We start from the raw sequence: 55,389 nt of genomic DNA on the forward strand, positions 1-55,389 counted from the left end.
TTTGTGTGTGACTTTTGACGACTGTATTTGTGACCTTTGTGTTACGTGTTTTGGTGATTTGGATTTATCAATATCATCGTTCAACAAGTATTCCTTTATATTCGTGTGTTTACGTGTGATTTACGTGTTCATCGTATTAGCACTCGTATCATATACGTAGGGGATTCCGTACCCTCGTGTTACGAGATACTCCTGTGTAGATCCGGCTGGGAACCTACAAAATTAATCATCTTGAGATTATAGTATTGAACCACAACACATACCTCCCTTATATATATATATATGTGTGTGTGTGTGTGTGTGTGTGTGCCAAGGTTAAAAAAAATCTACTTCAGTTGTAAAAACCATTGAAACCCTATTATAGTCATATATGTAAATGATCCAGATGTTAAGATTTGTAGATAGAAAATGAACGTTTCTTCAAATGTTTTAATCATTTAAAGTATTAAAAGGGGAAGATAGTAATTTAATCTGTCCATACTTTATGTCAGCTATCAGTCATGTTTATTTTTCTCGCATACATCATTTCTCTCTCCTGTTTTTGGTATTGTACGTTTTTGAACGTACAATCTGGTTTAATCAGCCATCAGTCATGTTTATATCTCTCTCTTATGTCATTTCTCTCTCCTATTTTTGGTATTGTACGATTTTAAACGTACAATCTAGTTTTAAAAAATCATAATTTTAGTGAAAAAACAAAATAGTATTAACCTTTTAATGAGCATTAGGTGGGCACAAAAAAATAACCACTTAACACATTAAAATCTGGTTTAATGAGACATACACCACAAAGATGTGTCTAACCTTTCAAATAAAATATATTTCATAAATATGGATGTCTGTGTTTTTATTTACAAAATTTTTATTTCTAATATGGATCATTGATTAAACACAGTTAATGGTTCAGATTCATTTACCGCATAAAAACATTGAAACAATCCTTAAAAGGAATAAAAATAAAAATAAAAGATAAGGTAAATTAATTTCGATTATTATTATTATTATTATTATTATTTGTATTTGCTTGGTTATTACGTCTCACCCCTTGTTCCATTCCATCAAGAAGATAGTTTTGGAGGATCTTTGGAATTGTGAAGTGATGACGCTTGGCTCAGGTGGATCCACTGTTGTCGGTCAGTCAGTTTTCTTTACTCAAACCAAAACCCAACCTTATTATTATTTAGGGTTCTTAACATTTTCGATCAAATTCAGTCTTGATTTTTAATTATTTCATCACCTCTACCTCTAGGGTTTAGTTAGGTTAATTGTTATGGAACCCTCAACTCAACTGACTCAAGTCTTCATGCCCCTTATGCCATCGGCCCAGGACATAGGTTTTTAGCATCTCCTACCCTAAATTTAGCTATAATTAAGCCTTATTTATGATTTGATATTTTTAATTGCATACATGTACAACCTAAACAGCCAGTTTTACAACATTCTGAATCATAAAAACATCCAGTGTACTAAAGGCGTGCGACTCAAGTTTGCTTTTTGGACGATGTGGTTTGTGCCTTAGGCGATGCTTACAAAACCCTAGTAATTCTTTATTTATATCGGCTTGATTTCTTTTATATTATGTTGTGAGCCGAGTGAGTTGTTTGGTGAGTGCATGTACTAATCATGTATAGAGCACTTGTACTTGTGTAGCCTAACTGTCTAAGTACTTAGAGTTATGCTTCTTTTGGTTGTACCTAGAGGTTATTTGTATTCATTAGTAATATTTTTACACCAAGCGCCTCTGCCTTTGGCTTTCGAGACCAAAACTTCTCGGAGCGCCTTTTAATACCAAAGAGGCTATAGATATAAAGAAAGGTGAAACAATATCATATATGGTTGTACATAGAGATAAAAGGTAGGTCATGCTTTTTTATGGTTATACATAAAGATAAGAAAGGTTACTCCAGCTTTAAATTATCAACGTGTGTGCATCTGTTTTGTTATATGTTCGTGTTAGTTCTGGTGTACATGTAGAAGTGGCAAGATTATAAGTTGAATTGTAAACATTACTAAAACCTGCTTCAATGATAATACTCAAATTTATTTATTGTTTATTTTTGTTTATGTTGTAGTGCCTAGAAATTTCAGATTGCTGGAGGAACTTGAGCGTGGCGAAAAGGGTATCGGAGATGGCACCGTGAGTTACGGGATGGACGATGGAGATGACATTTATATGCGTTCGTGGACCGGCACGATCATCGGTCCTCATAACGTAAACTCTCTTTTTCTTAAATATATTATAGACAGAGTTTTTATTATATATATTATAAACTGAGTTTTTATTTTTAAAAATCGATCAAAACATAATTCTTTTTCTTCATAATAATAACCTGATTGCAGACTTAGGACATACGTGATTTTAGTTGCGGGCCTTATGGCTTATATTAGGACTGTAAACGGACCGAACGTTTGGTGAAATGTTTAGCGAGAAATTCATTTATGTTTGTTTATTTCATAGTTATCAAAGGTGCAAGGCGCACTTAAGGCGCATAGGCCTCGCCTGGGCCTAGGCCCGAGGCACAAAATAAGTGGGTGCCTAAGACAAAAAAAAGCGCACTTAAATAAAAAAAATATAAATATATTATGTATTAGAAAACTAATACTATTCTTCATATATAATAAACAAAGGCTATTAGTACCAAAAGCTCTAAAAATGTCGAGATTCAAATGTAATTCCAAAACTTGAATAATAAATTGTTCAAAGTAAAGTACCAAAATGTTCAAAACATAAAAACCAAAAGGTCAAAAAGTAATAAATAGTAAACGTTCAAATGACTATTGTTCTTGATCCGTCATCAATGCCAATAGAGGTGTTGTCACCTTCAAGAAGCGAGGGCCTAGGAACTGGAAGCGCAGATATTGTGCCTGGCCTGGAAAATGGGCCTAGGCGCAAGAGACGAGGGCTTTTAATAACTATGGTTTATTTAATAAACGAACGAACACGAATAAAATTTTTTGTTCATTTAGTAAAACAATGGACATGAAAACGTGTCTGGTTCGTTAGTTTACGTTTGTTAAAGCTCGTTCGTTTACATTTCTTAATCTATTCATTAAAATTTTTTAGGCCCGTTACAAAATAGTCTAGTTTGAATAACCTTAAGCCCAACACGTTGTCCACATCTATGTTTAGTAATGTCCGTTTGTTGATGTTAGTGAACAGTTCGTCTATACTGTTAACGAACGAACATAAACGAAACGAACACAATCATTTTCTTAACGAACGAACAAGAAAACCTCATTCACTTAACTGGTTGTGTTTGACCGTTGTTCGGCTAAAGTTAAATGTGTTGGGTTTCTATGGATATTTTAAACTTAGTTAACCATTTAACTAGTCATAAATTAAGGCGGAAGCGTGAAAATCACAAACTTAAACATATGTATCCATATGTATATATATATATATATGTATTACAAGTTTATATGATATGTGTTCATGAACAACCTAGTTTATTCATGTCATAAGATTACCAATAATCTATATATTAGAAACCCGAGGCAAGGATCAAATAATACGGAAAAACTAAACTATCAAAGCTATAAACACTTACATTCTTAACCCTTTAAGAGTGTAGTTGAAGTTGAAGAAGATGATGATGTTGATGCTAGACTTTCAAAGGGAAAATCCTCAAACAGAAGATACCCCGAGCCTCCAACACACACCGAGCTATGTTAGGAAGCTTGAACACGAGAAACCGAGACTCGAACCTCTTTTGTTTCTTGATTTCGGCCGAACCAAAAGCTAGAGGGAAAGAGAGAGTTGTGGTTACTTATTATATCTTGAAAGTATGTTAATCTTTATATAAATGAGATCATATCTCATTCATATCTTAAGTTAGGTTTTTGGTCAAGTAAAAGTTACTCAACCTCCATCAAGTCCTTACCAACTTTGACCAAGTGTATGGGGTGTAAGGCATACATGTCTAAATAATATATATTTTATACCTTATAAAATATATAAACATCCCATCTTTTATAAACCATTTTATAAAAGAACGCATGTTTAAATAATCATTCCAATAATAATTATTTGAATAAATAAATTAACCAATTAATTTATTTAACACTTTCAAGTAATTATTCAGAAACCCGATTTCTGAATGTGTTGTGTTCTGTATTTGTTTTATAGATCATATCTCAACAAATACATAATTGGTGTGTGTCTAACTCGTTATTGGGTATGACCCGACTTGGATCAAACACGGCTAGCCACATTAACCTAATTATGTGTCTCGGGCATACGGTATTCCAACAATCTCCCACTTGCACGTGACTCATAGGAAGTTAATGCTAATGGTGAATACCGCCTAACAACAGGTCACCATCCCTAGTGTGTTTGACTAAGTGCCATTCAATAACATCATCCCCTTCAAGTCCATACTTGATATGATATAGGTAAGTCTTATCACTACATCCCTTTGTTACTAGATGTCCTGTCAAATCAAAGAGACACAGAGTGATCATTCTCTCAATGATTTAACTTAACAGGCCTTAGACATCTAAACTCTCAACACATAAGAGGAACAAATCCCATCTTGACTGCATACACCCTTGTTGACATCTCGTATGATATCTGAGCTCTTTCTTACACGTTATCGTGTTACCGAAATAACAAAGAAGAGAGTCAAGTTATCAGACTTGATGAAAAACCAGATCCAATATGCATCTCAGGTCAAAGGACACAATGATACTCGCCTTTACTCAAGGATTACTTATGATCAGTTACACTAACTCCATGCAGTGATCCTTGAGAGCGGGTCAGTCCAATATTTGTATCCCACAAATATCTATGAACTTTGGTGGCAAACCTATGCCCTATATTCATCACATGAATATCAACCAATCCGGGTTCATAATAGTCTTACCTTCATACTTGTTCCCACAAGTATGATCGACTACGGACGTTTAGAACAACATAAGTCATTCATGGATTAAACATGCAAATATAGAACATAACTCATTGAATAATTAAAACATAATTAATTTTCATGAGATACCCATTACATTCGTTCTTATACAAACACTAAACACAGATTAAATCCACTCACTAGAATACCGAAGTCCTAATGCACAAACATGACCCTCATGCTTTGGCCTATCGAGGAGCTTCGTGAGTGGGTCCGCAATATTTTGATCGGTATGAACTTTATGAATACATATCTTTCCCTTTTCAACTTCATTCCTTATGTAGTTGAATCTGCGCTCAATGTGCCTCGTTTTCTGATGAGCACGAGGCTCCTTGATCTGTGCAATAGCACCCTCATTGTCACAGAATATCTCTAGGGGCTCCTGAATGGTAGAGATAATCCCTAGATCCATGATGAACTTTTTCATCCATGCAGCCTCTTGGGCTGCCATTGAAGCGGCGATGTACTCAGATTCTGTAGTGGATAACGCGACAACATCCTGCTTCGAACTCTTCCAAGAGACAGCGCCTCCATTCAAAATGAAGACATATCCCGACTGTGACCGAGAATCATCTCGGTCAGTTTGGAAACTCGCATCCACGTAACCCTTTACGACGAGTTCCTCCTCACCAGACCCATATATTAAAAACATATCCTTAGTCCTTCTAAGGTATTTTAATATATTATTGACAGCCATCCAATGACTGTCACCTGGGTTGTGCTGGTATCTACTCGTTATGCTTAAAGCATACGAGACGTCCGGTCTAGTGCACATCATTGCATACATAATAGATCCTATTGCCGAAGCATAAGGAACATGCTTCATCCTATCCTGCTCTTCCTTAGAGCTAGGACTTTGGGATGAGCTTAACATGGTTCCTCTAGGAATAGGTACCAAACCTTTCTTAGAGTTTTCCATCCTGAACCTTTTCAGGATTTTATCAATGTATGCACTTTGATTGAGTCCGATCAATTTCCTTTGTCTATCCTTATAGACCTTTATTCCCAAGATATATGTCGCTTCTCCAAGATCCTTAATTGAGAAACGACTACTTAACCACGCTTTAACGCTTTCCATACTTGGTATATCATTTCCAAATAAAAGTATATCATCGACATACAAAATAAGGAACATGACTATACTCCCACTAGCCCATTTATACACACACGCCTCATCACCGTTTTGGACGAAACCAAACGCTTTGATTTCTTCATTAAAACGATGATTCCACATCCGTGATGCTTGTTTCAACCCGTAGATTGATTTCCTTAACTTACATACTTTGTCAGGATTAGATGGATCGACAAAACCTTCAGGCTGAACCATATGGACATCTTCCTCAAGATATCCATTAAGAAAAGCGGTTTTGACATCCATCTGCCATATTTCATAATCAAAATGAGCTGCAATGGCAAATAATATCCTGATCGACTTAAGCATCGCGACCGGCGAGAAGGTTTCATCATAATCAATCCCTTGAGTTTGTGTGAAACCTTTTGCTACAAGTCGTGCTTTGTAAGTATCTAGATTTCCATGCATATCGGTCTTCTTCTTGAAGACCCACTTACATCCAACCAGTTTGGAGTTAAGTGGACGATCAACCAATTCCCAAACTTGGTTCGTGCATGGATTGCATCTCGGCGCTCATGGCTTCAAGCCATTTTTCACAATCAGGTTGTGACATAGCATCTTTGTAGGAGATCGGTTCATCCGAATCGACCAAGTAGCAATCATCCACGAGAAATCCATATCTCTCGGGAGGTTGACTAACCCTACTAGATCTGCGAGCAACGTGTGTATGATCAACCATTTGATCACCTTCAACATCCTCGTGTTGAAAGCTAGTATCGACCAACTGTGTATCATCCAGTGATTCTTGAACCTCTTCAAGTTCCACTCTCTTTTCACTAGGTCCTTCCATAAGGAACTTAGTTTCTAAGAAGTATCCTTTGCGTGAAACAAACACTCTTTGTTCACTAGGATCATAGAATATATATCCTATATCATCCTTTGGGTATCCTATGAAGATACACTTGATGGATCGAGCCTCAAGCTTATTTGGGGTGTCACGTTTAACATAAACTTTGCATTCCCATACCCTTAAATATGAAAGGGATGGAACCTTTCCATGCCACACTTCATAGGGTGTTCGATCCACCCTTTTGGTCGGGGCCATATTCAAAATACGAGCTGCTGTAAGTAGCGCATATCCCCAAAATGATGGTGGTAGTGAGCTTCGTGCCATCATTGATCGAACCATGTCCAACAGTGTTCGATTCCTCCTCTCGGATACTCCGTTATGTTGAGGAGTACCAGGAGGAGTGAGCTGTGAAACAATTCCACAATCTCTAAGATGACTTTGAAAAGCATCACTTAGGTATTCGCCTCCTCTATCGGAGCGGAGTACCTTGATTGTTCGGTCGAGCTGATTTTGTACTTCATTTTGAAATTCCTTGAACATTTCAAAGGCTTCATGTTTGTGTTTCATTAGATACACATACCCATATCGACTAAAATCGTCGGTAAAGGTAATGAAGGACCTTTCACTATTCCTACTAGTGGGCTTGAGAGGTCCGCATACATCCGTATGTATGATACCTAACAAGTCCTTAGCCCTTTCATTTGTACCTTTGAAAGGCTCTTTGGTCATCTTGCCTTGAATACAAGATTCACACTCATCAAACGAACCTAACTCGTTTGTTTTCAAAAGACCATTCTTTTGGAGAGTATTTACACGATTCTTGTTTATGTGTCCAAGGCGACAATGCCAAATGTAGGAATCACTCAAATCCTTTTTGAGTCTTTTGGTGGAAGTTTGATATAATGAGCTATTTGAGGTATTATCATGAACCAATTCATAAATACCGTTGTTTGGTACAGCTTTAAAATAAAAGATACCATTAGATGATACATGCATTTCTGATTTTACAAATTTTGAAGTCAAAATTACATTGTCTAAGAAGGTGCACGGAAATAATGTTCCTAGTCAAACTAGGAGCATACAAAACATTCCTCAAAACAACTTCCAAACCACTTGGAAGAGATAAAGTGAAGTCTCCTCTAGCGACCACGTGCACCCTTGCACCGTTGCCCATGAAAAGACTCACTTCGCCCTTCTTTAAGTCTTCATTCCTTTTGAACCCCTGCAACCAATTGCAAATGTGAGTTCCACATCCGGTATCCAATACCCATGTGTTAGAAGAAATAAGATTTAGCTCAATATTAATCATAAAGACATTACCCGAGGCATGCCCCGCATTCCTCTTGTCTCTTAGCTCCTTTAGGTAGACCGGGCAATTGCGTTTCCAATGTCCGGTCTCCCCACAACCAAAACAAGGATCATCCTTATGACCCCTCGGTTCCACAACCTTTTGTTTCTTTGCCATAACCGGTGCCTTGCCCTTACCCTTAAGATGCACAGGAGGACCCTTTCTTTTTGCTACCTTAGCCTTAGGATTGGGCTGAGATCGATTCTTGGATCCACCTTCATTGATCGCAAACACGGGTAAAACCCTTTTACCCATGCTCGCCTCGGCTGTTTTAAGCATTGAGTGAAGTTCTCCAATGTTTTTGTCCCACCCGTTCATGTTATAATTTAACACGAAAGTGTCGAACCTTTTCGACAAAGAGTTAAGGATCAAATTCGTTGCTAACTCTTTTGGGATGGGACAATTGAGCTTGGCGAGGCGATCAATGTAACTTTTCATCTTAAGTACATAAGTTGAAACTGGTTGATTATCATCCATTCTACATGCATGCAAGGCTCGAACCGTTTCGAACCTTTCAACCCTCGATTGCTTAAGGAACATTTCCTTAAGTTGAGTAATCATGTCGTACGCATTATGGTTTTCGAAATCCTTTTGGATTTCGGGAACCATAGTCGCCAACATGAGGCATGACACTTGAATGGAATCTTCCGTGTGTTGGACCCAATTCATGTATTCGACCTCACTTCCCTCTTCCGGTTCGTTGGGGATAGGTGTTTCCAAAACATGATATAATTTTTCTTGTTTTAGAACAATCCTTAAATTTCGGAACCAATCCGAAAAGTTATTGTGATTAAGACGGTCTTTAGCGAGAATAGATCGGAGAGATACATTTTGGACGTTAGGGATTATGTTGTCGTCGACGTGTGCGGCCATCTGCAGAATTTTAATTAAGTTCATTAGTGTTTTACTTATTTTAATTATTAATACCCTTTTATATATACCAAATATAATTAATAATTAAAATCTAGAATCCAACGATAAACCCGACTCCGGTTAGGTGACCTTTTTCCCATTGTCGGTTTATCAAGGTAGTTATTCATAACAATTGCAAACCCTTTTGCAACTTCTAGAGTTTATGGGACCGGTTCGAAATCATATTTCGTGTCGGCATGTTTATCCCATCAACACCTATTAGACCCCATGCTTGGGTGACCCTCTTCACAAGGTTCTAATTTAAGTCGTCCTACTTGTATCAACTTGTAATATCAACATACAAATGGTTAGGTGACCTTTTTCCCATTTATATGCCAATATTACCTCAACATATTAATTTACTCTACGCGGTTAGGTGACCTTTTTCCCACTAAGAGCTTACTAATATGTTAAGCGTTATACAAAAGGATGGTGTTTAACTTGTTATCCTTAATTTTAAAAGGGATTTTTAGTTTTAATAATTCTAGTTGTAAAACTTTAAATCATGTTCTAACATGCATTTAGTAACATGATTATTTTGAAACCATTTTCAAAATTCTAATTTATAATAAAACCATTTTATTATGGGCGTGAGACGGCTAGTTAATAAATCCATTTTATTAAACTACGTGTCACGTGATTACCGATAATTGTTAGAACCCGTTTTATGCTTTGTTAATTAATTCTATGTGACGAAGTTGATATCCTAATATCTAACAACCACATGATCAAACAATCAATTAACAAGCATACACAATTATACTAGACATGAGCCACTAAGTTAGACCACACTTGTTAGCCGAAACAAGTGTGTGTCTTAGGTCCGATCCTAAGGGACACACGACACATGGATGTTGTAGCTCCCACTTGATCCCGCATCCAAATGCGTCAAGCATCTTCTTCAACCCCGTTGTAATCCATTGGGCTTGAACTTGGGCCTTAGCTTCCATAAGCTTCCATTTGGGCTCAATTGGTGGGCTTAGGTCCTTTTGGGCTTGAATCCCCTTAATGGGCTTGTGAGGCCCATTATCACCATACCCGGCCCAATAAGGCCCAAACTTCCAATTTTGCAATCTTCTTTAATTTTACAAAACCAAATGTCCTAATACATTTTTTATTCTATAAAATAAAGATATTACAAATAATCTATTTATTACATACCCATATGAATAAATAATTACAAAATTACAAAACTGCCCCTAATTAATACAAACCGAAACTTGAATAATTAATTACAATTACAATCATCAACCACAAACAAACATCCATTTTGGTCTACGGCTCGGTCTAGTTTTAATAAATAACAAACATAACCCGTTATGTTTTAGGATCCCGTTCCAAAACCCTTTGACCTTATCGGGCCTAGCCCAACCCATTTGGGCTTGACCCAATAACTTGTTCTTGGGCTTCGGCCCAAAAGAAAGTCTCATGGGCTTCGGCCCACTTAACTTTCTTCCCCTTTACCGGTTAACCCATTAACCAAATGAGGTGGGCTTCGGCCCAATAACTCCCGAATTGGGCTTCGGCCCATTTGCTCGGTTTTATTTATTTATTTTTTTTTTTTGAACAAAGCAAAAAATATAACAAGATTAAATACAAAAAATCATGCATGTTAATTTTTTGTATAAAATCTTTCAAAGGGAAAATATAAAACCGAAAACCCGAAGCTTAGTTTCCCGTATCCCGGCTCTTGATGCCATTTGTTGGGTTTCTATGGATATTTTAAACTTAGTTAACCATTTAACTAGTCATAAATTAAGGCGGAAGCGTGAAAATCACAAACTTAAACATATGTATCCATATGTATATATATATATATATGTATTACAAGTTTATATGATATTTGTTCATGAACAACCTAGTTTATTCATGTCATAAGATTACCAATAATCTATATATTAGAAACCCGAGGCAAGGATCAAATAATACGGAAAAACTAAACTATCAAAGCTATAAACACTTACATTCTTAACCCTTTAAGAGTGTAGTTGAAGTTGAAGAAGATGATGATGTTGATGCTAGACTTTCAAAGGGAAAATCCTCAAACGGAAGATACCCTGAGCCTCCAACACACACCGAGCTATGTTAGGAAGCTTGAACACGAGAAACCGAGACTCGAACCTCTTTTGTTTCTTGATTTCGGCCGAACCAAAAGCTAGAGGGAAAGAGAGAGTTGTGGTTACTTATTATATCTTGAAAGTATGTTGATCTTTATATAAATGAGATCATATCTCATTCATATCTTAAGTTAGGTTTTTGGTCAAGTAAAAGTTACTCAACCTCCATCAAGTCCTTACCAACTTTGACCAAGTGTATGGGGTGTAAGGCATACATGTCTAAATAATATATATTTTATACCTTATAAAATATATAAACATCCCATCTTTTATAAACCATTTTATAAAAGAACACATGTTTAAATAATCATTCCAATAATAATTATTTGAATAAATAAATTAACCAATTAATTTATTTAACACTTTCAAGTAATTATTCAGAAACCCGATTTCTGAATGTGTTGTGTTCTGTATTTGTTTTATAGATCATATCTCAACAAATACATAATTGGTGTGTGTCTAACTCGTTATTGGGTATGACCCGACTTGGATCAAACACGGCTAGCCACATTAACCAAATTATGTGTCTCGGGCATACGGTATTCCAACAAAATGACCAAACACAAACAAGCTCCATTTAAATATGTTCGGTTAATGATTGCATTATGTTACTAAAAAACATTACAAACTCTTTGTCCCTAATAATACCCTTAATTATTGTTAAATTATTGTTACACAAGTTACCATTTCTATTATTATAAATTATGAAAAAATAAATTTAATGAAACGTGAATTCAAGTTGTAATAATGAATTTTGATATTTGGATAAACATATTAATAACCGTTTCAGATAATCATTTGCCAAACAACTGAAACAGTAAAATATGTAGTCGCTTTGATTGCAGCAGATTAAGTTATTCTGGTTGTATGTTATCAGTCACATTTAGAACTTACATCTAAACACCCTCTAAATACATTTTGTTTGTTGTGTGGTGTTTTCAGTCTGTACATGAAGGAAGGATTTATCAATTGAAGCTATTTTGTGACAAAGACTACCCTGAGAAGCCCCCTACTGTTCGGTTTCATTCCCGGGTCAACATGACATTTGTCAACCATGAAACTGGAGTGGTATGAACTCTTTGACCTTTTTTATAAGTTATAGTGTTGACTCTATTCGTATATGGGTGGCAATTTTCTAAACATGAACATAATCAGGTTTTGGGTTGTCATATTTAAACCGTTTAATAACAACAGGTCGTGTTTGTTTAGACTTGTTTAACCCGTTTGCTTAAACAGGTTGACCTGTCAACCCGTTTATGATCTATTTTAACTCATTTATTATAAGTTATTAAAAGCGGCTACCTGGACCAGGTCGTTTTTTTGGGCGATGCACTACTTCACCGACTTTCCATGGTGAAGGCGTTTATTTAGGAACCCAATTTGGAATTTTAGATTTTTTTTTTAATTTATTTTTCTTTTTTGACTTATTTTGATTTTTTTTGATTTATCACTTAACTAATTGATAAGAATTTCCTAAAAAAGAGTTGGATTTACTTGATTAACTCCAATAATCATCAATAATTCTTTGGTTTCTACAATTCACACATTACTAAAGAACAAGATTAGTGAGTATATTTTTTTAATGATCTTTCTTCTAATCATCAATAATTCTTTGGTTTCTACAATTCACACATTACTAAAGAACAAGATTAGTGAGTATATTTTTTTAATGATCTTTCTTCTATTTCTTGATTAATCCACGTATGATTTTTGCTGCTCATGTTCCTTATAGTTTAATTTGCTTTACAGTGACCCCTTTTATTATCTATAATTTAAAAGTAATTTTAAAGGTGGAGTTTAACAAGAAAAATGATGAAATCGGAAGAAATAACCATCTTAAAACTTTTGTTACTAATTAGATGATATTAGTTGTTGTATAATAGCTTTTGTTTATTTTATCTTAAGAATAGTATTATTTTTCTTATACATAATATAAATTTTTTACTAATCTCGTGAAAATAACGTTAAAAGTGGCGGAAGGTTAATCAGACATCATGTGGTGGCGTTGATAGCCGAAAGACAAGGGTACATGCACCGATCAGCCGGTGTCCCGATGATTGAGTGTTATGTGCCTTATGTCCAAGGCTTGATCCAAACTACTATCGAGTCGGGGGTCTCACCGGAAGCAGCCTCTCTATCCCTATGGGGTAGAGGTAAGGCTGTCTACATCTTACCCTCCTTAGACCCTACCATAGCTTTGCTATTGGCGGGATATACTGAGTACGATGATGATGATGATGATGATAATATAAATTTTTTTATTATTTTTTAAAGCGCTTCTATTTTTCTCAATCCTTCGCTTTTTTTCACGCCTTGTGCCTCGGCCCCAAGCGAGGCCTATTTGCTTTGTGCGTCTAGCGCATTTGATAACTATGATTATAACCTACGAACCCGATTAGAATGTCTACAACTTTATTACTAGCAGCCAATCGGTCAACCCATTTGACTTGTTTAGATAAATGGGTTAAACGATCGTGTTTATGTTAACACAATCCGACCCATGCACACCACTACCAAACAAACTCAACCCACGTTAAAATATCAACCTTAATCCGAACGCGCTTAAAACCGACCCATGCACACTACTACCAAACAAACTCAACCCACGTTAAAATATCAACCTTAATCCGAACACACTTAAATTTTTGGGAACTAAACCAAAAACGAAAAATTCATTTTTTGAGCTTATAAAAATCGTTTGGTTTCAGTTTTCGATTTTCACGAAGGGTTCTCCTTCGGTTTTTCCGATTTGCCATTTCAATTGAAATTTTACGCCAAAAAAAGCCCCAAAAATAATGAATTCAGGTTTAAAAGTTTTTGTTATTTGATGATTAATTAAATGTTTTATATTTATGTCTAATTTTTTTGGGCTACACCATAGTCACATGGATCGCGGTACGGTTTGGCACGCGGTTTGTGCATTTCAAAAATTCGGTACCAGAGGGGGGTTGGTTCATTTGGAACGCCAATTCGGTACGTGGTACGGTGTACCATATAGTCGGGTACATTGTATCATATTCAAAACTATTTAAATAAATATTTTGTGTTGGTGCATAATGTCAGTAGTTCATAGTCTAGTGTCTGTAATCCAGTATGTAATGTTAATTGTGTTTTGTTTATGTTTAAGCGAAGTTACTGACAGGTTCGCTTATCAGGCGAACTTGTTAGTCAAGCGAAGTTAGCAACAACTTCGCCTGAACATATCAGGCGAAGTTGTCGTGTATTTATACGGCTTGTTTAAAGAAGTAGAAAAGAGATCGTATACGTGTGTGTGAGTCGAGAGACGTGAGAACCAGAGAGTATTGAGTCTGTATTCAGTGATTATATCACGTGTTTCGGTTATAATATAACGTGTGTTTATTCGTATCGTGTGTTTGTTTGATTCGTGTTCTACGCTCGTAACGACCTACGCAGGGATTCCGCACCTGTGTAGATTGAGATATCCCGTGCAGATCCATCCAGGGGACCTACAATTGGTATCAGAGCTATTGGGAAGATAGTATGGAAAGAAAGTATTAAAGAGAAAAGGTTTGAGTTGTTAAAACCACAGAAAGGGAAATTAGTTGAAGATACTGAAAGAGGAATGAGAGCAGATGGCAAACCTTGGATGGTGATGAAATATAAGCCGATTCGGTGTTTGAAAGAGGTTCCAATGAAGACTATGCCTCAAGATGTGCTGAAAGATCTGAAATGGTGGTATGTGGATTGTCAGACTGCTGAAGCCGTGATGGAAGACGAAGACGAACAAGAAGTGCTAAGAGTGTATGATCCGATGCATCTTGTTAATTTATCTAAAGCTGATCTGCAGGTGTTAAACGAGAAGAAGATATTCTATATTCCTGCTTGGAAAGACGAAGCGAGGAAATATCAGCGAGTAGTCACGGTCTGTGTAAGAGAGGGAGTGCATGCATGAAGATTACAAGACAAGTGCTTAAAGATAAAGATATGAAGCTACTGCCAAGGGGGAGTCTGTTGGTGCATAATGTCAGTAGTTCATAGTCTAGTGTCTGTAATCCAGTAGGTAATGTTAATTGTGTTTTGTTTATGTTTAAGCGAAGTTACTGACAAGTTCGCTTATCAGGCGAACTTGTTAGTCAAGCGAAGTTAGCAACAACTTCGCCTGAACATATCAGGCGAAGTTGTCGTGTATTTATACGGCTTGTTTAAAGAAGTAGAAAAGAGATCGTATACGTGTGTGTGAGTCGAGAGACGTGAGATCCAGAGAGTATTGTGTCTGTATTCAGTGATTATATCACGTGTTTCGGTTATAATATAACGTGTGTTTATTCGTATCGTGTGTTTGTTTGATTCGTGTTCTACGCTCGTAACGACCTACGCAGGGATTCCGCACCTGTGTAGATTGAGATATCCCGTGCAGATCCATCCAGGGGACCTACATTTTGTAATAATTTATGTAAGTTTATAAAATAAGTTAAGTAAAACTAACTTTAACTAAGCTTTATTTATGTTTTAACATATAAATAACATGTATCTTTAAAGTTAAGGGTAATTGTTAATAAAAACTATCTTTGAGGGTAAAAAGTGTAAACTCTAAATATAATATGTGTAAGATACGTAAACCTAATTGGTAACTCTTTATCCACATTCTTCTCTGATTTGAGTTACAAAAGTGCTCAATTTGCCCATGCTACGGCCGGTTCGCGTTTTTTAACGATCACAAACACCGATTTTATTAACCTAAAACGTGAGTTTGATGAAAATTGTCTGATTCTTGCAACAAACGGGAACGGTTAATTTCACTGATCCAAATCGCGTTTCCGTAGTGATCAGTACGATTTTGTACCCTTTTCCGGTACAAACGATCCGGAACATAGATCACGGGTGATACCACGTTTCCTGTGACTATGGGCTACACCATTTGTAAACTTATTAATTATTTAACATTCAAAAATTAAATTATACTTCATAAATTCAATAACACAAAATTAAAAATCAATGGGTTTTTTTTTTGTTTTTTTTGGTTATCTGGTTTTCAGATAACGCAAAACCAAAACGGAACAGTAAAATTCGTTTTTAGTAAATTCAGGACCAAACCGTCGGTTTTTTGTGTGGTTTGGTCTGTTTTTTTTTTAGTTTTCAAAAATACAAAAGCGTAACTGAACCGTGAAATTCGGTTTTCAGTATATGCAAAGCAAACCATTCTTTTTTTTTTGTATGATTCAGTCGATTGGGTTCGGTTATGTGGATTACTTTGGTTTCTGTTGTAGGTGGAAGCCAAGAAGTTTGGGATTTTGGCAAACTGGCAGAGGGAATACACAATGGAAGACATACTCATACAGTTGAAGAGATGGCGGCTCCTCATAACCGAAAGCTTGTTCAACCACCGGAAGGTACTTTCTTTTAGCGGTTGAAGGAATTATTGACTAAACAAAAACATTATGGTCATATGATATCTGATGCACATTTTTCAAATGATTAATGGTCAATGGAAGTCAACAAAATGTAGTGGATGATGTTTCCTTAAAAGAACAAAGAACCCTTGTCATGTTTCTTCATCTTAATGCTGTTTGATTAATGGGAATGATCTTTGTGTTGAGTGTTTGATATGTGTATCTATTTTGACAAGTTAATTTGTTAGATTTGGCTCTAGGTGCATGTTTGAGTGGTTTTACTAAAAAAATTTGTGGGGTGTTTTTTTATTATTAATTCCCTAATAAAAATCTATTTTTATGTCAAGCAATAAGCCAATGTTCTGATAACCAGACTGGTTTCAATCTTATTGTTCGGCTTTTAAAAATGTAAGGTATATTAATTGGTTTTTTGCCTGGCTTTTAAGAGCATCCAGAATGATGAGTCTAAACAAATGTGGCCACCTAAGCACCGTGAAATCAGGTTTGAAACACCTTAAATACGCGCATTTTCTCTCCGTTCCTCACACAATCTGTTTTATGGCGTTTGTACTTATGAACACAAGTCATTCATCTCAAAATGGGCCTTTCAGAGATGCTTTGACATAACTTAAAAATGTTGCAAGTTCGGTAACCCCCTATAATTCATATACTCTGTGATACTTATCCTTACCCCCTTTTCAATTAAAAATTTTTATAATCTAATTTGGGTATATGAATTTTTATAACTTATTTAAAAAATGTACGCTTGCTAAAATTGTTGGTTATTATCACAATAATATTAGTAGCTATTCAACTGATTCCGACCTTCAATATTTGTAATTATGCCAAAAAAAAGTACAAAAACATTGTTGCCGGTTGTTTTCATTGGAGACAAAGTGATTAATCGAGTTTTTGTAAATGGCGGATCAGTTGTATTGATATCGATTGCAGATCATCAGGTCTCTTATTGTATCTCTACATCTTTCTAATCCCATTTTCAACGAGGTAGAACCACCATTTTTGGTTCTTATTATCTTCTACTTTAAGATGGTAAGAAATGCTTTGTTTTTCATAGCATATTCCTTCCCATGACCATCCTCCAATCCAATACGTACCTTTCTTTGCTTATAAAATACTCCAATCAATGAAAACCAAACGTTCATATGCTAGGTAGATATTGAAGTCATCGACAACTGATTATATCAATGAGATTGGCATTGCATCAACGTTCGCACGGGTGAACAAGAAAACTTAATCCTAACCGAAATGAACCAAACCAGTATATGTGGTAAGTTATACTTAAAAGTCATAAATTTTCAGGACTGGTTATCACTAGCGGACTTGAACTTCTTTATCGGGGGCTCATCCTCTTCTCTACCAGACTAGAGGGTCCTAATCGTAATTTTTGGAAAAAAAATGAAATTTGGTAGATAATAATCTAACAAAATCCCCTTCCGCCCTAAATGATATGGTTTATGCCAAACAAAAGTTGGTAGCTTTCAACACATTCCAATCCTTTTCAAACCTTGTGATGTAATCAGATATTATCGTATACTTACCTTTTAATTGTATTAATTAATTAGGGTAAAGTTAATACAAAGGACAACAAAAATGAGAGAGGTATCTTAGATTTGAATGGCTGAGATTAATTTAATAAATAAAAATTGATGAAAAGGGCATGAAGGTAATAACTCACATTTGTTGACTTTCTCTCTCCACATGCAAGGCACATGTCAATTACTCCATCATTTTAAAATGTCAATAACTTTTTCATACGACATTATTTTTTTTAAAAAACTTCCCCATAATGCTAAGCGTTTTTTTATCTTTAATATGAGTATCATATTGTTATATAAAAATAAAAAAAAATCAATGGGTTTTTTTAATTGTGTTTTATTGTTGTTCATTGTGTCTTTTAGTTAAGTTTTCATATGAATTGTATTACAGATTTTGATCATTATATTTTTCAATTGGTACTCATATTAAAGACAAAAATTAAAACAAAGATTACAGCATTGTGTCGTTTTGTTCGTCATTAACTTTTAGTCATTGTGTAATACGTTCATTGTCTTTTATTCGGATTGACATATGACATTCATTTAATTTGAGAAAATAGTATTGCATTCATTGTATATTACATTCAAGTCATTGTGTAATATGTTGTTTCCATTGTGTTTTACGTTTCAAGTCATTGTGTTATATATATTACCATTGTGTCTTACGTTTTAGGTCATTGTGTTATACATATTCACCATTGTGTCTTGCGTTTTAGGTCATTGTGTTATACGTATTCATCATCGTGTTTTACGTTTCAAGTTATTGTGTAACATGTATTAATCATTGTGTTTTATGTATTAGATAATTTGTTGTTATTTTATCATTATTTTTACATATTATTATTACACAACGATGTTATTAGTATTTAAAAAAACATAATGATGAGTTGAAAGACATAATGACGAAAAAACACAATGATGAAAAAAGACACGATGATAAGTGAAAAAACATAATGGTGTGCGAAAAGACACAATTACGAAAAAAGACACAATGATAAGCGAAAAGACACAATGACGAAAAAAGACACAATGGTGTGCGAAAAGACACAATGGTGTGCGAAAAGACACAATGACGAAAAAAGACACAATGATAAGCGAAAAGACACAATGGTGTGCGAAAAGACACAATGACGTAGTTTTTGTTTTAAATTTTATATAACAAAAATCATACTCATATTAAAGATAAAAAAAAAAGCTTATTATTATGATGAATTTTTTTTAAAAAAAAAATATCATACGAAAAAGAGATAGACGTTCTAAAATGATGAGGGTATTAACATGTGTCATGCATATGGAGAGAGAAAATATGTACAATTACCTCTACACCTTTTTCCTTTTTGTCCTCACTTACACATGTCAATTATTTATGACTTCTCACACTTTTTATTTTTATTACACTTTGTAGAATAACTTGACCAAGTAATTAATATATATGCACAATCAGAGAGTTTGGTGAATGTGTATATTTATCTGTCGATTTGTAAAAACAGGGTCAATTTTATATATTATTTTGACCTAAGTATGACTTAGAAGTCAAAACTAATTATTAACAAACAAAACAACAAAATAATAATTAAGAAACTATGTCAATGATCCATATTTCATGTGATTGAGGTGAGATATCTAAAGACTTAATTTAGAAAATAAAATTGGATTTAAATATTCTCAGGTATGGACTATTGGCATGTCACAGTCCCACTAACGAGTTAGCTACTGATGGTCTCATTTTTTAACACATTTGTTCTTAATGAGCGACGACTAACAGAATAGTAACACCGTTGCTCGCCGATTGCCAAAAAACTTTCTTTTTTTTTCCAAAAATTTCAACATTTTCGTCTCAAACCTCTTTGTAACCTTAGATCGGACGGACCTTTAGGAACTTTTTTCTAGTAAAAGCTCTAACTATTGAGATAACCAGAACCCTAGAACAAATGTCGAAGTTAACGGCGTAAAATAAGAGGGCTGCACCATCTTTGTAATGGTGATGTAGGGCGGTTTAAGGCAAATCTGGCGAGCACCCAACCACTTAGACGATGATCTAGGGATTCGAAGACCGGGACCGACGACTATATGCCGGTTTAATTGGTTGAGAATCAAGAAAATCCCTAATACGCATAAGGTTTCCAGCGACGATGGTGGTGGTGGGAGGTGGTGGTGGATGTTTATATTGGCCGATGACCCATCAGTGATCCAAATGACCGTTCAAAGAAAAATATCACTTATATACTAAGGGTATTGCTAAACGTACTACTTTTCAAGAAACTTTTATTAATTTAGTCTATCTTAAGTTTTCAAATCAAAATTCCATCATTCAATGTATTTCTCTCTAAACTTCCTCGTAATTGCCACAACAAGTAGTCCCCGTCGTCGCTGCTAAAATCCCCCTAGTCCGAGTTAGTAACTCAATTGATTTTCCTTTCCTAATGAGCTTTGAAACTTTTGTTGCAACCAAATATGTTTCTTCGCCTTTTAAACATTTCTTTAGGTCACACTATCCACGTAAAGGATTGTGGAACTACGTTTTTTTTGTTTCTCGGTGACTACGTGTCTTAAACAACGTAAACATTTGGCGGTAAAACATTTTCTTTTTCTGTTTAGGTGTTCAAAACATCTTCTACAAAAACATTTTTAACAATAATGTTCTATAAGGGTGGGAAATCGTGAATGAAAACTAGGGTTTCTTCAAAAGTGACAAAGCTACACATATGACGATTATGCCCATACTTCCAGAAAATGACAATTTAGTCGCTGGACTTTTAACTTTGCAGATTTGATGATTTCAACCACTCAACTTTCAAACGCCTTTTAACTTAAATTTTCTTCTTTTTAATCCATTTATATCAACCAAAAGCACATTCTCAAATTATATCCAACTTACCTTGTTGAAAATGTATGCTAAACTACACGGCGTTATAGGTGGTATGTGAAGAAGATGTGGAGAAGGTGAGGAACAAGATAACTTGAACCAATGGGTATGTGGTCTTGGTGAGAGGATGGCTTCGCAAACCAAGGCCTCGTTGATCATCGATTGATGGTCTTGCTTAAGGACAAGGAAGAAAATCAAAGTCGAACACCACAAGGGAGGAGTGTTCGTTTAGGGTTGTGTTGATCCTTAGGGTGAGCAAAACATGAAACAAGAGATTGAGTTGGTGTTATGGTTTCAAGTGGTGATTCGACTATTGATGTGCGAAAAGCTATATATAAATATTAATAACTAATTCTCGCAATTCAACACTAAGTCTTAAATTTATAAAACCAAAGAATCCTAACTAAACTTCACACAAACGGCAAGTGTACCGGTCACGTAGCAGCACAGTCTAATGGAAGTCCGGATGTCGAACACAAAGACACGTGAGAACGGCTCAGATAATTAACCCTAATCTAAGGCCTGCCAAAATAATATATTTATTTATCTTAATTATTTAAACTAACTAAACTTAACTAACTTAACTTAGCTAACTGTGAAACTTAACGGAACTAACGATAATAAGAAAACGAATCACCTAGGTAGGATGACTTAACGGTCATAAAATGACACAGATGCTAACATGTGGTTGAAACCAGAGTTCTAAAGATGAGCTAACATAGGTGAGGTCGAGGAAACCGGGTCCCTACGGTCAGTTTTACCAGAAAACCCTAACGATGTCTACGTACCCTAATAACTCATCACTTGGTCCATGTCTAAGTTACTGATCTCACTAAAGCTTGATCTAGTTACAAACCTAAGAAGAGAGGGGTAATTCAATAATAATGATAATATAACTCAACTTACAAACTAACCTAGTCGATAGCTAGAAAACCGCACGTGGTCTCGCAACGGGTAACTAAATCAACTAAAGCAGAGAGATAAACTAACCCCTAAGGTTTTGGTCCAACTCAAAGGTGGTGAACCTACTGAATTTAATGATCCAAGAAACACAAACCCTAATGGTATGCCTACCACAATCAATCAACACACAAATTATTAACCAAAACATGCAATTAACGCCTACACGAAACTAATTCATGCAATAATCAACCACACGGGGCGCATGCAACATGAGATACATCTATGGCAGCGGGTATACACGGAATAATATCATAAAATATGAACTTTACAATATAAAAACAATCAACCACTTGTTAAGCACCCTAAACTAGTTAATTTTAACCGTTAAACATCAAACCTAGGTGATTTTAACCAATCTAGCCAATCATAATCAATGAACGGTAGAAAATATATATAAAAGTGATGAACATGTTCATGTAAATCTGATTACAAAAGGTTTGAATGATTAAAACTCAAAAACGAACTTAAAATCGTTAAAACAATCAAAACCGACAACCGAGGGATAAAAGATAGAACCGTAAGCTTGTCCTCATTTGTTTCTCCCTTAGAGTAGGTGTGAGATGGCTGGAAAATTGAATAAAAATCGTTCATAGGGTTTTAGGGTTTATATATATATATATATATATATATATATATATATATATATATATATATGTGTGTGTGTGTGTGTGTGTGTGTGTATGTATTGGATCATTTCAGAAGTCTTTTTGCAACGAGAAGTGCGAGAAGTGAAGGTGTAACTCCATTAATCCCTAATTTCACTCCATTTCTTATGTGTAGGTGTGTTGTGTAGGTGCATATGTATTTGTGTAGGTACGTATGTTTGTATATGTGTACGTATGTTTGTATATGTGTATGTATGTTTGTATGTGTGTAGGTACATAGGTTTGAATGTGGCTCGGTACATTTATATGTTTGTAGGTAGGTTTGAATGTGTAATTAAGTCATAAATACAACCAACCTACATATATGTATGTAACATCATATGAAAGGGAGTGAAATTATGGATTAATGGAGTTATACCTTCACTTCTCGCACTTTTCACTGTAATATCACTTCTCGCAAGATCCATCCCCTGTATATATATATATATATATATATATATATATATATTTAAACACCTCTTTCCTAATATAAAATATGTCAAAACAAACCCACAAGGCCCACTAGAAGACAAAATAGTCGTTTTTTTGAATTCTGGCTGTTCTTGGCAGCCTTGGGACATGTTGGAATCCACCACATGCTTCTTGAATGGTATGACCTGGTCGCGTAGCTCGGCCATTCCATTTTCTGACATTTTTAGGCTTCCAGCTCGTTTATCTTCGTACGCGCGTACCGGCTTCATCCGAGCTCCGTTTTAGCTGATTCTTTCTCCATTTAACTCGTTTTCTCGCTCTATTCAACATTAGAATCTAAAATAATCACAAAAATGTAATTTCATGCAAGAATAATAAATAATCGTTAACGGTTTACGCACAAAACAACACAAAAATGGGATAAAACGCTATTTGTTTTGCAACACATCAACTATAATAATGTCATATAATGCTCACATGATATGATTCGATTCAAATACCACAAATGGCCCGATCTAAAAGAAACTCGTAAGCCGACCTATTATGAAGATTAAAAAAATTTGTATGGATCTTCTTCAAACATTATCAAGAATCTTAGTTCTTGATCTGCAAGTTTTTTCATTTTAATTATGAATTTGTTTCCTAGTTTGATTATGTTTCCTACTTTCCTTGTTTTCTTTAACTATCGTTGAACGTTTTAATAATAATCAGAGAATAATTATTTGGTTTTCTTTATTCTTTATCTTGCGTTCTTGGGTGATTTGCGGTTGTCTCGAATAAATCGTATCAATTGGTGCTTTCATTGAGCCTTGGCCTAGACGGCTTTGGAAGAACTTTTGTGGGAGCATCCACGATTACCTCTTTTACTATATCTAATCCCGCCTTATGGATCTTTCAAGCTGAACGATATTTTCTCTTTTACGTGATATATGGTGACGAGCGATTTCCCTATGTCACTGATTTCTTCGATGATGAACCTTTCTGGTGATTCAATGGTTGCCATTGGAGTTCAGACTTCCTCACCTGGGATGATTTCACCACAACAATGCTTTCTCAATTCCATGCTAGTTACGTCAATGCAATTGCCAAGTCTGGTCATGAAACCATCGTGGATGAGGTATTCCATATCTCCCCTTCTGAATCAGGTTTGCAATTGAATCCATATTATGTTCGGGACACCACATTGGTTCGTGGTGGGATACCATCTTCATTTAATGTTGTGGATATGCAACAGAAAGTTACACAAGGATCCGGGGATGTGACATTAGGTGGGCATGCAACTGATAAATATAAGCAACAAAATGGTAATTTGATGGTTAATAAAGACGCCAATCAAATGTACAACAATACAATTTGCTTGTTGGCGCTGACACCGTTAAAGGTGCAACAAAGTGACCTGTGTTACGCCCCTAGTGGCGGTCTGTTGACATTGGCCCGAATAACACCGGAATACTCGAATGGTGGCCATCGTGGTGCAACATTGAGTTCTCCCTGGATGCCGGTATACGACTCAAGTGGCGGCGTCATTCCGTCCTTTAGGACAAGGACATTTTCAAGGGGCCAATAGTTGATACGATCCAAATACAAAGGGCCCGATCTAAAAGAGAGGCCCATAAGCTGACCCGTTATGAAAATTAAAAAGATTTTGATGGATTCTTTTCAATATTACCAAAAATCTTATTTCTTGATCTGCAAGTTATTGTATTTTAATTATGTTTCTAGTTTGATTATGTTTTCCACTTTTCTTGTTTTCTTTAAATATTGTTAAACATTTTAATAATAAACAGATAATAATTATTTGCTTTTCTTTATTCTTTATCTTACGTTCTTAGGAGATTTATGGTTATCACAATAGGGACTGAATCCAAAAATTATGACATAGTAACCAAACCTATAATACCCATTTCACAAGAGAAAAATGTAGTTTATTTAGAAAGTAATTATCTTGGTTTTTACAATATTAACCGAGTAGTCTTTAATATTTATTTTTTTCATAACATCTTGTAAATTATTAAGGGCTCCGTACAACTGGGTTGGATTAACTGATGGTGACCTTTTATAATTAGGTTATTCGGTATATAATACTTAAGCAAATTCTATATTTGTTGCTTGTTAAAAACAACCAACTAATTTCATCAAAATATTTTTTTCACATAATCATCAGACCATTTAAACAAACATAAGTAATTTTTCTATGTTAATATCTAATTATATATATACAAATTAAATTTTGAAACCCACTCAAAATCCGAGGAATATATACCGCCTTTAACTAAAACCCAATCAGGAAGAATATTTTCTTTTTTTATTTTAACTAATAATAATAATTATTATTATTATTATTATTATTTAAATGTGAGTTTCTTTATATTTTTTTTTTTTGTTATTAGTGAAACTTGAAACAAAACATTCTTTCTCAAACCCAAGTGTTAAAGACTTTATATTTTTAATGTTTATTGTCTACGAGACTTGAATCCAAAGTTTTTCATTTAAAACCCAAGTTTTTAAATGTTTTACCATTTATCAATAAACGGCTTGATTTTTAAGTAATTAATTATATTCATGTATGTAATGTGTACATCATTTGGAAACTAGGGGGAATGAGATTGAGGGGGTTAGTGGTCTAGGTTCATTGCTTTTGGTCCGCCGCCACTTTATTGGTTAACTTTCCCTCGTATCTTTTTTTTTTAAAGACCAACTAAGTAACGTCGGTCGGGTACTTCATATGCGGCCCTCATTGGCCAAAGGTAGCCCGAGCCGGCCACTATTCCGGACGGACGAAGCCCCTAGCGGTCCACCCTATTGAGGGATTCACCGGATAAAACCCGACTCCCACACCCGCCTAATGGCACGACAGCGAGGAGTCGGTAAAACCGGGGTGAGATCAGGACTCGAACCCTGGCAAGCCAGGGTCATCCCTCAAATCTCCCATATAAGTTGGTGATAGTGAGGTTTGATCCCCCTACCTCTCACTAGTAAATGGAGTGCTCTACCATTGAGCCACATACACAAGTTGCTTATTCTAAAAAATCTAGACGAAAAAAATTTCGCTGGATCCTTTTTTTTTAGGATATTGAATTTTAATAATTTAAATTTTGTTTTATAGGATAACGCTAAGTCAAACTTTAAAAATGTATCATAACAATCTTAAGTCAAGCTTTTTACTGACAATGTTAGATTTCATTAGTTTTTTATAACGTGGATAATGACGTGTACGATGATGTGACAAAAATAGTGGCAATGACTGCTTATATAGTAAAAACAAAGTTTAAATTTGAATTTTCTAACCTAAATAAACGAAGCGAACCACTCTTTTTTAACAACAATAAACGGACCGAACAATTTTTTAACAAAAATAAACAAACTAAACCACTTGTTTTTAACAAAATTCAACGAATTGAACCACTTTTTTCAAACAAAAATCAACGCTAACTGAACCACTTCTGTTGACAAATATAACGAACCGAACTACTTTTCTAATAAAAGTAAACTCAGGTGGAGAGATTTCGGGTCAAAACGCGTTTCAGGTTGCAAGTGGTTCATGTCAGAATGGTTTTGGTGGTGGTTCGGTTTGTTTATTTTTGTTCAAAAAAAGTGGCTCAATTAGTTTAATTTTGTTAAAAAATAGTTTTGGTTTGTTTATTTTTTGTTGAAAAAATGGTTCGGTTAATTGATTTTTGTTAGGGGGGGGGGGGGGGGTCAACTTGTTTAATTTTGTTAGAAAAGTACATTTATTTTGGTTAGAAAAGCTTTTCGGTTAATTTATTTTTATTTAAAATGTGGTTCGGTTCGTTTATTTTGCTTAAAATATTATTATTATTATTTTTTTTTATAAAACTCATTTTTCATTATATAGAAACATAAATATTACATCAACATAGCAGGTAGGCGGGCAACAAGCTGCGCCGCCACCTTTTTTTTTAATTTAAAAATATTTTTTTACCAGATAAGCAGTCCAGTCCACGTCACTGTTTTTCCCACATTATCGTGCACGTGATAAAAAAACTAATGGAATCTTACCCGTTAGTGGAAAGCTCGTTAGTAGCCAATAGATTAAAACTTGAGACTATTGTGATACATTTTTAAAATTAGGCATAGTGGTTGCTAGTGAGACAAAATTTGAATTTTTGAAATCCAATATCTTTCTTTATAAAGAGTTTTGTATATGCCTTTGTTGGTTGCACCCAATTTAATAAGGGCCTTTTTTTTCTAAATAAAAATCATCTACTTTCTTAAAACTACTTTTTAAAATCTTTATCTATATCCATCATAACACTTAAATAGTAGAATCATTATTACTTTAGAACAAACACATTTTTTCACGCATTGATACCGCATAACACTTATGCTTATCTTTATGGTGTAATATTTTTAAAACAAAACTGACGTATGAAAAAGTATAACTGTTTAAAAATTGTGGAATTCAAGTTGGTTTAACAATAAAATAAAAAGAAATATACGAGTAAAGACGATGGAATAAAATTACAAAAGTTGAAGTATACTTTAATAATCAAAGTCGGATAAAAATGAGAGTGCAGAAGTTATACCTCTTAGATTTTAAGATGCCTTTATATAGTGTATTATAATTTAGTATATATAACTATTCGGTTCAAGTTAATTTTGCTTTTCGATTGAATATATACAATAATAGTTTGGTTAAGGGCCAATGGATTTTGCTTTTAGGCTTGTATATCAATAGATTTAATAAATACGTGTATATTTATATTTAGTGAGAATGTTCTAAATAACAAGAGATAATTGTGATTTGCATGGGTGGGAGATATTTGGACCACTAATTCTTAAATTGCGCGTATTGAATCCATATAGTTTCTCGGCGGGCTCAGTATGAGTAAAGATGATAAAATAAAAAGAAATATACGAGTACAGACAATGGAATAAAATTACAAAAGTTGAAGTATCATTTAATGATCAAAGTCGGATAAAAATGAGAGTGCAGAAGTTATACCTCTTAGATTTATGATGCCTTTATATAGTGTATTATAATTTAGTATATATAACTAGATTTAGGATCAAATACAAAATCTTGTTAACATGAGTAGTGTGAGAACCAATAGAATTGCTTAATTCCAAATTAGGGTTAGGGGCATTATCGTACATTCCCCACGAAATATTCCACACAATTTTGTATAACTAATTAGCAGTTAATTAAGGAATTGAATATGTAAATTTTGTCATTCCCCACGATGATATCCAATAAACAGTTAATTAAGGAACTGCAAAAAATCTGTTTTACGTGCATTCCAGATTTATTAATTGTTCATATGTTATTCCCAAAAAATAAATAAATAAATAAAGATATATATTTTTGTTATGATGCTTGCTGCTATACTTTTGTTGGCAACACAAAGTTGGTATGCTACTTGCTGTTATAATAATGCTGGCAAGATTTTGTTGTTATAAAAATGCTGCTATAAATTATGAATAGATTGAAGTAACGAGAAAAGGGGCCAATCGGTTTTGGAGAAAATATGCACGTTTTAATGTTGGAAATCCCAAACTTACCCTTTAATGTCTAAAAATAAGGAAGTTATTCACAATAATGCCATCTCTTCCTTCATAACCGTAGATCATCAGTAATTAATGGACCAGATCATTTCCTTCCTACTCACGTTAACCAAATTTTGCACAGGATCTATATAGCTATTTGGTTCAAGTTAATTTTGCTTTTCGATTGAATATATACAATAATAGTTTGGTTAAGGGCCAATGGATTTTGCTTTTAGGCTTGTATATCAATAGATTTAATAAATGCGTGTATATTTATATTTAGTGAGAATGTTCTAAATAAAAAGAGATAATTGTGATTTTCCCATGTGTAATATGGGTGGGAGATATTTGGACCATTAATTCTTAAATTGCGCGTATTGAATCCATATAGCTTCTTGGCGGGCTCAGTATGGCCCATGTCATTAGTTGACCGTCCATTGACTGTTTGTTGACCGTTATATAGCAAAAGTAATTTAGAAATTAAATAATAATAATAATAATAATAATAATAACAACAAATCACAAACGAAGACACATATTTCCATCCCATATCATCCAAATTCATCCATCGATGACTCATCATCATCTGCATTCATCATCATCCTCAACCCTCTGGATCATATCATCATCATACACACACCCTCTTAATCTCATCACCATCATCTTTCATGCATTCATCTTCTTCATATGAAATCTAAACCAAACCCTAAATTTCATCAACCAAACCCTCAAATTAAATTTTCTCAAATCCCACCACCAATTGCTTCATTAATTGAATCACTGCATCTATCACTCATCCCGATCAAAAACCATAACCCCGGCACCACGCTGCCACCACGTCAGCCACCACTGTTGGTGCTCTCAAATGATGGTGGTAGTGCCCGGCACCACGCCGCCACCACCATGGATCAACAAATCATGTTTTTGATATCTTCATCGGTGGTCGTAGAGATCAACGATTCAAGGTCTACAAACAGGATATTCAGTTTCAGTGTAAACGCATATTTCGGAGGTGATGTTGCAGTTGATGAAGATGATGATCGGAAATTTGGAAAGGGAGGTACAATGGCAAAGAAACAAATCGGAGAAAGAAGATTTAGAGATAATGGTGCCGCCGAAGTGAGATTGTAGTGTCTCCGGCAAGATATGGTGGTGTTGTCGTCAGCATCTCCTTCATTGTTTTGACTGTTGAGTTGAGTCGTTGATGAGGTGTAGGTTTCCGTCGGAGAGAAAGGTTATGGTGGACGTGGAGTCGGTGGCTCCGGTGACGGTGGGGTTGGTGGCAGAGAGTTATTGGCCCGACCGAATGTTGGGGAGGTGGTGGTTATGGATATGAGATGATGAGGATGATGAATGATGAGATGCATGGGGGTTTTCTTGTTATCATAGTTATTATTATTTTTAAAGGGCATAATGGTAACTTCACCTTATTATTAAAGGGTAGGATTGTAATTTCACAACGTCAAATGATGGTCAACTAACGGCGGAGAGTAAAACGACAATCAGAAAACTATGTGGGTTCAATACTCGCAATTTAAGATTCAGTGGTCCATAGTTCTCCCGCCCATATTACACAGTGGGGCAAATCACAATTATCTCAAATAAAAAATAACATTATATATATATATATGTGGAAAGGTTAGCGTACAAATGAAATTAACGTGCTAAACGTGAGAATTAAGTAGAGTAATTATATATACAGATAGAGTAATTTTGTAATTCCTCTATGACAATTACTCTATGATGTAATTACATAATTACTCTACTTATATATATAATTACTCTATTTTATTCTCACGTTTAGCACGTTAGTTTTATTTGTATTGGATCCAAACCCTATATATATAATTTAAATGTTAAAGGTGATGATACCTTTCTTTGTTTTAGGCAATTTGGTAACATAATTCATTGTTAACAATTCTCATTTTCGTACTAGTATCTCTAATTGTTGAAGTAATGACTTTTGATGTTCAACATAAACTTGTGAACAAGTTAAAAAATTCGAAACATAATTAGCTATGTGTTAACTTGAAAGTTTACAAATAAAGAGCTTCTTTGTATTAAGCACCTAATTAAACAAAATGTGGCATGTATTAGTATAAACCAAAAAACTTTAACGATAATAACGATGACATAAAGTCTCACCTTGTTCAGACCGAGATTTGGAATCTTGTACTAAAGTCTCGATCAATCAGACAAAGTACTGTTGCAGCGATTGGTATAATACCAGCTTATATTATAAGTGAGAGAGAGAGAGAGTGACTTTGGCGAAGAATGCATGCCGCGATCAGCCCCTTTTATAGCCGATTCCAAAGTTGGTCGTGTATCGTGAAGGCCTCAAAGGAAGGTCACCGCGTATTGCGATGGCCTTATAGGCTTGCTGAGTCAGCCCTAACTATGCCACATTGCTTGATACGTGGCATGCAACGTGTCACGACTGCATAGCCAGCACGTCGCGTATCGCGGTGGGTTAACTGAAAACCCGTCACGAAGCGCGAAGACGGTAAAAAAATTCATGGATAATTACGATACTTCACGTATCTCGACAAGCTTTGTACTTATCCATCGCGTAATGCGACCACCAAAAATACTAAGGCGTCTCTCAAGCGGTGATGTGAGTGTGCGACGTGAAAACCATTAAATCGCCGCATTGCGCCCGTCACACTTTGCTTGTGCCCAAATGCGTGCTCGTCGAGTGCTTCACCCCTTCGCTGTGGCCACCAAGTGTATCTTATCATACAAGAATATAATATTGCGAGCCCTTCTCCTTATAAGGAGGCACTCACAAGTTTATCTTTCTAGCAATCTGGGCAAGTCATTTTCCAATTCTCCAATGTGAGACAAACCCAGTTTTCATAGTTTCTAATTTTTATTGTTACAGGAATTAATGTTAAAAACAAAAAGGAATGAAAGATCTTATTTGTAGTGTCACACCTCAACCTACGGCTAAATATGCCGGGGCACGACTAAATTTGTATCATTGGTCAAAAGAGACTAATTAATATAGTGACAATAACGAAGTATTTTATTCAACTCAAAGCACACAAGTGTTCAACAAAAAGTAATAAAGCAAAGCCAATACATCAAACTCAAAATCAAAACAATTGTTCTTTATTTTTATTCAAGTCTTAAGATCCATATCTAAGCCTTCAAACTTCATTTAAACCCAAAATGCTACCTACGATATGTGTAAAAATAATATAGATTGTCAACAACAATGTGTTGAGCGAATAACCACGGTTTGTTACATATAATAAATAAAAGTAACAATTCATTGCGACATGTGAATCACTACAACTAGTATAAAAATAAAATATAAATTGTCATTTCACCTTGACACAAAAATATGATCAAGTTAATCCAAGTCATATGATCATACTATGAGGATGATGATGAGGATGAGATACAAACCATAAACACGCAGTCATATAGCATTCAACAACTAATCGAGCAATTACAAAATCATGCATATAATGGAATTGTATTGAGTATATAATGGTGCTACTAATAATATGTTGGGTTTTTGTACGCACAAAGCCCCAAAACAAAAATAGAAAAAAAGGGGGAATGTGTTTACTCACCTTTGATATAGGCGAGTTAAAACAAAAGAGGTGTGCGAGAATTAAACGAGCGGACCAAACTTACAAGAAAAACCCTAAAAATTCATAATATGACCATAATTAAAATTCGAGATGAAACGAACTGAAGTTACCAAAAATTACAATCTACAACTCTCGTTATAAAGAAAATGAGAGATAAGTGAGCTAACTGACATTAAAATAAAATATTTCTAAAAGACTAAATATAAAATCTATTATTGAAAGCAAACTAAACTGAACAAGAATTATTGTTTAATTCCTCCTCTTACTCTAACTATTGAGAAATCTATAGTTAAACGAGTGTTGGTACATGTTTGACCTGGATGTCGGTATGAGACTGAATTCAAGTCTAGCATGTTCAAAACATTGAAATGAAAACAAAATGTAAAAAAGGTCAGTAGCTAATTCGGGTCAATTCATTGATAAATGAAAGTTAACTAACATAAACCCCAAATGGAAGAAATTGAAATTGACCACCGAAATCCCATCAATCATTGGAACTGATTAAAGGCTTTCGTTTAGAATGTGAAAATGAACATATTTAGTGTTTTACACTTACCTTGAATCCTAGTGGAATGAGTCGAACCCGAAAATATGAGAACTTGGACTCTAAAAGTCAACACTACAATAACACAATCAATGGAGCACCAAAAACACGAAATGAAGGTGAATAGAATTGGGATAACCATTTAGCATAAGCCAAAGGTGGCTTATATAGGAGGGATTAACTTATCACTCACGAATTTGTCATAAATTGGAGATTTTGGTCAAAACAGTAAAACATAATAAAATCACTATGATCAATGAAATTAGCTCAATCTTGGAGGGGAATTTAGTGTTATAACATTCATTAGTCGTCTAGGTACATGAATGACGAGATGGAAACAACCTGTCAATGGAACATTGCAGCCGACAGTGGTTCGTTGTGCTACATGACAGACCGATATAGATCCTTCGCGTAGCATGATGGACCTGTTGTCGTTACACATCGGACTCCATCGCGATACACGACATAGGAGCCCTCCATGCGTCACGTAGTGCAACACGCATTAGGAGAAACATAAGTTTATTTTTTTACAGTTTTGACCCCAAGTTTGGATTAAATGCTATATTAAGCCAAAATAAATGATTTTTGGGTTCAGTAGCCAGTTAAACATGACATACAAGCATAACATAGTAATTAAACCATAAATACTCAATGAATACACGATTTTATTAAAGCAAATAATCCGAATAACAAACTCGGGTCGGATATAAATGCAAATACAATAAAATGGATAAACTGAAATGTTACAGCATATCTTACTTTTGAAAATTTTGTCTCGAAACTAGGGATTACGCCATAGTGAAGAGATGCGGATACTTGGTCTTCATGTTTCCAAGTAAGCCTGGCACCACGTTTAGATTCCCTACGGACTTTGACAAGTGGTATTCGGCTCTGTTTGGCTTCTTTGTCCTTACGGTCCATAATTTCACGAGTTTATTATGGCATGTGGTATACGGCTCCGTTTGGATTCATCGATCCGTACCTCGTCGAGGGGTATATGGAGATTACCCTCAGCTAAGAACTTTTTGAGATTTGTTGCATGGAAAGTTTGATGAACATTGGAGAGCTCTTGCGGGATATCGAGTCGATAAGCAACTTTTCCAACTCTATCAATAATTTTAAATGAACCAACGAATCTCGGAGATAGCTTTCCAATTTTTCCGAACTGAACTACCCTTTCAATGGGGATACCTTGAGGAGGAATTGATCACTAACGGTAAACTTGAGGGGTTTTCAGTGTTTATTAGCATGACTCTCTTGTTGACTACAAATGGCTAGGATGTTTTAAAGGATGAGATTGATACGATCAGTAGTTTCTTGGCCAAGCTCGGGACTGATAATTTTTGATTCACCAACTTCGTTCTAACAAATCAAGGAATGACATTTTTAGTCATAAAGAGCTTCAAATGGTGTCATGCCAATACTATAGTGAATACTATTGTTGTGGGAAAACTCTACAAGTGGTATGTGAGTATCACAATTTCCACCAATATCTAGCACACAGCAGCGAAGAATGTCCTTAAGAGTTTAAATGTTCGCTCAGATTGACTATCGGTTTGCTGGTGATAAGCAATGCTTTGGTCAATTCGGGTACCCAAGGCGGTTTGAATGAATTTAGAAAACGGGAGGTAAATCGACCACCACGATCATCATTAATGGTCAATGGCGTTTCATGACGTCACGTGATATTCTTGACATAGAGCTGACCTAGCTGGCTTACGTAGAACTTTTCTTTGATAGGTATGAAGTGAGCCAATTTGGTTAAACGATCCACGATCACCCAAATTATATCGTTGCAGTTTTGAGTAGGCGGGAGTTTGGTAAAGAAATCCATGGCTATGTCTTACTATTTCCAAACGGGGATAGGAGGTTTCTCGAGCAAACCAAATGGCTTTTAATGCTTGGCTTTAAACTTAGAATACGTGAGGCACTTAGATACGTATACCACGACATCTCTCTTCATTCTCAACCACCAAAATATGGGAAAAAGATCAATACACATTTTATTCACACCGGGATGAATATAGTATCATGACTTATGAGCTTCACCGAGGATGAAAACGCAAAGACCGTCATGATCATGAATCCATAAACGATTCAAGTTATAGAGTAAACCGTTATGCTTAGTTTTGAGTTTCAATTCGGCGCCACAAGACATCTTGTCATATAGGCTACCTTCGGTGGTGGAGACGTGTTGAGCATCGAACATACGGTATTGAAGATCAGATTGCATGGTGACACAATTGAGCAAGAAAGATTTAACACGTCCCTTATCGCTAAGGGAATAGACCACGACATTTGCTTTCTAGGGGTGGTAGCAAATCTCGCAATCATAGTCACTTAACAATTCGGTCCATTTTCTTTGTCTCATATTGAGTTCCTTTTGGGCGAAGATGTGTTGTAGACTCTTATGATCGGTACATACTACACACTTCGTACCATAAAGGTAGTGTCTTCGAATTTTTAAGGTAAACACGACCGCACCAAGTTCAAGATCGTGTGTAGTGCAATTTTTCTCTTGAACCTTGAGTTGAAGCGAGGTTTAAGCAATGACTTTGTCTCGTTGCATGATGACACAACTGATACCTTGAATAAAGCCTTCATAAAAGACTACTATGTGTCGTTGTCTTCGGGAAAGGCAAGAATCAGAGTATTGCAAACCATGTCCTCTAGAGTTTGAAAAATTTTTTCTTTATCGGAACCCCATTTGTAAACTTTCCCCTTGTGAGTGAACGTGCTAAGGGGTGAAGCAATCTTTAAGAAATTGCGAATGAAACGACGATAATACCCCGCTAAACCAAGAAACGAAGAAACTTTGTTGGAGAAGATGAGGTTTTCCAGTTTTTCACGGCTTCGATTTTAACGGGATCGACATGAATATCCTTGTCATTGAAGATATGGCCCAAAAATTGAACTTGCTTCAACCAAAATTAATGTTTCAAGAATTTAGCGTAAAGTTGTTCTTTCTGCAACAAGTCGATAATCATGCGCAAATGATTTTTGTGCTTGGTTTTGGATTTAGAATAGATCAAGATATCATCAATAAAGACGATCACGAACTTGTCCAAATAAGATTTTCAAACTCGGGTAATGAGATCCATGAAAACCGCGGGTGCATTGGTAAGTCAAAGGGCATGAATCAAATTTCAAAGTGCCCATATCGAGTTCGGAAGGCGGTCATTGGTATGTCATTTTTGTTGAAACGGAGTTGATGATAACCTGAACGGAGATCGATCTTAGAGAAACACGCGACTCCTTAAAGTTGGTCAAAAATATCATCGATGCGTGGGAGAGGGCAAAGGTTCTTGATGGTGAGCTTGATAAGCTCACGGTAGTCGATGCACATTCGTAATGTACCGTCCTTCTTTTTGACAAACAAAATGGGTGCGCCCCATGGAGATAAACTTAGGCGAATGAAACCCTTGTTCGTGATTTCTTGGATTTGGTTTGAGAGTTCTTGCATTTCAGAGGGTGCAAGACAGTAGGGTGCTTTGCCCATGAGGTTTGCTTCAAGCACAAGGTCTATGCCGTCCACTTGGCGAAGGGGAGGTAGTTCGGAAACAACATTGGGAAAGACTTTGGGTAAGTCGCGAACGTTTGGGATGCCGGAAAGCTTCTTATCTTCATGTGCATTTTCAATAACATGGGCTAAGAATGCAACATACTTTTGACGTAGATATCGTTGGGCTTTGAGACAAGACATGAGGTTAAGATTTGGGAAAGGTCTTTCATTGGGAACGTTTAGTACTACTCCTATATCAAGAGGTATTCAGATGAGTTTCCATAAACAAAAATCTTGACATGATGTAGAGAGAGCTAATCCATACCAACTATGACATCGAAGTTACCCATTTGCATATGTATAAGATCAATGGATAACTTGTGTTCGTAAAGGGTGAGAGTGCAATTATGAATACCGGAGTGAATAATGATCGAACTACTGTTAGTTATCTCTACCTTAGAGGGCTTAGACAACTTATTACGTGGAACATTTAGTATATATTCAAATTTGAAATAAATAAAACTTCTATCGGCTCTCGAATCAAATAATACCGAAGCATGGTGATTGTTAACAAGAAACATACTGTTCACCACGTCGCACGAGTTTCTGGCTTGATGTGCATTGATGGTAAAGGCTCGCCCTCGAGTTCCTTGGGGTTGAAGAATAATAACGATCATATTTGACCAGAATTGAAGAGTAATAATGGTCATATATGATCATGCTTTCTATTGCATATTTCTAGTTTTTGAGAAAAGTCTAGTTAATTCCACCTTTAAGGTGTACGATATTGAATTTTTATTATTTCCTTTAAGCCCTAAGTCTTATTAATGCATAATATCACAATATTGTGTAAACACAAGTGGTATCAGAGAAAAATTGAGTGATCCATTATGGAAAGAGCAAGATGACTGAGGAAACTCGTCACAAGGTTTCTTCATCCCTAAGTTTGATGGTGATTATAACAACTGGAGTTTGGTCATGGAGAATCAGCTTCGATCAAAAGTGTTTTGGGTTGCTATCGAAGTCGTATGAAGAACCCATAGCAGGAGATCAGATATCGTTAGAAAGAAGAAAGGAATCGGATGGGATGAAACTTATCGATCTGAAAACTTGAAACTATTTGTTCTATTCATTCGATAAGAGCATCATAAAAACCATTACTCAGAAAGAGACGACCAAGCAATTATGCAATGAAAACCAAGTACCAAGGCAACTCTCGGGTGAAAAGAGCCCAACTTTAGAGGCTAATAAGGGTTTTCAAAACCCTAGAGATGAACAATGATGGAACAATAATAGATTATTTTGGAAGAGGAATAATTGTAGCAAAAGAGATGAGGAACAACAGAAAGAGATGCCAGATGTGAAGATAGTGGAATAGATCCTTCGTACCTTAGCCCTAAGCTTCATGTTTGTGGTTTGTTCATTCGAGGAATCAAAAGATTTGGACACTCTCTCGGTTGATGAACTACATGGTTCTTTGCTTGTTCATGAACAGAATATACGATGTAAAGACAACCATGATCAGGGATTGAAGGTAGATGAAAATATTTCAAGAGGTGGTAGAGACCGAGGAAGAGGAAAATTTTGGCAGGGGTAGAGGACGTGGTCGAGGTCAAGGACGTGGTGACTTTGACAAGTCCTCTATATAATGTTTCAAGTGTCACAAGATGGGCCATTTTTCATATGAGTGTCCACAAGGGGAAAAGGTGTTAATTACACAGAATTCGATGAAAATGAAGAGATATTTCTCATGGCACACGTACAGGAAGAAACAACATAACACATGGGATACTGGTTCCTCGATTCAGCATGCTCTAATCACCTGACTGGAATGAGGAACTGGTTCACAAGTTTAGATGAGACCTTTAAGCATTCTGTGAAATTGGGAAATGGTGCAAGACTGCGAAAGTCATAGGCAATGTTCGTATGAAATAGAAGGAATCATTTAGGTCATCACTGAAGTTTATTTTGTGGGACAAATAACTTCAAAATTGATTAGTATAGGTTAACTCCAAGAGAAAGGGGTTAAAGTGGTGATAGAGAATGACGAATGTCATGTCATCATTCAAAGAGAGGGTTGATCATGAGGTCCAAGATGTCCAAGAATAGGATGTTTATCTTGCATGTAAATACAAAGTTGTCTCCTACACGGTGCTTACTAGTGAGTATAGATAATTACACTCATGTGTGGTACAAGAGGCTTGCACATGTAGACCATAAAGCGATCTTAACAATGTAATACAAGGGTATGGTAAGAGGGCTACCTAGAGTATGTGGAAAGACCATGGTGTGTGAGACTTGCAATGTGGTAAAGCAAAGTAGAGAGAAAATACCAAAAAGGAAAACTGGAAATCAACGGAGAAGTTAGAATTAGTACATACAGATTTTTATGTGGACCGATCACCCCTCTTTCACAAGGTGGGAAAAATTACGTACTTGTGTCTATTGATGATTATGCACGTAAGACGTGGGTTTATCCTTTAGAGAAAAAAGGAGAAACCTTTGAAACGTTTCAAAAATTTAAAGCGCTAGTTATAAACAAGATTGGAACAAAAATTAAATTTTTTATAAGTGATCGGGGTGGAGAGTTCACATCTCATGTTTTCAAGGAGTATTGTGAACAGAATGGTATTAATAGGCAACTAACAGCTAGCTACGCCCCAACAAAAAATGGGGTGGCTGATCGCCGCAACATATATTTGATGAATATGGTGCATTGTTTGATGGTGGAAAAAAATGTGCCTAAGCATTTTTGGCCAGAAACAGCCAACTAGGCATGTCACATATTAAACAGGTGTGTTAGTAGAATCTTGGATGATAAGGTTCCCGAAGAGATGTGGTCTAGACATAAGCCAAATGTGGATTATTTTCGTGTGTTTGGTTGTATAGGACAAGTACATGTCCCTTCACAACTAAGAACTAAACTAGATTCATGTAGCTGTAAGTTCGTCATGTTTGGGATCAGTACTGGTTCGAAAGCTTTTAGACTATATGACCCGGTTCAAAAGAACATCGTCATTAGTCAAGACGTGATCTTTGAAGAAGATAAAGAGCGGGACTGGGGAAAGGAGAATAACAAAGAAAACGAACTAATAATTGAAGAAGATGAACCAACAATAGAGGTGAGAAATGAAGAAGAAGCTGAAGTACCATGTACAACTTCACCAACAAAAAATGAAACATCAAATGATGTTGATAATAAACAAGAAGAGAGGAAGGATCAAGAAAACACTATGATTCAAGGTTCTGAGTCTGAGGAATTCATAGCCGAACTATCAAAACGAGTCAGAAAACAACAATCTTGGATACATGATTGCATCACTAGTGAAGGGTTGTCAGATGATGAAGAAGTTAGGATTGCTATATATAGTTCATTGGGAGATTCAATGACATATGAAGAAGCAAGTCAACAACCGAAGTAAGTAAAGGCTATGGAAGAAGATATTGGTGCTATTGAGCGAAATGATACTTGGGAGCTAGTGAGTGTACCTAAAGAAGCTACAAATATTGAAGTGAAGTGGGTTACAAAACAATACTGAATGAAAATGGTGACTTGGATAAGTACAAGACTCGTTTAGTAATGAAATGATATTCACAACAAAGGGAGTCGATTACGAGGTAGTTTTTGCATTAGTTTCTAGATGGCACACTATTCGAACCATGCTAGTAATTTCAGCACAAAGAAACTGGAGGGTATTCCAAAGAAGGAGAAGAAAAGCGCAAAAGGGCCTTCTTAGATGGAGAAATCAAGGAGACAGTATATGTAGAAAAATCGCATGGTTTTATCAAAGAAGGAGAAGAAGAAAAGGTGTACAAGCTGAAGTGAGTCTTATATGGTTTAAAACAAGCCTCGCGAGCTTGGTGCAATAGTATAGAAAGGTTTTTCAAACATGAAGGGTTCAAGAAAAGCACGTTTGACCATACTCTATTTGTGAAATGGGTATGGAATAGTATTTTGGTGGTTATTTTGTATGTGGATCATCTAATATTTGCAGGAAATAATGAAATGTTGTGTGAATGTTTCAAGAAGTCCATGCAAAAGAAGTTTGAAATAACATATCTGGGTATGATGAGATACTTTCTAGGAGTTGAAGTGCCACAAACAGAAGTTGGAATTAAAGTGTGTCGAAAGGAATTGAAGAATAATAACGCTCATATTTGACCAGTATTAAAGAGTAATAATGGTCATATATGATCATGTTTTCAGTTGCATATTTCTAGTTTTTCATGATGGCAAACTTTACGCCCTTACTTCCTAGAACGCTCTCATGCAGCAATTGTTGAACTTGGATTCAGAGATCGGGTCTCACAGTAAATGCCCGAGGCTTATTAAGTTATGTGTTTTTTCTAAATGGGAACCAAGGTTTATAGCTCATTTGGATCTATCCATTCAGACTGTATGCAAAGTTTGGATATTGTGTATAACCCATTGCTGGTTGGTGATGATTCTACTGGGTACACTGAAAAGACGTTTATAAACATGGCAACGGAAGAGAAGAAAGCCTATGAGATTAAAATAAGAGTTTATTCTGTGTTGAGAATGGCATTACCAGAAAATATTTTCCATCAAGTCAGCAATATTAAAGTATTTGCTTCTTTGTTTCAACATCTGAAAATAAGAAGTATGCGAAACACAAAAGATAGCAAGAAATCTATGCAGAAGTTTCAGTTTAGAAACTTTTTTCTCTTGAAGGGGGAGATGGTAACTGAAATGAACAATTTCCCAATACCTCCTAACAAGAGTAATCAGATTGATACCTTGAAGATTGCATTACCTTCTTCATATTCCAATTATTTGCTAGTTCTTAAAGAAAATGGTTTCTTTTAAGAATGATGATCTTACTGCAATGGAGTTTGTGTAGAAATTGGAAGAAAGAGACTATGATTTAAAATGTCATAATTCTTCAAAAGACAATCAAGATCCAACTCTATATGGGGGAACACTTCCTTTGAGTAGTATAACTATTTTAATTACTGCATTTTACTCATAGACTAATCATGAGATTCCACAACGTACTGAATATGGTCCTAATGTATCTTTCATGTCATATGGATCTGGTGCTTCTTCTGGTGCAATTCCTCAAACTTCACAACCACCAAATGCGAACATTAAGGAGGCTGAGCAACAATTTGCCTTCATGTGTGCTTTCATGACATCATATGTGAAATTGGTGGGTAGCAAGATTGCTACAAGTAATTTAACAAATGAAGATTATGATCAGATCGATCCAGATGATCTTGAATTGATGGATCTAAAATGGAGTATGACAATAATCGTGGGGAAGGTTAAAAGGTTTATGCAAAGGACGGGAAAAGACTTGCCAGCTATGAACAAGATAATTGGCTTTGATAAGTTGAAAGTTAAATGCTACAATTTCCTAGAGTTCGGTCATTTCGCCAAGGAATGCAACAAGCCGAAGAAGGAATATTATGGAGCTCAGACTCAAGATAGAAGTTCTAAGAAGAAGTATAATAACTTTGAGTCTAAGGAAAAGCCAAAAGGAGCTCAATCGATCGAACCAGGAGTGTCACAAGCTTTGGTTACTAATGAAGAAATTGATTGGTCTCAACGGTTGTTGGGTAATACATCTAGGAAATCAACCGAATCTAGCATTGTTTGAGCAAACTGAGCAATTTGAAGATACAAGGGGTGATCAGCTTACTAATGAAAATGATGTATCAGAATCAGAGACTAAATCAAATGGTTCTAGTATTGAGCAGGTAGAAACTTTCGCTTGCATGGCAAAAATAGAAGAGGTTTGTTCTAACTCTTTTAACTTTAGGTCGAGCGATTCTGTTAATGTAAGTTCATCCGTTGATAATGAACAAGAGTGTGTTTATTGTGGTGAATCTAAGTCTAAATTTTATTCAATACGTCACCACAATGATCAACTTTTTCGTGATTTAACAATTATTTATGATAACTATCGACAGCAGTTGAGATAGAAGAAAAATCAAAGAAAAGATTAATGCTTTGTCGGTTAGTAATCATGATTTAAAAGCAGAGATGTCTGTAAAGTTAATCATGATTGATAATCAATTTCAAGAAATTCTAAATTTGAGAACCAATGTCACTAAGCTTGAAAAAGAGATACCAGATTTGAAAATAAGCGAGGGAAATTCAGAAATTCTTCTTCTCTATTAAATGAAATCAATGAAGAAATTCTTAGGATTTGTTCCTCCTTTTCCATAATGATTATACAAGCATTCCAACCACATGAGATCTTAAGAAAACTTATACTAATGGTCCTTTGATTGTTGATCCTCATGTGATTGAGAATAATGTAATCAATGAGAAGAAATCTAAACCGGTGAAATATTTTAAGCTTGTTAATGAAAAATCAAATCCAATATCTCAACTTCAAAGCATTGTCTTTTTCATTGAAAATGACTATTATTGTTTAGTTGAGGAAGTTGATTAACCTCATGTGATTCATAAAGATAAAAATATTCTCATGAAAATCAAATTTTTTTGTGAACCACATGAGTTTAAAGAAGTTGTTTATGGTTTAAAATTTTCGTGTGAGTGATGTGCTAAAAGTAGTTATATAAAAACACGCTAATCTAGACACTAAGTAATAATTCTAGACTCTTAACTTAACTAAAACTACAAACCGGCAAGTGAACAGGTCGGCTCTAGTGCAGTTATGTAAGTCCGGATATCGAACCCACGAGACTCTTTTAATTCTGTAAACTAGCTAAATTAAACTCTATTACAGACGCGACTATATATTTATTCTTAAAAGGGGGCTTTTACTAAAAACTAAAATTAAACTAATTAATAAAACTAAAGACGACTGAAATCTAGACTTCATTTAGATGATGATGAACAACCACCTAGGCTAGAATCCCTAATGCATCAATTTTCAAATGATTGGAAAATGCTAAGGTATGGAACCGGTATCTTAAACTATCCACTTAATGGGAAACCGAACAGGACCCTTGACCTTTCTCAAGAAGACAAATATGGAATCCTAATAAGCTATTAAAAATACCAGTTTAATTAGACTCGCTTACGGTCACTAATTTATTTTATGACAAGTACCTCTATAAGAAATCCTACCCTACAACGCAGAAATCAAAGGTAGTTTAAAGAATTCACTCAACTAGATAGACAAGGCAAACAAACCAAACCTAGACGGACTCCTTACAGGGAACTAAATCTAGCAATTCATTAACCAAGACCTATTATATAATCTATCACCTCATAGCTATTTAGATTAGCAACACACTTAAGTCTACTTGATTTATTAATATTGTTCCTATGGTATTATTGCAAATCAACCATAAACTAGTCAAAAATACACAGTAGATGACCTAACAGAATCATATTATATGACAGACAATCACCAAGAAAATTGTGAAATAATAAAAATCATCAAACAATCCTAAGCACACATATGCATCGAATGAAAAAACAATAAACCTCTTACTTAAACATAAACCATAACAAAAGCAAAATCCAAACCAAAATCCAACGTCAGCAAAAGTTCATCATAAGCCTAGGCGGTCTAAGGGTTTAGCCAAAAACCATACTCAAGAACAACCCAAAGTAAATAAGTTTAAATAATGAATTCATGGCGAAGACAATAAATTCAAACTGAATAATAGTGATGTTTGAATGAGTAGGTGTTGAACCCAAACGCTCTCCGCTCGAACCAGCCTTGCCTTCTCTCTTCTCTTCGGCTGCCTCTTTTCCTAAACCTCTTGTTGTAGTCTTCTAATCTAAACAAGAGGCCACCTTCTTTCACCGGTTTTCTTTTTTCCCTTTCTTTTATTAACTTTGGGCTATTTACAAATTTCGATCCAGCCCACTAAACTCTCACAAATAACCTATTAAATCCAATATAATTATTCTTCTCTTTTGCTATGGTTCAACTCCAACGTGGATATTCTATTTTTGACAATTTAAAAGATAATTAAGGATCACATAGTAAACTTTCACATGGAAATGCGGATTTGAAACAATGATATATTATTACATTTAAACCTTTTCACATTTAGATGTTATAATTTATTTTACTTAAAACAATGATAAAATATAACATGAATGCAAATTAAATGATCACCGATTGTATACGAGTTCAATAAAATATACCAATCAGTTTTAGCTCATAGTCACTAAAAATCATAAAAATCCCATATATGAACCAATTAAGAATAAAATTTAATAAAATCTAACTGAAAAGTACTTCATGTGTAGGAAATATTTATGAAATAATATAATTTGGACCATATCAGTGAGAAAGAAAAATCATCAGGAAAGCCTGTGATTTCTAATGAGGATTTGATGAAATTCATTAAGCCTGTTAAGAGTGGTAAAGTATCAAGTGTTTAATATCCTAAATTTCATAATAATAAATAAATAAAGTTTATGTTTTGAAACGTATGTTAATATTTAATTAAGTTTAAATAAAAGAAAGAAGTATGGACTTGGAATAATAAAGATGGAATACGGGATGGGATGGGCCTTAGGTCCATGGGCTTGAGGGAGTATAAATACTCCCTTAAACCTCCCTAAAACCCTAAATCCTCATTTCTCTCCATATTATTCTCTATACACTCAAAACACACACACACTTAAACACCCTCTTACGGTCGCGAGCTAGAGGAAGGAATCCAAGACTCGAATCAAGCTACAAAGTGATCGATCTTGGGTATTTAAGCAAGATACAAGATAACCAAGTTAAACCGTAACCCAAAAACGTTCAAAGGTACGTTCTTTATCTTTAAAGTTTACGTTTTTATGAATGGTTGGCAATGAAACTTAAACCTAGAGTAGATCGGGTATAAACGAACCATAAAGTAGCAAACTTGAAGTTAAAATGAACTTGACAAACCTACGGCTATGAACGACTCGTTTAACGAAAACTAGAACTAGTTTTGAACATTTTAAGCCTAAATGTTCAAACTTTACGATCTCACGAGTCAAGTTTTGGCCGAAAGCGGTTAAGGAAGCGTTTATGAGTTAATATTAAACCATAATAGGGTGTACGGCCGAAAGACAAAACAAAAATGAGGATTTAAAGACCAAACTTGTAACCTTTTGCATATTCGTATACATAAGGCATACAGCTCATTCGCTTGCATTTTATAGTCGATTACAATAATAGTGTTCGATTACAATAAGAGTGTTCGATTACAATGAGATGATCGATTACATTATGGATGCTCGCTTACAATTACCAAAATCGATCACATTGGAGTCGATTACAATCTCTGTTCGATTACAACCCACAGCTAGTCGATTACCTTCATGACTCGATTACAATTGGGGTTGATTACTTTCATGACTTGATTACAATTGTATTAGTCGATTACATGGTCTAAGTCGCTTACAAGGGACAAATGAATCAATACTCTAACTCGATTACAATAGGGCATTCAACTTAACTCGATTACAAATGTATGATCGATTACATACAAAGAATTTGCATACAATGAGAACTCGCATACATGGTCCACTTGCTTGCATGTAAACTCGATTACATTATACCAATCGATTACAATAGAGCATTTGATCACAATACTTAAACTCGAATACATATATATAACGTGCATCTATGTAAGACCGATTACTACATGGGTTGATTACATGTAAGTATTCAGTTACAAAGCATATGGTCGATCACAATTGAGACCCGATTACAATATGTTCGATTACATGCAAGAACCTGAATACAATGACCCACTTAATTGTATACAAGGTTGTATTCTAATCGAACAGAAAGAAGGAAAGATTAACTTAGGACTTAGTAAATGAACACAAGAGAATAAAGAAAAAAAGAGAAGAGTACTAAAGAAAGCAAGAAAGGAATAATGTACAATACAAAGTACTTGAACACATGAATGTTTAGGAATAAAATATTCTAAGTTAAATGTAATCTAAAACAAGCCCCTTAGATTAGACCAGACTTATCCATATTTGGCTGAAATGCAAATAGGACAAGTATTGATACGTGTAACTCATATACAGTTAGCAGAGGTCAATTAAAGAAGGGATTAACAATTAACGGAGAAAGAAACAGGATCCAGGTGAGTTTCTAGCCCCATTTTCCTCGCTATGTTTTCGGGGATGTGTGCATACTCAATGTGAATGTTAATAAACTTACCTTAAATGGTAAGTGTATGCCTTAATGATGAATGTGATATTTATGTTTATATTAGGAATGAATGCTTGACAGTACGTGAACGACCTTCGGGTATTGCACGTATTGTTAAGGAAGGTATTATGTAGTAAGTATGGAATGAGTATATGAGATGTAGTATGCATGAATAATGCATGCATGATATGTATGTATATATGCATGAATGTTATAAGGATAATACGGGAAAGATAATGTATGGTACGAAAAGGGAACCGTGCCCTAATAATACTCGAGGCAAGAGGGAACCGAAACTTAATAATATTCGAGGCAAGAGGGAACCGGGCCCTAATAATACTCGAGGCAAGAGGGAACCGAACCCTAATAATATTCGAGGCAAGAGGGAACCGGGCCCTAATAATACTCGAGGAAAGTAGGGCGTAATGCTCTTTATAACGTAAGGTATGAAGGTAAGTAAGAGTACGATAAACGAATGTATGAAAGTATGAACGAAAGTAAGTAAATATGAATGTGTTGTAGGTTGTATAATTAACTAGAACTCACTCAGCGTAGCTGACTTTTAGTATGCACGCAGGTGAGTAGGATGAAGCAGCTCGCTTGAGGGGAACACATGGCATGAAATTGAAGATACTGGCATCTCAAGAAAATGTTATGTTATTTTAAAAGACCATGTTTTATGTTTAAACTATTTGAATGTTTGTTAAGACAAGATTTGAAGGTTATGTAACATATTTTGTTTGAAGTTTTATATTCCGCGTAAAGTTTTAATTAACTCTGATATTTAGAACTGTGTTTATGAGTAAATCCAACGACCAAATGTAGGGCATCGGTAACGGGGCCTTACAAAGTGGTTGGGTTTATAAATTCAAAGGGGTTAATAAAATGTTCAATGAAAAAGATATCCCTTTGGGTTTAGTTAAACCTAAACTAAAGTAGTTAGGGTTAACCCAAGGAAAGTAGTTAGGGTTAAATTTTAAGAATCTAATGTAAAAAAGAAAAACGGTTGAGCTTGTTATACCGATTTGTAAACATGTGGATTCAGTTGTGATGAGTATTTTAAATGAAAGCCAAAAAAACCTTTGACTTATTGTCAATATCATCAATCACATCATAATACCATAAAGGAATCAAGTGAAAGTAAAGTTCCGGTTGATGTTCTTTCAACAAGGAAACCCGAGATTAATGCATGCCGAAAGGAAACAAAGGTAGAGCCAACACTGACGCTTGGGCTGCCTTTTTGAACTAATCATCTACTTGATTATGCAAAGTTCGTCCAAGACTATTTCAGGAGATAAATGGATCATGGATGGTGGACGCTCTTAACACATTTCCAGTAATCTTAATCTCCTTCAAATGTTAAAGATATACAAGGGGGTTATGTGGTGTTTGCGGATAATCAAGGTGGTTTAATTACAAAAGAGAGAAAAGGATCGAATGTTTGTATTACATTCAGAAACGTAAATTATTGTGAAAAAGTGGATCATAATCTGTTGAGTGTTTCACAGATTTGTGATAAAAAAATATACCACTTTGTTAAATGATAAAGAATGTGTTATTCTCAAACAGGGATTTATTATTCCCGAAGACATGGTCGTCATGCGATCACTGCGATAAAATGATATATCCATGTGCTTTATATGGCTTCTACAGTTCTATTTTCTTCAACAACAATGTGTTTCGTTTCAAAAGTAACGGAGAAGGACACGTTCCTATGGCACATGTGGATGGTCATATTCACATTCGTAAGATGAATCATTTGACGACAAATGATTTGGTGGATGGTGTTTTGTTGAAAATTTTTAAGATGACCGATCACTGTATTGCGTGCAAGAAAGGGAAATAGAACAAGAAATCGCACCCATTGAAGCAAATCAGCTCTATTGATAATCCGTTGGAACGACTTCACATGGATTTATTTGGTCTTGTGAATCGACCTAGTATTGGGGAGTTCTTTATTGTTTGGTTGTCACCGATGACTATACAAGATTTTCATGGGTGTTATTCATGAGCACAAATTATCAAATACCACTTCTGGTGCAAATTGATCACCAAGATAGAATCGCTTTATAAACATAAAGTGAGACGTATCTGAAGTGATAATGGCATGGAGTTTTAGTATAGTATGCTTGATTTTTCTGTATTAAAAAAGGTACTCATCATGAATACAGTGCTTTGTATGTGCCACAACATAATGGTGTTGATGACAGGAAGAATAGGAATCTAATTGAGGCGACTAGAAATATGTTTGCGATTTTGAAGCTTCCTGTTCAATTCTAAAACGAGGCTGTGAATACCGCATGTTATACATTGAGTCAATTTGACTGTTAAGAAGCTCAAAAAGACAGGTTATGAGTTGTTTAATAATCGTAAGCCGAACCTTCAGTTTCTTGAACCATTTGGGTGTCCTTGCACGATGTTGAAAAGAGATACAGATAAATTTGAAGTGAAGGCAATCGAGGGTTATTTTCTTAGGTATGCATCACGTAAGAAATGTGTATTTAACTTCTCTTATGTATGTGTAGAGTAATCGTATCATGTTGATTGCCAGAGATACACTACATCACCTTCCGGCAAGGGACCTGACTAGATGTTCGACTATGATGGTTTATTTAATTCATTCACTCCTTCGGTTGATGTACAAGCAAAAGACTTAGTGCATACCTATTTGGAAGAGCAGTTGTTTTATGTTCCAAGATCTTCTATTTATGAAGAGAACGTTGTCCGTGATCAACCGGAAACATCAGATGATGTTTTAATTTCTTTTGATGATGCCGTCTTTAAAGATTCTTCCTCCGCCCCATTTCTAAAACTCAGGATGCTCCTGAGAAACAAGTTGAAGAATTTTTCCAACCTTTGAATGATCAAGCGGCTGAAAAAAACGTCACCAATCTTCAAGAAAATGTTGAAGTTCCCGAGAATACGACACTTCGAATTCATTCTTATCATCCTTAGGAAAATTTCATTGGTGATGTGAATGAAGGAGTTCGTACACTACGTCAGGATGCTAATGTATGCGATGATAATGTATTGTGTGCATATGCGGACATGCATGCATCGGGTATCATGAGTATCACTAGATGCACCTGCTTCTTATCATAGATAAAACCAACAAGTGTTCCTATGGCACTTCAAGATCCGTCTTGGGTAGAAGCAATGCAAGAAGAGTTGCAGCAGTTCGTAAGACTGGGTGTTTGGGATGTTATTGATAAACCAGATCAGGTGAAAAAGGCTATCCCGACATAATGGGAATTTAAATGTAAATAAGATGATCTTGAGGTCATTGTGCAAAATAAGGTACAATTACTTGTACAAGGGTTTAATCAGCAAGAAGGCGTGAATTACACTGAAGTATACTCTTCGGTTGTGAGACTAGAGGCTATACGTATTTTCTTAACCTATGTTGCCTTCAAGAATTTCAAAGTATACCAGATGGACATTAAGAGTGCATTTCTTAACGGGGAAATTCAAGAGGAGGTTTATGTGAAGCAACCTCCTGGTTTTGAAGATCCAAATTATCTAGAGTGTTCTTACCGATTAAACAATGCTCTATATAATCTTCACCAAGTCCTGCGAGCTTGGTATAGCACACTTTCTGACCATTTACTTGATAGTGGCTTCAAATGGGGGGGGGGGGGGGTTGTGGATTGTACTCTCTTTTATAAGTCTGTGGAAGATGATCTCCTTCTAGTTCAGATGTATGTGGATGATATCATTTTCGGCTCAACAAACGACAAGTTACGTAAAGACTTCGAGAAGACGATGCAAACCAAGTTCAAGATGAGTTTGATGGGAGAGATGAGTTTCTTTTTAAGGTTGCAGGTTCACCAGTCTGAAACCAGAATTTTTATTCATCAAACCTAATATGTGAACGATGTCTTGAGCCAATTCAAGATATCTGCCAGAAAGGTACCTTTTACTCCTCTTCCAGTGGGTCACAATTTGTCACCGAAGAGAAAAGTACCTTTTACTCCACTTCCAGTGGGTCACAATTTTGTCACCGGACGAATTGGAGGATAATGTTGATCCAACTCTTTATCGAGCTATGCTAGGTTCTTTATTGCCTTTTAACTGCATGGCGTCCAGGTGTAATGTTTGTTGTTTGATTGTGTGCCAGGTATCAATCGAGTCCTCGAGTGACTCATATGGCGGCTATAAAGCGTATTTTCCACTATCTGAGGGGTAATCCTGACATCAGGTTATGGTATCCCAAGGATGATAGTTTTGATCTTACTGTTTTTTCAAATTTCGACTATGGAGGATGGAAGAGCAACTTCAAGTCTACTACAACATGATGTCAATTATTGGGAAACCGGCTTGTTTCCTAGCAATGCAAGAAGTAGACAACCGTCTCCACTTCAATCGCCAAAGCCGAATATGTGGCAGTCTCGAGTTGCTGTTCACAGATTTTGTGGATCCATCAACATTTGCGGGATTATGGTTTGAAGTTTCTTACTACTCCCGTATTTATTGATAATTCTGTTGCAATTTGTATAATGAAAAACTCCGTTAACTACTCGAAAACGAAACATATCCAAATTCGATATCAGTTTATCCGTGATTGTTATGAAAAGAAGTTAATTGATATTAAAAAGATACACACGGATCATCAAAAGGCAAACCTTTTTACCAAAGCGTTTGATAAAACAAGATTTACCTTTTTGCTTGGTTTAAATGGTTTAAAATCTCTTGCTGAAATTCAAAAGCTCGGTTAATCATTTTATTTGGATTTGGTATAGTTTTAATTTTGGTTATATTTGTTTCTTTCTTTAATATTTTGGTTTTTATGGGGGGAGAAAATGGGAAAAATACAAAAATATTGTGTTTTCTGTTTGTATAGATAACACTAAAAAACATTCATATATTTTGAAAAGACAAAAACATTGAAAAATGCTAAGTTCTAAAGAATGGAATTCCCTCATCAGATTTGGCATGTGTATACATGTTGGGATATTCCTAAGCTCTAACGTCCTCCATCTCAACATTTTCATAATTAAACGACGTATTCCCAGAAGGGATACTCCCATCAAATCTTACTTCCTCAGTGTCCTCGACCTCCACATCCTCCTGTCTCTCCAACTCATCAACTGCCTCTTCATTTAAATTAAACAGGACAATGTGTTCTTCAGTCAACGAGTGATCTACAAATTCATCATCTTCGATCCCATCCATATCCACCATACTCATCACAACTCCCCTATCATCCACAAATAACACCATATTTACCTTAAGTGTATTCACGAGTTGCACATTAGTGGAATCATGATACCACTAATTGCTTCCCTGAATCACCTTCAACAGGAGCACTGCCATATGTACAAGTACCACCTGGATGCTGATAAAATCCTCCAGCCTTTAGATCCTTATCATCATCATCGTTCTTCAATTTCTTCAATGAATCATCCTTGCATGTTAATTGAAATGATCTTATATTGCTTGTCCAATCTCTCCCCTTGAGCAGTAACCAAAGCCTTCAACTAATGATTTTCTTTTAGAACATATTGTAAATGGCATACCATGTACTGTTGAATTGTCCGCATCTGCTCTTGAAACTGCCAATCAGTTGCCATCTGATTCTCTTGAAGATGTATCAACTTCATCAGCTATAACATTTGTTGTGGAACCGGCATATTGTACAAAGATGGATGCAATAGCTGAATAGGACCAACAGGCCTATTGAAAGGCATAAATGAAATGTTGGGCCTCTACACCGAACGTGCTTGTTAGAGTAGTAGCCACGACTTGTTGAGCAGACGACATTGGAGATAACACCGATTGAGGAATCAATGCAAATGATGGATCAGTCGACGTCGTCATCATAAGCGTTACCACAGTTGTTGGTGGAATAGATACATTAACATGAGTAGACACCACAGCCATTGGAACACGTGGTTGTGGCTCTTGTATCTCCACATCCAAGCCTCTACGAGTTCTTTTCTTTGCCGGTTTATCCACCACAACTGCTTTACCCTTACGCTTATGTGCTGCCTCATCAGCTCATTGATCCCCGACTCCTCCATCACCATCAACACAATCATCACCATCGTCACATTCACCACCATCACGTTCGGAATCCGAATCGTCGTGGATCCAACAATCATTAAGTGGAGCTACATAATCAGCACGAGCCACATGACCAATCAATCTCTTGAACCTTGGCTTCGTCTGTGAAGTCTGACCACGATAAGTTCTATCACGTCTTATAGTGTCTTCATTCATTTGCTCAAGTACCAGTAGATCAGCTGAAAATTCTGAATCTTTCACAAGATCTGGCTCCATATGGTTGATAATTAATGGTCGGAAGGGAGGATACATTAGAAATTTATTCCTTCTAGTAGTGCAGTTCTCGTTCAGGTGATAAAACACCATATTCGAGAAGTTAAACGGCTTGTTTAAGACAAGAGCAACAAACACCGATTGTAACATGATACGACACTCGTCAAAACCACCTTTCCGTCCACCAAGAGAATGAATAAGTATATGAAGAAGGTACTTATAATGTTCGCACATATTCGCCTTATTATACCGTGACTTCTCCAGGTCACCCCCTTGATCAACACCTTATCAAATTCACACCGGTCATTCACTATATCCGGGAACCTCAATACTTCATAAATCACCTCGACATCAACAGTAATCTTCTTATCTTGAATCTCTGTAGAAATGTGATTCTCTCTCGAAATGTACTTGGCATTATTCCAAAATGGACGAATGATACTAAAATATATAGGTAAATCTGACGATATTGCATAATAAATCCTTGATCTCTTTAGGAATGAGATCACACTCCCAAACATGCCTCGTCCAAAGAACTCTTCTTCTAAGAAAGCACAAATATTGTGTTTCTTATCATACGGTAAATCATCTTGAGCTTCTTCTTGTTGTTGATCCTCGGGGTTCTCAATAGGCTGTTCTACTTATTGTTCTTGAACGATTTGAGCCTCTAAGCAAGCTGCTCTTGCTCACCCTCAAGAATATTAACCTGAGGATTGTCAGTCTTTTCTGCAAAAAAAAAACAAGTTAATTCATTTGAAATCTACATTAAAATGACAAAAATGCCCTCATTCGTTATACTTTAAAGTGTAACGAATGATAAAACATCTCATTCGTTAAGAGTTATTAATGAATATACACATTCGTTAAAACTTCGTACATACATTAAAAGAAACAAAAGCTCATTCATTAAAGTATCCAACGAATGAAGCCATTCGTTAAGCAACATAACGAATGTGGTTATTCGTTATCAACAATAAACGAAGGAGATCCCATTTGTTACCTAATAAACGAATGACACTTAATGAATAGTTAGTTAACTAATTAAAGTCCAAGTCAAAATTTATATGAACACCAGAGAGTCAAACATGCATTTCTAAATCTAGAAATCACTCAATACTTAACCGTTTACATTAAATCTTGGTTCATTAACATCGATTTATATCAATTCTAAAACAACTAATTCAGTTTTTATATCAGTTTAATATGTCAAATTATTAGGTTTATTTCCGATAAGTCGTTTACTGTCTAAATCCCTTAAAGCAACATCAAAGCATCAATTACAACCATCAACTTGATCGCAATTACCTTATGAATCAGAATCGAAGTTTCAACACGTGATTTAATGGCTAATGAAGGTCTGGAAAAAAATTACAATAGTTTCTCTTTGTTTTTGTGTTTTTCGAGTGTAACAGTGTTGAGACGAATGGGTTTCCATTTGTTTCTTAGGGTTTATATATGTGCCGTACAGCTTGACACACATCCCAATACAACACAATGACTCATTGTTAAATACATTAATGAATAACCTTTATTCGTTACAATTTTAAACGAATAAGCCTTCCTTCGTTAAACTTTTAACGAATAACCCATCATTCATTATTCATACGTTAATCAAACAAAGAATGACCTCGCATTCGTTATGCATAGCGGAAGCGAATGTGAAATGATAACGAATGAAGCATATTCGTTAAAAGTAACTAACGAATAACTTACCATTCATTACACTATTATAACGAATGAACAGTAATGAATGTAGGATTTTTATCATTTCAAACCCTTGTATAATGATTAATTACTCATCAAAAACCTATTTTGATGTCATTTTAACTTAAAAAAATACTTTAAAAATTACCCTAAGGTAAATACATTAAAATGAACACCTTAAAGACTTTTTACTTAAAAAATTTAACTTAAAATCATGGCTAAAAATCTTTTATTTTTCAAACTTTAATTCGCATATCTCGGTAATCGGAAAATAAAGCAGACTACAAAATCTTTTTGGATTTTTCAAATTTATTATATCAAAACAAATCAAAAATCAAAACTAAAATGTAAACTACGAAGGCAGTACATATTTTTGTGAGTTTGAGCAGGGAATCATATTAACCAAGAATACCGTCCATCACAATTTTTTATATTTCGGCTTTATTATAACTAGTGTTAAGTTAGTCATTGATATTGTTTTCCACCTAAGCCTTTCAACAATTTTTTCAGAAATTTCTGTGACATGCTTTAATGTTCAATTAGGACACGGAATATCAGAAACTATCAGCCTCCAATCTTGATTCAGACTTATTTTAATTTTTACGTTGTCACCCCAACTTGACTTAAACCTTAGAATCAAAATAATTTGATATTCAGTTTTATACAAGCAAACTGGCAAATAATCCCCACTACAAGATATATCCTCGCTATCAAGAAATACCCCGAGTTTCTTTCCCATGGATGGGTATACACTATTCATTTGTATGGCTTACATATATTGTGATGGTCCATTTCTTAATGGTAATAAGATACAAGCAAGGGTACAATGTATGACTCACATCGTGGTTTGATCAAGTCAGTAGTGAATTTGTACATAGTACAATAATGATCAAGTTTAATAACATATAATGACAGATAAACTACGGGTTCACCTTCTGAGCATAATAATATTCATCGAAATGAATACCTAGATGAAAAAGCGCATAAAGACCCAATGGCGTCCAGAAACTCGAAGCATCCCATCAATACAGGATTTATGGTCATAAGACCACACATCGTTGAAGTGTTGACCATTAACTAGTAGCTTGAACATTTAATTTGTAACAATTATTAGTGATCATACTAATTTGAGGCT

General features: G+C 35.4%; 1 pseudogene across 1 annotated transcript; it reads left to right on the forward strand.

Moving 5' to 3' along the window:
* Positions 1-1,048: 1,048 nt before the first annotated feature.
* Positions 1,049-16,813, forward strand: LOC143598791 (ubiquitin-conjugating enzyme E2 variant 1D-like; annotated as a pseudogene). Its single transcript, XR_013147177.1, has 4 exons — positions 1,049-1,133; positions 2,073-2,212; positions 12,146-12,271; positions 16,432-16,813. The product of XR_013147177.1 is annotated as a ubiquitin-conjugating enzyme E2 variant 1D-like (transcript).
* The last annotated feature ends 38,576 nt before the right edge of the window (positions 16,814-55,389 follow it).

The sequence above is a fragment of the Bidens hawaiensis genome, unplaced genomic scaffold (assembly GCF_021521415.1).
Source record: "Bidens hawaiensis isolate Kalapana, Puna unplaced genomic scaffold, B.hawaiensis_p1.1 tig00050832_1, whole genome shotgun sequence".
In the NCBI taxonomy this organism is placed as follows: Eukaryota; Viridiplantae; Streptophyta; class Magnoliopsida; order Asterales; family Asteraceae; genus Bidens; species Bidens hawaiensis.